The 72,089-nt window shown below is 33.5% G+C and overlaps 5 protein-coding genes across 5 annotated transcripts in view; 3 read left to right on the forward strand and 2 right to left on the reverse strand.

Annotated features, from left to right (window-relative positions):
- Positions 1 to 2,656: 2,656 nt before the first annotated feature.
- LOC133189776 (cyclin-dependent kinase 1-like) lies at positions 2,657 to 20,018 on the forward strand. The gene is made up of 8 exons (XM_061325175.1): positions 2,657 to 2,732; positions 11,779 to 11,851; positions 14,273 to 14,429; positions 18,494 to 18,617; positions 18,744 to 18,914; positions 19,127 to 19,290; positions 19,495 to 19,636; positions 19,867 to 20,018. Exons 2-8 carry the CDS (start codon positions 11,815 to 11,817, stop codon positions 19,978 to 19,980), a joined length of 909 nt encoding a protein of 302 aa, XP_061181159.1. The 5' UTR covers positions 2,657 to 2,732; positions 11,779 to 11,814; the 3' UTR covers positions 19,981 to 20,018.
- Positions 20,019 to 24,340: 4,322 nt separating this feature from the next.
- LOC133189616 (xylosyltransferase oxt-like) lies at positions 24,341 to 35,092 on the forward strand. Its single transcript, XM_061325009.1, has 12 exons — positions 24,341 to 24,491; positions 26,460 to 26,808; positions 28,280 to 28,408; positions 28,739 to 28,903; positions 30,094 to 30,260; positions 30,969 to 31,168; positions 31,252 to 31,332; positions 32,139 to 32,355; positions 32,548 to 32,724; positions 32,806 to 32,911; positions 33,439 to 33,776; positions 34,296 to 35,092. Exons 1-12 carry the CDS (start codon positions 24,348 to 24,350, stop codon positions 34,956 to 34,958), a joined length of 2,736 nt encoding a protein of 911 aa, XP_061180993.1. The 5' UTR covers positions 24,341 to 24,347; the 3' UTR covers positions 34,959 to 35,092.
- Positions 35,093 to 40,913: 5,821 nt separating this feature from the next.
- LOC133189777 (UPF0489 protein C5orf22 homolog) lies at positions 40,914 to 45,964 on the forward strand. Its single transcript, XM_061325176.1, has 4 exons — positions 40,914 to 41,266; positions 42,384 to 42,445; positions 42,995 to 43,120; positions 44,441 to 45,964. Exons 1-4 carry the CDS (start codon positions 40,987 to 40,989, stop codon positions 45,578 to 45,580), a joined length of 1,608 nt encoding a protein of 535 aa, XP_061181160.1. The 5' UTR covers positions 40,914 to 40,986; the 3' UTR covers positions 45,581 to 45,964.
- A 7,353-nt stretch (positions 45,965 to 53,317) lies between these two features.
- On the reverse strand, positions 53,318 to 66,042 carry LOC133189778 (UPF0193 protein EVG1-like; the record flags this gene model as incomplete). Its single annotated transcript, XM_061325178.1, has 7 exons — positions 53,318 to 55,061; positions 55,361 to 55,461; positions 55,915 to 56,058; positions 56,744 to 56,832; positions 58,432 to 58,528; positions 59,152 to 59,214; positions 65,913 to 66,042. Coding segments are annotated over 7 exons (720 nt in total), but the record flags the coding sequence as incomplete, so codon positions are not given.
- A 2,063-nt stretch (positions 66,043 to 68,105) lies between these two features.
- The window catches only part of LOC133189779 (spermine oxidase-like), a 5,684-nt gene continuing 1,700 nt past the window's right edge, over positions 68,106 to 72,089 (reverse strand). Inside the window, exons 2-4 of the mRNA XM_061325179.1 lie at positions 70,507 to 70,640; positions 69,602 to 69,760; positions 68,106 to 69,453 (exon numbers count right to left, since the gene is read on the reverse strand). Of these exons, the coding sequence (XP_061181163.1) occupies positions 68,304 to 69,453; positions 69,602 to 69,760; positions 70,507 to 70,622 (1,425 nt within the window). The 5' untranslated portion in view covers positions 70,623 to 70,640 and the 3' untranslated portion in view covers positions 68,106 to 68,303. The remainder of the gene's footprint in view (positions 69,454 to 69,601; positions 69,761 to 70,506; positions 70,641 to 72,089) is intronic.

Raw genomic sequence — 72,089 nt, forward strand, 5'->3', positions numbered from 1 at the left:
ATGGGAAAATACAAAACTTTCAGTTCAATAATTTTTTTTGGCAAAGTTTTAGAAATATATGAGGTTTTGTTACTGTAAAGTTTCTGGGAAACATTTTTAAGATTCTATATTTACATTTTACATAATTAGAATTTCCTAATTAGATATTAAATTGAAAGAAATATTGAAAAATTGCAATGCATTTTGGGGGGGGGGGGGATAAGAAAATTTGTTTGTGGTACATGTATGTACCTTTAAATATAAGTGTCATTTATCTCCCTATTAATAAGCAGACATGATGATTTTTTATCAGTCACACAAAACAATCTGAAGAAATAAATTTACGATCATCAATTATTTCACAAAAGGATATACCCCCAATCCCCCAAAAAATTAAAAATGTGTTAGTCACGATGAACTTTTGCAATCTTGACAGTGCCATGTGGATATTACATTGTCATAACAAACAAATTTTATACAACGTACAACATCACCTTTAATTTGGGAGTAGGGATCGAGAAGAAATTCAATGTACTTAACATGAGCCTTTCTTGTTTCATCTTAATTAATTAATTTCATCTTATTTTAACCAGTAAGCTTTACAATATTTTTATTATAAGCAGACAAAATCAGCAGCTATGCTTTATAGTTTTCTACTTTTTTTTTTAAAAAAAAAACGATCTACATGGATTCTGATTTTATTGTTTGTTAATCATGTCATTGTATTTAAATTTTGTTTTTAATAAAATGATATTTAATTAACCCCTAAATCTATGTGTTTCACCTTAATTGCATACCCCTTCTAACTGAAAAGTTTAATCCCCTAACTGCTCCAGTCTATATGTTACCTGTACCTGAACTGCTGCGTGCGTTCAAGCGAGAAGTGATTCCTCCTCTGCATGTGTTAAATAATCTGTGTAAGGGATGCATCCTAAATTTTACAGATTTAAATTAAAATCAATGAATTCCTCTAACTTATTATCAGCTTTAGTTAGACGCTATTTAAATATGTTGAGTTTACTAATTGACCCTCTTCATGGTTTGGTATTTTGGGGAAGGGTATCGGGGGAGGGGGGAGCTGAATTCGATCACATTTTGAATTTTTTGTGAGGTTCAATGTACAAAATAAAATAATCATCCATCCCACCCCTCCCCAAAACGTACCAAACTGAAAAGAGATCTTAACATAAAGAAAGAAAGAAGTTAATATTATTAATGATGTCGGATACACCCCTCAAAAATGCTGCCATTCATTCCCCCGCAGTACGGGATATCAATCAAATTGCGCTTTCCCACTATTTAATCTCAGTCGTCTGTCAGTCCGTCCGTTTGTCAAGGTTTAGCCTCTGTCACATCTTTTCTCACATCTGTAATATAGCTTTAACAAGATCTTTACGAATGTACTAAAATTTTGGACTCGGAGTCTCCGTGACCTTAAGTTAACGTTTGACCTACTTTTTCAAAAAAAAAAAATAAAAAAAAAAATAAAATAAAATTGCCAATAACTTTTGAATGAGAAAACAAAAGGCTTTGATATTTCACAAGTGCATTATCCGTGACAAGAAGCTGCAGATCTGTAGCTCGCTGTTCTGAAAAAAAAAATGGAATGGGCGACCAGAGCGCTACAGTAATAGTGTCACCCTGTATATTTATTGCGCACTAAAAGTTGCGCTCAGTTCTGGATTACAGAAAAGTTCGATTTCAATCAATTATATGTATACTCTCGAAGTTAACATGCACCTACACGAAGCGCGTTGGACCGAATTATATATTTTACCACCCAAAATGGCCCAGGTCCAGGAGGATTATTAACAATGGAATGTTTTGTTGTGGAAATAGTGAAAGAATACGTTAAGAGCACATGTTTAGTGAAATTTTGAGGTGGTAGATTGAAAAACACACGGAAATAAATTGAGGAACAGCGCACTTTTTTGTGTACAATATATATACACTTTTTTCAATGGATGCATGGCACTGTATACCTCTCCGGTCTGCCAATATATTTTTTTCGCAGACTTCATTTCTGCAACTAACCTTGACCATATAGTTTTACCCATTTTTTTTAATGTTAACATTGTCAGTGAACTTAATATTAATATAGAGGGTTTTGAATGAGAGAAGATAGGAATTCCATATGTACATTACCTGTGAAAACACTATCATTTTTTTACCTCATGACCTTGTGCTTGAAGTTTGACCTACTTTTCACTTTCAAACAAAAAGTTAAAAACGTCCTTGGTTGTACATTTTTTGAGTCTGAAAGACATGGCTTTCATACTTAAAATGACATATGCATTACCTGTGATGAAACTTTCCCAGACAGAACTCTTGACCTTGAAATTTGACCAACTTTTCAAATGTTTTAACCTTGTTCGTAACTTAGGCACCCGAAGAGTCAGGGATTTCATATTTTTCTCAGGTCTATTATATACTTGTGATAATATACATTTTGGAATATTTGACCTCATGCGGGCCTACACCAGTTTGACTTTCAATCAGCATTATAATTACTATTTTGCACCAAAACATATTGCTTTCAAAATATAATACATTTTTGGCATGATGTGCAGTTATGCCAGGACAGTCATTGCACCCTAACCAATAAGCCCCCGAAACGCTTGGTTCATTTAAATCGTTCGGGATCAATGTTTGCAGAATTTTTACTGTACCGGAAACCCTATTTCGAACTCAAACAAAAGGCGGGTTGTTATTGGTTCGTTCAAAAACAGCGGCATTTGTGAAGAAAATCGATGGTATGTACTAATGTAGATTGTAGCAAAACGAAGCGCTATTTATTTTTTACAGACAGCAGTCGTATTGTTAATTTTACCATCTTTGTGCTTCATCCTAAAGAGTCACAAGTGAGCTGAAGGGTTGAAAGCATGTTCTGATTTGAAATTGCATTCGCCCAGGTGATGCGTATATTATGTAGACTTTAATATTTACTATGAATGGGCAAATTGGTTATTTCATAGTACAATATTAAAAATGAATTCGAACACACCGAAAAAAAGTATTTTATGTAACAGCTTTGTCTCCGGCAGCCGCACAATCTCCGGCTTGAGCTATATCTGACATCTATAATCCGAGATTACTCCAACTCTAACCCCCGCATTTATAATGTGACATGACACTATATACAGATATATATAAAAGCGGGGGTTATTAGAGCCGGAGGAATATCGAATTATGTCATGCGTATAGCTTGAATTAGTCAGGTCTGGTACAATCACTAGATTTAGGGGTGCGTAAGTAAGTAACAACTTGATAATAGACCCTTTTCCTATGACATATTTTGCCTAGAAGTTATTTCCCTTAGCCGCCATATTGTAGGGCAACATTCCCAGATCCCTTCATTATTCAACCAAGTTCAATATCTTATACTGGTTACTGAGGTAAAGATAACACTATTTTTCTTATGAATACACATTTTTTATATCCTCTATTAATTCATGATAATAAGATTGTAAATATTTTCCCCCATATTTTTCTTGAATGCATGTTTAAAATTGGTTGCTCAAAGAGGTAAATTCACTGCTTTGCCATACAAGATGGCGGCTAAGGGGAATAACTCCTAAGCAAAATGTGTCATAGGAAAAGGGTCTATACGATAATATATATTTAATATTCCATTCGTTTTCCATTTGGGTCCATTTGATTTCCATTTGGGTAAATCGACGTGCCGGATTTAGTTACCAGGTCCAGCACAATCTCTTGATTTAGCTATATAGCTTGAAAAAGCTATATAGCTTTATTAAGCTATTCAAAGTAGCTTGATCAAGCTATTTATGTGCATTTTTTCAGAAAATGTTTTTTGTAAGAAATAGACAAAAAGTCGCAAGTATTTTACTATTCATACATATATACTATGGACTATCAAAACAACAACCAAAATCAAAGATAGTTTTGACTTTGCAGCATTTGAATACTTTTAAGGATACACCAAAGGCTTTTTTCAAGATTTTCAACAATTTTGAGATTTTTGGCCAAGAAAAAGAAGTTAATCACTGCTTTATAATGCATGTAAAATTCTTGGTAATTATGAAATGGTTATCTAATTATTTAACAATAATGAAACATAAACACTACCACATGTGAATGTTCCGTTATTGAAGCTTCTGATTTGATCTGGGACTGCCTGCTCATGAAAGACGCAATAAATCACTGTGACCACTTGGGGAATTCTTCACTAGCCACACAGAGGTTATCAGTAATTAAACTACAGGGACTCTAGATTTAGAGAAAGAGATCTAACAGATCACTAATGACCATAAAATAGGAGGTGGAGCTTAGCTCTTGCCATTTTGCCAGGAAATCTTTCTGATTCAGAATTGAACCTATTTTACTTAATTAAAAGCATCTAAATACAGAAAAGAACCTCCCATTCTTGTGAATATACATAGGAAATATGGCTAAGTGACAGGTATCCAAAGCTGAATCTCCAAGGTGTCATATATTCCTAGCTTTGGCAGAATTTGTTGTGTAATGGGTTTTTGCCCTCTACTGTAAAGTAAGATCAGACAGTTTGTGGTATTATTTCAAAGGATTCAGCTCCCTTATTTATTGACCAATTTCTCTGAAAATTGGATGCGTTGCTTCTCAAATGTGTGTTCACAAAACCGATCTCAGATTTTTGAAATCTAGCTTAGTTTTGGAATTATTGAGGGAAATGTTAAATTAGGCTAATAAATTGGCAACATTGAAGGGCAAATGGCTGTAACTTTTGAATTAGAAGATTTATCAAAAATCTGAGATACGGTTTTTAAGTTCAATCTTTAATCTACCTTGAGGTAAAATGTCCACTTTGAGGGGTTAAATACAAAAAAGTTGATTTATAAAATATTTATGCACTAAAATTTACATTAATATTTAAATAATTTTTAAATAAGTTATTAATTAAAGTTTAAATTAGGATAAGTGAATAGTAAATTTAACAAGCTTTCAAATGATGTATACTTTTATTATGTAACTTTGATAATGAAAGAAATACCCGGTATTTTTTTAGGGTCTCTCTGGGGCCGAAATTCGGCCCCATTCCCAATGCTGAAAAGTGCATGTTTTTCCCAAAATCATACCTAAAAATTCCCAATATGAAAAAAAGTATTAAGTTCAGTTGTAAATTATTAAAATAAAAAAATGACAAAAAGGTGTTTGTGTTCTCTATGTGCGATGTACGAGCCATCCGAGGGCTTCCGAGAAGTTATTCAGAATACTACGGATGTTTGCATGCATACTTTTTAAAGCGGGATCGATGTTTAAAAATTAAAGTCGTGATCGTTATCTAAAAAATAAACTTGCATCATGTCAGTCTCTCCAGTTTGCCTAAGACGGTAATTTTCAGGCTGGGTTGAATCGCTCTTATTCTTATAAATTGGTCAAACAATACTGATTAACCACTCATCTGGAACAAACCCACTATCAAATATTATTTTAAAGAACTTCTTACAAAAAGGTAAAAAAGATGACAGTGTATAAATATGTTCATTTACGATGTTATCATACCCTGCGGCTTTGCCATTTTTAAGCTTCTGAACTTCAACAGCCGCTATTATTTCATATCACTAAAGTTGGTTTAAGCCAGCTTTATACTATAAAAAATAAGAAAAATGATTAAATATTTGACTTTTGCTTGTTTTTTCCTATTTATTTGTATGAAGATATTTTTCCCAATTTCAACCAAATATCACTATTTTTCCCAATCTTGACGGCCCCGGCCCCTGGAATCAAAGGGTAAAAAAATCCCTGATTACATGCAAATTAAATTCTGGCATTTGGAAACCTTTGGTGTATCCTTAAGCAAAAGATGAATTTCCATTGTTTGAGTAACTGTACACTACCTTGTGTGCATTGAGGCGTGGATAAGTATGATTGCTTCTCATTGTACTTAATTATTACCAATCAGTTATCCTGTTGACCATAATTTGCCTCTTTTATAATTTCAATGAAGAAGTAACTATATGAATTGCTTTGTATAGCACCTAAACTTTTAGAACTTTGAGTACAAAGTCTCTTAAGGAGACACAATTTGATGAGTGATTTTTACATGCATTGTTTTCAGAAGAGTTCAAGGTTGAATATTATCACTGCACCAAGGTGCAGCTTTTTGTGCATGCTGAGAAAATAACACATTTAAGAAAAAAAATGTGATAAAATGGCTAAATCAAGCTATTCTGAATAGCTTAATAAAGCTATATAGCTAAATCAAGCTACATTGCTAAATCAAGAGATTGTGCTGGACCTGGTTACGACGCTTGAATTACCTACAATAGCTACATAACTTTATTTACCTACTTGAAGTAGCTTTATTTAGCTACTAAATCAAACTTATTTCTCAAATTAGCATTTTTCCCAGAAAGAGAAAGTACAGAAAATTGCACTTTGATGGAGTGATTATTTTCAACTTTGAACTCATCTGAAAACAATTCAGGAAAAAAATCACTCCCGGAGATGTGTCTTTTTCTGCGCAATTGCCATCAAAGTTCTAATTAAAGTTTTGAGGCTGTATATACAACATTTAATTTGTGACCTAACTGTTACTTCTTGAGTGAAATAACAAAGAAAAACAGTTTTGGTTAACATGAGCACAATGTGAAGTAATCGTACTTATCCATGCCTCGCCGCCCACAAGGTGGTGAACAGTTACCGTTTTTGGCCGAATATAATACGCATTGGTGTAAAATACGCACCCCCCTTTTTGAGCCTGAAACTGGGGGAAAAAACGCAGTTCAGTTGTATTATACGCAGCAGAAAATTTTACCAAGCGGTGTTCTGAACTTTTGAAAATCGCGGTAATTTGCTATAAAAAATCGGCGCGGAGATAAAGTGCCGAAAATTTACAGAACACGATATTTTATTCAAATGGGTTTTTATTTTTTAATCTTGACTTTCCATATCGCGGCAATCTGGAGGAATTTATTTATTTTAACAAAGCACGAGATAATGTTGCATTAAAGTATTAACAGAGTTCATTATTTATTTATTTTTTTTTAGCAAGCGGTGATATTGAAATTATACGTCGCCGTATTCTATCTATTCTTTGTGGAAATAATTTTATTTCAACAAAGCACGAGATATTGTTGCAAGTTTAACAGTTGTCAAATTTATTTTTAGTTTAAGGTAATCATGATGAAAATTATGTAAATTTAACAGGGCAAGCGATATTGCAACATCAAAGTATTCATAGACTACGATTTTCCTCTTTTGAACTTGAAATTAATTAATTAAATTAATAGCTGATGTTATAAATATAAAATCAAAGTTTAACAAGCGTATAAAGTGTAGTTATCAACACACCTCCAAAGCTGTGAAAAATGATGTACAAAGGTGGGATATATGTCTTCATACATCGAGGTAATCTTCGTGGATATCTTATTTTCTACAGATCACGAGTAAATGATAACACTTAAGTTTCAACATACTTCATATTTCCTTTTTTAACTCTCAGGCCGATATAAGTTATATTACATTTAACAGCGTTTAACTGTTTAATGTGTCGTAATCAACACACGCTTATACATACGAAAGATCATAAACCAACCCCCGATTTTTAACAAAGAAAATAATCAAAGCCATTAATAAGGGCAGTAAATAATCAGTGCTCTAACTGTAAAAACAATGCTTTGGAGTCGGTAAACAATTTAATTGCCTGGAGGGGTGTTGAGGGGTAATTATCAAGTGACAAGCGCACGTGTTCACAACATTGGCTTCCATTCATTGGGACGTATAGAGGGATGTTTATGTTGAAATGAATTTTCACTGAGTTATTTAAAACCTAAAATAAATTTTATTTTATTGTATTTCATTAAAAAATGACATTACTTTTTTGACCGAGTGTCTGACTGATTAGGTACATGTGTACTATGATTACGGAAGCACGTGGCAAAGGAATGTGTGAACATCTATAAATAACATCGTTAATTGCGGCCTATACGGAGACGATGAACATGCAGCTCAAATTAATTTTAACTTGCTTTTAAATTTAATTTAACTATCAAAAGGTTATAAATATAACATTTTTAACAAGTCTACATTCCAACAATAACTTTCCGAAGTTTTAAATACGGCGATAAACAGCAAGAAATTGCACAAGTCTGTAGGTAATACTACGGTATGTGCGTATGATAGCCGTGTTTCACATGAAAGAAAAATCTATCAAAATCCCATTGTGGTGTAAAATACGCACCCCTTTCTCACAGAAAATTATTTTGGGAAAAAAGTGCGTATTATATTCAGCCAAATACGGTACTCAAACAATGGAAATACATCTTTTCCTTAAAAGTGTTCAAACGCAGCAATGTTAAAACTATCTCTGCTTTAGGTTGCTTTTTAAATAAGGCCTAGATAAATAAATTGCGTGTTTCCGGTTCTCTGACCGACCCTAAAATATATGAGCCAACCCTGAAAAATTTATCTGTCGAAATCTTTCCGGAAGAAAATTCCATTTTCACTATTAGAAATCCTATTCGTGATCACTTAGGTGTTTGAGAAAATGCATTTCCTATACACATTAAACAGAAATGCTATTAGTTAGCCGCCCTTTTGGGAAAAAGAAATGAACTAATTGTTTTCCTCATTTTGTTTATTGTCAAAGTTGAATTTTAACTAAATAAAATGTTAAAATAAAATAAAATGATTTCCCTACCTGCCTACCCTATTTTTTCTCAGGTTGGAATAGGAAACACACTATTTATCTTGGCCTAGACATTTACTTGCAATTTTTTGTCCTTTTAAAATTAAAAGCAAAATTGTAAAAGTTGCCTTGAAATAGCTAAATAAAGCTACCTGAGGTAGGTAAATAAAGCTACTGTAGGTAAATTTACTGATTGTACTGGACCTGTAGAACTTTATAAAGCTTTGTTTTTGTTTTTTTTTACCTCAACTGATCAGAGACAAGTAAAGCTTATGCAATAGCAAGGTATCCATCTGTCTGTCTGTCCATCTGTAGGGTAAACAATTTTTCAAAATGCTACTCCTCCTACAGTTTTGGTCTGATTTCAGTATAACTTGGCACACAAGTAGACTATGCTAAGATACATAATTTTGTATGTATATTGGTTTTTGATTTTGATGAATGGTCTTGCCATGGTTGGGCCAGCATTTTTTTATTTTTAGGTTTACAAACCTGCCGCTCAAGTTTTTCAGAAAAAAATAAAATTGAGAAAAATGGGATTTTTTCTCTTACCGATGTCAAATTTGAGTCGGGATCGAGATTTACGAACTCGTAATTCCAGTTTTAAAATAAACATGGCGGGTAAATTGAGTACTCGGAGTAGATCTGCAGAGTCTGTAGCAGCATCATAGCTTGGTTTAGTGTAAAAATTATCGATAGGAGTGCCATTCAAAACGTTTCACCTGTTTAGAGGACAAATAAAATGCTGACGACTTTGTTGCACAATGACATGTTGGTGAGATAATTACATATCCATATTCAAAAGTATCTGCATGTAAATTAATTTCCTTCCACAAGTTAAAAACTGCCCAAGGTAGCTATAGCCAGAGATATTGTTTAGGTCTTTGCTACAGCTTACAATCTAAGCAACATTCTTCAGAAAAGGATCGCTTATGCATCAGATGTAATGAATAAAACTATGGGAGAAGTTAAGTCCATTTTAGGGTGAAATAAGATATAGTCTAAAAAAAAATATATATATATATATATATATATATTTCAATTATTAAAGAAAACAAGTATATACAAATATATACAGGCATGTAGTATCGTTTTTGAATGTGGCAGCCAGAAAAATTATTTTACACTTAATTGAAAATTTTGACCTCCCTCCCCAAAACTCCTTGTCTGTTATAGGATAGGAATTTTTACTTAAGGTCTCGAGTATATTTTAAAAACAATTTCTACACAATCACTTAACACATATTTTTTTAAAAAATGAATATATATTGAAAGAGTTTAAAAAAAAAATTTAAATTGTATTTTGACCAACATCTCAAAATTTATATCACTGTCCCCAACCGGCAGACAATGAAATAAACAATTTAAGGTTCTACCTTCCTATTTGTAACCATTGTATGGCCAGTGGCAAGGAGTCTTTTAGAAGAGCATCAAAAAAAGAAGCAAGAATGAATGTACGAAAGTTGATAATTTATCCAAAAAAATAATTTTTTTTTTCATTTCCTCCTCCTACAGAACTTTTTCATTCTGGTGTTTGTAAACCTAAAAATAAGAAAATGCTGGCCTTAAAAGAAAATTTTTAAAATTCTTTGAAATACTTTCAAAATGGTACTCAACCTACAGTTTTGGTCAGATTTTAATATAATTTGGCACACAAGTAGACTACACTAAGATACATAATTCTGTATGTATCGTTTTTTGATTTCAATGCACGCTGTTGCCATGGTTACTAAAAATAGATATTTCTGTGAAATTCTTTCAAAACACTACTCCTCCTAGGCTCCTACAGTTTTGGTTTGATTTCTTTATAACTTGGTATAATTCAAGTAACTACTAAGGGTGCAACGATAAACCGTTTGACGGTTTATCGCGGTATATTTTTCCACGGTTCAATTCATGATACGCTAAACTGATATTGCGGTTCGGTTCAATCGGTCCAGAATTATCCGAATCGTCCGTTTTGTTTCCTTTTTTACAATTTCAAAATGGCTTCCGCGCAAAATGTGAGGTCGCCGATAACGCTTTAACGGAAGTTAAACTCATCTCCAGCATCTTACAGACCTCAGATTTAACACGGAGAAGGACTTAATGTGATTATAACTAAGTTATAGATGTTAAAACAAATGATAAACCCTTTAGATCTAAACGTATTCTTTGGTAATACGCGATATTTCATCACGTGTATATTTCGATGAAAATTCACTGTCTTGTTGACTAAAACGTGTTAACACGAGAAATATGACAACTGGTTTTCTACGTAAATAAAAGGAATAAAAGAATGAATGTCTTCCTTTTTCATTCCAATTTAAAAGGAAGATTATTAGGAAAGGTCCCCGTAGTTCCCTGTAAATGTTCATCATTGGTTTAGAATGTTGTTAAAACTCAAAGATCTATCCAACGATCCAATTCCAGTTAACATAATTTTATTTTAATTATTATTTAAAAATATGAACAGTTTATATAACCCTGTCAAGTTTGAAATAAAATATGATGACAAACTTCAAAGACTTTTTAACCTTGTCATGTATCGTGATACGTATCGTATCGTGAACTGAATACCGTGATACGTATCGTATCGTGAGGTTAGTGTATCGTTGCACCCCTAGTAACTACACTATGATACATAATTCTGAATTTTGTTGAACAGTGTTGCAATGGTTACTAAAAATAGAAATTTCTGGAAATACTTTCAAAACACTACTCCTCCTACAGTTTTTATCTGATTTTAATATAATTTGACATGCAAGTAAACTACACTGAGATACTTAATTCTCTATCACTTTTTGATCTTGATGAACAATGTTGCCATTTTATATAAAAAGTGATTTCTGTAAAATTCTTTCAAAAGGCTACTCCTACTACAGTTTTAGTCTGATTTCAATCAATCTTGCCACAAAAAAGACTAAGATAAGATTCATTATTCTATTGCCGTTGCAAAGTTTCAACTCCAAGTGCTACTTTTCTCTTCCTTTGTTATAAGTACAAACCAGTAGATTCTTGTCAGAAACTTGGTCTTTTTAACTCTGCTTTGTTTCATCATATTTCCAATTCGAATACCTAAGTTTTCTGCAACTTAGTTTGTGGGTCTGTCTTTTGGTTTTGATGCCTCTTATTTGAAGTAAACCTGAAGTTGTGAAAAATTATATGTAATTTTTTTTTTTTTTTTTTAGAGAATAAGACAATAAATTAATAGAGATTCAATTGCAATGGAGGACTACATAAAGATAGAGAAAATTGGAGAGGGTAAGTGGGAAACCTACATGTATGTCTTAAAAGAACATATTTTTACAAATTAGGATTGTTAGTGGCTGACTTAAGAAGAATCGGGTTGATCAATCTCACAAACACCGAAGCCATCTCTGAGATTGATTAACCCAATATATTTCTGTAGAATGTCAGTGACAAACCTATTACCTAATGAGTGATTTTTATAATTTTCAGAGGACCATATTATAAGAAACATACATAATATATATACATAAGAAATGATGATCAACGTATTCATAGGTAGCTTTAGCTGCAGAACTGTAGCTCTCTGCTTGAGAAAATTCGGATAGATAAAGCAGAGAGCTACAAATCCAAGCGTTGTAAAAACCTTTGATTTACGCCACCGCTTTATTGTTGTTTACTTCAGGTTTTATCTCTTTATTTTATGCTTTCTCCTACTTTAAGGACATACGCAAAGTAGTTTGAACTTTATTGTCTTTTTCCCTGGAGTTGAAGAGTTCCAATACTTAAAGGAACTGTGTTACATTTTAATGTCTATATATGCTATTGTACACTTCTTCTAAAACAAGTTTGGATAAACAAAACATCTAGAATATATGTTTAGTAATTTTTGTATATTTTTCTTTGAATTATACAAGAATTTCCATCAATTGATATCTTTTCAAAATCCCTGAAAAAAGCAGAAACTGCCTCAATGTCAATATGACGACTATTATTGGACAAATACTTACAGAACTGCGTTCAATGCCGGATCATTTTTGGAATAGTCAAAGCTATGTACGATGCTGTAAAATGTCTTTTTCATGTAACGAATGCGTATTGTTATACATGAAATGATGATATACATTTTTTGCTTTACTCAGTTTAATGTAATATTCATCTGAATTACGTAAAAAATTTCGTTTTTTATAAAAACCACGTATAAAAGGTTAACACTGCATGAAAATCAATACATCCGGTAAGACTTATTTTAAAACCTGTCAACAAACGGAAAATTCCAGACTCTTGAAAACTCGAAATCTTGATCTCTTGAAGTTTTTCCTCGGTCCCGCGGACTTCGAGGTATCAAGAGTTACCTGTATTTTTATTATTACAACTATGTTAATATTTCACTCCTATTCTTATTACTTTATTTACCTTATTATATCAGGAATTATAATCATAGGAATGAATTTAATAGCTATCCAAGTTATACTGTATCACTTGGGTTGAGGCAGTTTACGCTTTATAAACTGCAAAATAGTTTTTAAAAAAAGTGTATAAACTGTTCCAAGTGTAGAAAATAAGACAATTTCTCCTTCAAATATGCCTTCAAATTGTACATATTTTAAATGTCATGTCAAACGGATTGATACTGTTTTTCATACATGTAAGTCATTGTGACATAAGCAACATAGGTTATACGATGGAAACTAATTTTTTTATCCAATTGAATAACATATTGCATCCAAAATTAAATTTTAAACAGGTATTTTAGTCTCTGTATCATGATATGTATTGCACAATAAAAACAATCATGATATATTATAAAATCAGTATAAAAAGAGAGAGAGAGCCTTTGGCACTACTAGACTTGCTCCTTATCGGCTTATGCTAGATCAGGGTTAGACATTTACACTTGTCTGTTACCATGGAAAAAAAATTACGGCCAGGTGAATATTGCTGGGCACTTGTCTGATTGGACAGGTGCATTTTATTGTAAATAAGTCTCCAAATAATAAAAAAAAAATGATGAGTGAAAAACTGAAAATAAGTGAAAAAAAAAATTATCAGTAGTTTAAAGTTCAAAGGCGGAAGCAGTGCATAAAAACCGAACTTCGATCCCCATATCGATCACTGTGTAATATTGAGTTCACACTTGATCAGGATCGAAGTTCACTAATTTTATACTATTGCAAAGGCATGGATCTTACGAAGTTTGGATTCTGTTTGATGCTGTCATTTGTTCACAGCTTAGCTTGTGAACATTTATTTAGTCAGGACCGAAATTCTGAATAAAATTCAGTATTTAGATAATTATTGAAAAATTTTTCGGACAAGTGAAACTGAAATTCGGACAAGGTAATGTCATGGTCACTTGTACGAATGGACAAGTAGGAAAAACAGTTAATGTAGAGCCCTGTAGACCTGACTTGCATTTTCTGGATGAGTGAACAGGTTAAAGTTTTTCAAGCAGTTCCATTTCCAAGTAACTTAAGTCCTACCTATACCAAACTAGGGCTGAATCAATATATCGATATATTGAAACATAACAATATTCAAGTATATATCATATCGAAACATTAACTTCCAATAACATCTTACCTTGCATTTACTATTCCAAAATACTATCCTGGGCTGTTATTTCAAATATACAGCTGAATACTAGTTCATTTATTTAATTGTTATGTTTATTTACTTAGTTTGTATACTAAACCTGTGTGGTGTATTTTATAGGTACTTATGGTGTAGTATACAAAGGAAAAAACAAAAAGACAGGTAGATTGGTGGCCTTGAAGAAAATCAGATTGGAATCAGAAGAGGAGGGGGTACCTTCCACTGCTATCAGAGAGATCTCCCTACTGAAGGAGTTACAGCATCCTAACATTGTGTGGTAAGTTAATCCTACTGAAGGAGTTACAACATCCTAACATCGTATGGTAAGTTAATCCTGATCTCCTCACTGAAGGAGTTACAACATCCTAACATTGTATGGTAAGTAAATCCTGATCTCCCTACTGAAGGAGTTACAACATCCTAACATTGTATGGTAAGTTAATACTGTTCTCCCTACTGAAGGATTTACAACATCCTAACATTGTGTGGTAAGTTAATCCTGATCTCCTCACTGAAGGAGTTACAACATCCTTACATTGTATGGTAAGTTAATCCTGATCTCCCTACTGAAGGAGTTACAACATCCTAACATTGTATGGTAAGTTAATACTGTTCTCCCTACTGAAGGATTTACAACATCCTAACATTGTGTGGTAAGTTAATCCTGATCTCCCTACTGAAGGAGTTACAACATCCTGACATTGTATGGTAAGTTAATCCTGATCTCCCTACTGAAGGAGTTACAACATCCTGACATTGTATGGTAAGTTAATCCTAATCTCCCTACTGAAGGAGTAACAACATCCTAACATTGTATGGTAAGTTAATCCTGATCTCCCTACTGAAGGAGTTACAACATCCTAACATCGTGTGGTACAGTCCCTGAAACGTTCTACTTTCCCACTTGAACGGTGAGCGAACGCTGAACGAACGGTGAACGAACGCTGAACGAACGCAGAGCGAACGGTGAGTGAACGATGTGTGAACGCTGAACGCAACTTGGTGAACGATGTGTGAACGGTGAACGGGGAGCGAACGCAGAACGCGAACGGAGCGCAAACGCGAACGCAAAGTGAACGGTGAACGAACGGTGAACGCAAGATGAACGATATATTCGGAATGCCTCTGATCTTTTCCTTGCATTGAAATTATTTTATTGTTTTATAATGTCAGGTACCAAAAAAAAAAAAATAAATAAACCAATAATAAATAAGTAAACCAATAAATGAATGAATAAATAAGTCAATAAAATAAATTCTCCAAAATTGTCCTGAGAAAGACGAAGCATGTACATTAAGTTTTTAATCACACGATTTTTATCGCAATAAAACATTGCAATTGTTGCAATTGAAGTATAAGAGATATTTTTTTAGTTGGAAAATAAAAATGTTTATTCTTATTTGATAACAAATCAGAGAAAACTTAGACTTATAGAATGAATTAAAGTGGTTGTAACATCCATTCATATATCTCCGTGTTAAGGCGATTTCGTGTAAAGTAATGAAAAAAAAATTACAATGGTCAGTGGACGTTTTGCATTTATACGCTCGTATTTTAAATTTTTAATACAATGATATATTATGTGTCATTTCTATTTTACATGATGATTTATCAGGCCCGTAGGAAGCAAATTCGGTTGGGGGGGGGGCAGCCTTACATTTTCAGTTGATAGTTGAGGGGGCACTACCAAAAATTTCCTGACAAGCCAAAAAAAAAAAAAAAGAAAAAAAAAAAGGTCATCAGACTTTTTATTGCGGGGGCACAAGCATATAGTATCTATGTTTACTATAGCAATCTATATATCGGCAAAATTATTGGGGAGGGGGGCACGCTCCTCCCCCCTTTGCCCCCACCCCGGTTCCTAAGGCCATGTTTACTGAGCAGACTTCTACATTTATCTGTAGATGGCCGTGATTATACTCGGACAAGATAATACAAAGATACATATTCATATTATTTGTTATAAATTCAATTTTCAGAACTTGATATTCAAGTAATATGCTGTTATAGTTTTTATTAAACAGACAAATGAGAGAGAGAGAGAGAGAGATTCCGTTTTAGCCCCCCCCCCTTCCCATTTCAGGCTTCACTACATGTTTGTACCTATATCAAACAAAAACTCTGAAATTTTTTTCTAAGTATATCAGACAGTGAAAGTAACTTCTTTTTTTTTTATCAACAAATCAAATACATTTGTTTGACAGTCATTCTCGTTTTTATTTTCCTGCTTCAAGTTCACACGAAGTCCACGTGCTTGTCCTGTCAATCAATATCATTCGACACTGTGCAGGTGTGAAAGTTTCGTCACATCGAAGACGAAGTGCGAGTATTTCCAACATTTTTATCATTTCTAAATTTGATTCCAACATTTGAATAATAATTGAATAAAATACATACGGCATTAACACTTGAATTTGAAACATACTCTCTGCCAATTCCAAATACCACCGCCGACACGTGTACATTTTGAACTACTATTGTTTTGCGACTTTTTTAGATGCCTGTTTGTTTTGGGACTGAAATTTTTGTTCTAAAAAAGACCTTAACTTTTTTTTTTAAAACGTTAATTAAAATATTCTGGAAATACAATACTGACTAAGTAACCGATTAAGGGGGGAAGGGGGGGGGTATTAATCATATCGAATGGCAAAATAAAGTTACGGTGAAGAAAGATTTTTTTTCTCTATAACTATAGACTTTACATATTATAGTAGAGAGAATTTTGTAGTGCATTACATTTTAAATAAATATTTCCTTCAACCACACCATCAATTTAATTCGCTCCAAAGATAATATATTAATACGATATCCGCAGTACTATGTGTAACTCTCAGAACTAGTTCTATCATATTTTCTGTAGTAATTAAAAAAAGTGTTATAAATAAATATTTTCGTAATTTTGCTGCGTAATTATTTGACTTGAATAATTATATCTCCATTAACGATTTGTCGTCTTTAACAAAACAACAAATTGTTGCAGTGCTTGAAGTATTTGCAAATTGCCCTTAGTTAAATATAATATTTCAGCATCGTTCTACATAGGTACATGTACAGAATGTGCTTATAACAACATTTATTTTCCAGAGTAATTTAATCAATAACCTAACAGCTAAGTTAGAATAATAAAAATATATATCGTAGATATTTTCCCCCATGAAATAATGATTCTTCAAACACGATATGTAAGTTATTAAATTAAAAAGCCTGTAACTCCTAACCTACAGAAAGATAAGTCCTTTCACTTCGGAGTTCCGAATGACAATGAAAACTGAACGATAGGTGAACGCTGAACGCAAGGTGAACGCAAAGTGAACGGAACGAAGAGCGAACGCTGAACGCTTTGTGAACGGTGAACGCGAGCGCACGGTGAACGGTGAACGCAAAACTGTGAACGGAGAGCGAACGGTGAACGCACGGTGAACGAACGGTGAACGCACGCTGAACGAACGGTGAACGAACGGTGAGCGAACGGAAAAATGGGAAAGTAGAACGTTTCAGGGACTGTAAGTTAATCCTGATTTCCCTACTGAAGGAGTTACAACATCCTAACATCGTGTGGTAAGTTAATCCTGATCTTGCTACTTAAGGATTTACAACATCTTAACATTGTACAATTCAATTGACCCTGATCCCTCAGGCCTATATTTCATTACCTCTGCCAAAAGATCAAAAGTTGGACACATACTTGTATTAAGAAAAATTATAGAGTCAATGTGAAAGAATACACATATTGTTGAGTGAAAAGATTGTTTGTTTATAGGACTGTCATTATGAAATAGTACATGTTTTTAATTAATATCATGGTAATACCTTTTCGTAAAGTCACTAGCTATATTGGTAATAAATTCATTAAACACATTGAAATATTATGTTGAGTTAAATTCAAGCACAATGTTATATATAATAAGATTTACATATTTTCAAATACTGAAACTTGGATATAATTTTTTTTTTTAATTATTGTAAGGGAGGTTCCATAAATGATACAGTGGACTCTTGATATTATGGTATTCATTTTGTCACTGTGTTCTATCGTATTTTAAAACCATGAACCAAATAACAGGTTTCCACTGTATACCCAAATAAATTTGCTCTCAGGACACTTGAAGTACATGTTCAATGTAAATGTTGCACATAACGTATTGCAAAAAAAAAATATGATGTGTATTAATGTCAATTTCCATAATGCAGTGTCAGGTCTTTCAATGTTGTTACACATATCTACTTCTTAAATCATCAAATACCAATGGTTCTGGGTTTTTTTTTTCAACCTCCATGTTACTGTCATTGTCTATAATTGCTTTAGTCTAGATGTAAATTCATACTGTTCTTTATTTACAGCTTAGAGGATGTTCTAATGCAGGAAAATAAGCTCTACCTCGTGTTTGAATTTTTATCTATGGATCTGAAACGTTATATGGACACCATTCCCAATGGACAGTTTATGGACAAAATGCTGGTTAAGGTAAAAGCTAATGATAAGGAATTTTGGTTGTATTCCTTCCATTTCATAGAAAAAAATCTCATACTCAATTTCTTGGAAGTTGACCAGAGCTGCCATCTTATTAAATACTGTCTTGTTATTTGACAGAGTTATTTGTACCAGATCCTTCAGTCGATCCTCTTCTGTCATCAGAGGAGAGTCCTTCATCGTGATCTTAAACCCCAGAACTTACTGATTGATAACAAAGGGGTCATTAAATTAGCCGACTTTGGTTTGGCCAGAGCTTTTGGAATCCCAGTCCGTGTTTACACTCATGAGGTAATTTTGGCAGTATGAGTATCATTTGATGAATCATATTATGTCAGTAGGTCTGCGTTAAAGTTGGTGCAAACTTATGAAATCGTCTGGAAAAAAACAAGAACACATGCATATTGTGCTCCATTTTGTTTAAATTGATAGGCAAGTTCAGTGATCAATAATGAATTATGTGAATGTTAACTATTTTAGAAGGTAACTTGCTGTGTTTTTAGGTTGTGACGCTGTGGTACAGAGCCCCCGAGATCCTCCTCGGCAGTCAGAGGTATTCCACCCCTGTAGATATCTGGAGTGTGGGCTGCATTTTTGCTGAAATGATGACAAAACGACCCTTATTCCACGGGGATTCAGAAATCGATCAACTTTTCAGGATATTCAGGTAATGTTAGCTTGTTTGATCTGAATTCAGTGAAGGTTGAAGTTAAAATAAGGTTTTTGCATACCATGATTTTAATTGTAAGGTGCTTTACACTGGTAAATATGTTATGAAAATATTTCAGTGGGAATAAAATGATAGAGTGTTTGTAGTAACAAAAAACTCAAACTACTCTTCTTTTAAACAATTATATGATTTCATACTTAGGACATTGACCACACCAACAGATGATGTCTGGCCTGGAGTGACCTCATTACCGGACTACAAACCTACCTTCCCTAACTGGAAAACTAATCAGCTGGCCAGTGCTGTCCAGAGGTTAGACAATACAGGACTCGATATTCTCCAGGTATGTCAAAATATGTTTGTAGACAAAGGTATGTGCTGAAATTTGTTATTCCTTGTCTTAATGGTACAATGTAATTAAGACAAGGAATGGTTATTTGTATACAAGGTTTAGGTCAAGAAATCTGTTTTTTTTTTTTTTTGTTTATTGTTATTTTTAGAAAAAAGTCTTTTAAACAGTACATGTGTAATTTGTATGCAATAACCTGCTATTCATTTCTGAAACTTTTTCAGCAAATGTTGATTTATGACCCAGCTAGTAGGATATCAGCAAAAAAAGCCCTGAATCATGTATACTTTGCCAACCTGGACAAGTCTGCCTTACCAGCATCTACCATCACCAACTGATCATCCTGACACGACACACAAACACACAGACATCAGACTTTTATCCCTCCATCGTTAACTGGTTCAGGCATATGTACCTTATTACAACACACAAAATAAGCCAAACAAGACTTAGAACACCAAACTTACATGTATCAATGTGTCATCACTGTGCTTTCTGTAGTTGGTTATAGCCCACCTTAAGATAAAATCTACTTAAGTCTCTGTATAAATTTGATTAGATACAGATAAATTAGGCCAAATAAAAAAATATGTATGGTTCCGGTTACACCTCCAAACAAATTAGGGTAGGTAGGTAGGTTTTTTTTTTTTGTTTTTTTTTTTTTTTATTTAAATAAAATATAAGTCAAAAATATCATTGAATGTTCATGAATTAACTATTGGTGATATTGGTGAGATAATACTTTTGCTTTCTTTCAAGTGGTGACATTTGTAACTGACAAAACACTTGTACTGCGTGTTGAAACGATGTTGTCAAAGAAGGCCACCATTGCTGAAACTGAAACTAATACGGGAGCCAATGAGGGAAATCAGGGAAAAATCCGGAAATTTGAAAATTGTCCAAAAAAAAGTTTAGGGTCGGGGGTATAAAATAGGGACGGTCGGGTAACCGGAACCACACATATTTTTTTATTTGGCCTTAGTATATTTTGGGTTTTAAGATAATCTTTCATTGCCTTTATGACTTACCATGGAGTGAGTGATTTCATGGCAAGGACTTGAATGGGTTTTCTGTCTTAATTAAAACTGCACAAAAAGATATAAAGAAATTACACTGTTAGATAGAATTTGATTCAAGAACTTTTTTTTCACAGCTTTTATCTTCTGATTTCATGTGAACGTTTTCAAGAATAGTGCTGTTTGAAACAAATATGAATATTTATCTTTAAACTATGATGTTAAAGTTGTATATCTGCACTGGTAGTGGAATGCTTGGAAAACTATTTGAGTAAACTTAGGCCAAACAAAAAAATATGTGTGGTTCTGGTTACACTTCCAAAAAAATTAGGGTAGGTAGGTAGGGAATTTTTTTTTTTGGAAAATGATTTTCTTAATTTTTTCTAAATAATACCTATCACTGCTTTGCAAATGGCATTCAGATGTGGTGTGATAATATACTAGTCAATGTTGGTAGGGGACACCTACATGCTAGCTTGCTTTGGATTTAACACTATTAAACACTTGCACTATGTTTTGCAGGCCGTCATTGCTGAAACTAAAACTTAAACTGGAGCCATTGATGGAAATCGGGGAAAATTCCGGAAAAAATATGAAAATTGCCCCCCAAAAAAGTTTAGGGTCGGGGGTATAAAATAGGGAAGTTCGGGTAACCGGAACCACACATAATTTTTTATTTGGCCTTATCTTCAATGACAGTGTTCAAACTCAGGTCAAATGGATCATGCTGTGATTGTTTGTAATAAAGTAAGAAACATGTCAATGCATACATGAACATTAGTTTCAGGAAAATATAGAAAAGCTAGAAGGCCATACCAAATTCTCTTCCAATTATGTGAAATTTCTTTGTTTCTCAAAATGTTTAATGCGTGTAATTGTATTTTTAGCAAAATTTTACCTACTCACCCAATTTTGATTTTCCTGATAATCCATAGAACCTTTTCAATAATTAAACTAGTGGCCTTAAAATGTAGAGTTATCTCCCTGTAATACATGTGTGGTGTAGTTTCTCTCTTTGTCTTCTTTCTGATTTCTAACTTATCATCTGTATATAGTGTAATAGGTTTTACTGAGAGAAATTGTGTGCATAAAGGCTCATAAATTGTACACCTGAGCAGATATCTGTATTGTTTGTTGTTTGTATTTTCATGAATGTAGTTTAAACAGTGAATGTACAAGCTTCGATATCTGTTATCACTTGGTTTTACATACATGTTCTTGAAGAAGGGACCAAAGTTATTGTGAAATGAACCAAATACTTTTTAAGTTAAAACACAGGTCAAGTCATTGTAAATGAGACCAGATATTACTTTGTGTCATTTCTAACTTGTGCTTTACAATCAGTGGCACACAGATTCATAGGCATTTTAAGATTTTTGCTTAAGGTATTCAATGTATAATGAAGGGATTTTGAACAATTTTGAATCATTTTAAACTAGTTAAAAATACATTGCTAGATAACGATGAAATTGAAATGAACGAAATTCACATGACTGATAACTTATGAGAAACTGGTCATTTTGCACTTTAAAAGTTTTTGAAGTGTTATCTGCCCTTGATGCAAAGAAGAAAATTTTAATTTCGTCAAAATATCTGCGGTAATTGATTAATTTTATTTCATATTTTAATAAAGAGAGAGAGTATGCATATTTTCACCAAGACCTTTTTATGAAATTCAAATTACTTTTTTCAATATCTTAATAACACATGCATTGTCCATAGACTTCAATGTAAAATTCAAGGTGCAATTAATTTGACAATAATCAAATTTTGGTAATTTTCTTTGGTGGAATATTTTTATTTCATAACACCTTCAAAATGATACCATAATTACAAATATAGGACTGTTCATTTATTAGATACAAAATATGGTCTTTATACATTGAATACCTGTATACATTTTACAGCGAGACATTGTACATGATGTGAATTTTAGTTTATTTTGATGTGCAGACAGAGAAATGATGTGTGACTGTACTTTTGAAAATATTTACTCTTTATATAATTACACATATACCACAATGATTTGCAAAAAAGGAAACTATCAAATGCAAAGTCATCAGGAATTGATTCAATAGTGCTGTAGGCTACCTTATACACACATCACCCACCATATTGTGTTCACTGTTAAATGTTGTCTTCACTTTAAGTATGTATGTGATCTGTGAATGTGTACATATTTCTATTACAGGATGTAAGAAATGAGTCATAATGTTTTCCATTAAGCTAATATTTTATAAAATTGAAATAAAAAAAAGCAAAATATTACTTTCTTTTCTTTCTCATCCTTTTGATTCACTACTCACTGGGAAGTGGTTTTTCTGTCAGAATCTATATTTAGATCCCAAAATTTCACAACAAACTTGTCTGTTGTTAAAAAAAAATAAATGGCATACAAATACATGAGACATGTTCTCCCAGAATTCCATTGGTCCTTTGAGTTCACCATGGGCTCCATGAGTTCACCCTGAGTTCATTGGTTGAATGAGTTCAACCTGAGTTTCATAAGTTCACCAAGAGTTCTATGACTTTACCATGAGTTCCATGATCATGACTACGAGTTCCATGGGCTCCATGAGTTTACCACAACATCCATGGGTTTATCATGAACTACAAAGGTACCATGGGTTCACAGATTCACCACACACAAGTTCATCATGAGTTCTCGGGGGTCCATGAGTCATCTGGATCTAGTCTAAAGTCTGTGGTATTTACGGATACTATCTACCGGGTAGTATTTTTATAGCTTTTCATTTTCAAACCATTTTCACTAATATCTTTGATGAATTTTGGGTCATCAGGGTGTGTCAACTAAAAAAAGTAGGTCACAATGATCTACTTTATGAATTTTACTCAGTGTTTTCCCTTTTTTTCAAAGTAAAGGTTTAGAGATCAACTGTAACAGGCTTTGGGTTAAGGTTTATGACAAATCTCTGTGGCATTTTTATCAGCTGAAGCGGTCAATTTGGCCAGTAGCTTATTCTTATGGAAAATGCTGTTGACTGTGTATTTTAACCTATGACTTGCAAAGTCAACAAATTTTAATACATGTAGTTGATGCATCTTTCGCACTTTTCTCCTTTCCTGTTACATTTGGTGCTGTGCCATGCCATAGAAGTGACTGGTGAAAGACCTGTCAGGGAAGAGCCTGGATTGGTGTCTTCAGGGTGAAGATCTTTAAGTAGAGAGTAACGTGGCAGTTGGACGGGGTTGTTCGCTGGTGGCCAGATAACTAAGTTGGTAGAACACCTGATTGGAGATTCAAGGGACCTTGGTTCAAATTCAGGTCAGGTCTGTGGCATTTTTCTCCTCTCCTGTTACAAAACAATGGTGAGGCCATGCTCCTTATAAATGTTCTAAAGACTATATCCCAAGCCAAGCTCCCCCTATCAGGTATTTCACCTGTTAAAACTATACGCGAAGGAAGAGATCAGGATTTAATCCCCCCCCCCTTTCCAGAAATTCTAGACGCAGAACTGCCTTTTCAAAGCAAATTAGCCTGCTGTAGATTATACATCTAACGTTAGGTTTTTAAGAAAAAGATCACGATAAAAGCAATTATAATGGACGGTTGAATTCGTTCACATATTCTGTGAAAAACAGTTTATTTTACATGGTTGATATTTTTGGGCTCTCAGGTATCTTGATTTACACGACTCCTCTTCAGTTTTTGGAGGTAGAAATGTTCGATGGCTGCCTCACGGATTGCCTCGTCGAGAAGATTGTGTTGTAAATATAGATATATATTTTACGTAGCGTTTGTAATCCTTTGTATTCAGTTTATTATATACAATTTCAACGTAAAGGATGCGGATATTGCTCCGGGAGACAAGGTATGGCTTAAATGAAAATGTCATGCGGCAAATGTCTCGCTGGAAAATGTATCAAACTTGATGTGTTGCATCCCAAACGTATGCCATAGAAAAACAGGTTGCAGCACCTGCCATATGTGCTACTGGATATGTATCAGACACTCCACAATCTGTAACAAGAAGGGACAAAATGTGGTGGACTTGCCCCCCCCCCCCAGGCCTCCCCCGTACTCTCTCAACTGATCTGTCCAGCCACCTTTCTAACCACCACGTTCCTCCCTTTTTTATGTCTTTGCTGGATGCACAAGATTTTGGGACAAGTGATGTTTCAGCACTTTTCTGTCACAATCATCGGCACTCCCCATCTTAATTGTTAAAAAAAATATATACCTACTATACTATAAACATGTTTATAGTATAGTAGGTATATATTTTTTTTAACAGTTAAGATGGGGAGTGCCTATGGTCACAATGATTCAGAATGGCAATGCCACTGGGTCATCACCAAGAATCATGAAAACAAATCAAATTTGTACTCCGGGCCAGATAGCTCAGTTAGTAGAGCACCTGACTGGAGATTTAGGGGATCTGGGTTGGAATCCAGGTCTGATCTGTGACATTTTTCTCCTCCCCAGACTTCTGTTACAATATATTATCAGCACAAACATGACAAAGGATATGGACAATTAAAATGATCATAAGATAAAAATAAATTTTAAATGATGGATGCACAATGTTTTAACACCAATATGTTTCAGCACTTCTCTCAGTTCTCAGTCACAACTAATTGACACTCCAGTTGTTACACACTGCAAGGATTAGTTACAGTGTTTTGACACCTGGCTGGTATCAGTGGTATGTTCCAGTGATACTTGTTTAGAACTTCAGGAATAACAATTATCTGTATATAATGTAGAACTGTTCAATCAATAATTCTCTTTTTTTGTCTCTTAATTGTATTTGTATAGATTTATAATTTCATAAACATGATAAATATTCATTATATATCCATTTTCATATTTACAATTAACTGATCATTCTGATGTAATAAATATTCTTTTCATTCATCAACATTGTCAAAACTTTCTAAATAATGCACCTAACATTAATATTGCTTGTATTTAAGAAATAATGTATCATTTTTAAACATCTATTGGGATATAAATAAGGGTTGGTCACGAGATCAAATTCCTTAAAGGCGGAAGGGCTTTATGGTAAATTTGATCTCGTACCAACCCGTATTTATATCCCGATAGATGTTTTAAAATGATACCTTATTACTTATATTTACATTTATGACTTATTCATATTTTATATTTTCCTTATTCTAATCTTTAATGCGTGAAATGTTTTATTTTTCAAACTCAAGTTACTCAATAGCATGTATTTGATCCATTGATTGCGCGTCAACCCTTTATGACGTCACTGAGAAATTATGTCGAACCTTTGTGACACAAGGAACCCATGTTTATATGAATATAGATACGCGTTGCCTTTAATAGTGTTATATAAAAGAAAACATTTGCAAATATAAATATACTGTTTGACACATTTTATACATAATATATCAAAATAAAGTATATAGTAATATACATACCTGTACATGGAAATACTTTGTACTTGCTATGAATAGAAATAGGAAACAAATATCAACTGATATGGAATTCATAATAGAAAAAAATTGCTAGATGCATAAAAATAGGCATACAGAAAAAATATGCAGTGCTATAAGTGCCATAAGTTTTGGAGTTTACGCAAAGTAGTCACATCCCAAAAGATTTTAATCAATATAAAGAGCACTTTTAAGCAATTCCCATAGGTATAATGGATGTTCTTTGATGGCATTACTGTTATACTCTGTGTATCAGTAAAGTTGTACAGTATGCAACATGTTCTCTGTTCTACTTCAAATTCTTTAAATTTGTTTTTTGACTTTTTCCACTATACAAGAATTTTCCAACTAAAGACAATCTTTTCATTTTAATATAGCCAGAAGATGATACCCTGGAGAGACCCGCAGACAGAGAAATCATAGAGGAGCCTTTAGGGGAAGAGAAAGAAGAAGCTATAAATGTGGAACATGACAGAGATGATAGTCACCCTGCAGAGGTCCTCACAAGTGAGGAATCCCATAATTTATCTAAGGAAGATCTCCAACACAAGATACGGTTTCTCCAGGATTTCATCCCTCCTTGTACAATAGAAAGCTCTCAGGCTCTTTCAGCCATTAAGAGAGCCAAAACCATAGAGTGTAAACAGGAGATAGCTGACACGACCTGTGGGATACAGGAGGGGGGCGTGTATCCAGGCTCTCTGCCCAACACCTGCCACCTGAAAGGTAAGACACGTGAAATGAAACTTGTGTAAAGTTATTTATGTGTATATTAAATACTATAAAAGTAAATAATTTACATGTAAATTACTCTTTATTGTGTGAAATGAAGTGATAATTAAAAAAAATACTGAAAAATAAAGTGTATCTGACTTTGCTTCATTCAGCGCTCGAATGAAATTTATTGTGTACCCATGCTTCCTTAATAGCAGCCTTTTTTAACCCCTTGCAACAAAGTTTGAGGGGATATGGTAACATGCCTGTGTGTGAGTGAGTGCTAAATGTATAACGAAAGTTAGGTATATGTAGTAATAATTTAAATCAGGATCATTGTGCTCCTTTACAAGCAGATGCTCCATGTTGGGGTGCCCTTGTTTTAGTTAAATGTGAAAAAAATGTTTTAAGTTGGATTTAACAAGTATGTCATTTAACGAGGTTCGCTCCTGAGCTTTTGAGCAGATTTTTATCTTAAGCTATATTTCAAAAATTCTCCAAAATGTTTTAATTCTTACAATAAATTTGGATTCTACAATGCCAATTTAACTATATTCAGTTAAAACTCCATGATTGAATTCCATACCAAAAGCATTAAGTGAGGAACTATATTTTGTGGCGGAAGGTTTTTTGGAAGAAAATGATCATTTTTTTCTCTTTCGAAGTATCTAAAGTATGTTAAGTTTGGATTCCTATTTTTACATGCAGTCTGCACACATAGTTATTTTTTTTTGCAGTGGACTGTTTTATACTGGTCCTAAATTATCTATTAAATAAACTGTCATGAATTCTATCATCATATTTGATAAATATAGGAAATAAATTTTGAAAATGAAGAAAAAAAATAGCCCTAATTTAAGCTTAAAATTAGCACTATTTTAGTAATATCTTAAAATTAACATCACAGACCCCCACTTTTAATTTTCTTTTCTGAATATATACGATACTTTTTACCATTCTTCTTAAATTCAGTAAAATGTCATTACTTTCAAATGATTTTTTTGCTTGTTAAATTTTTAATGCCAGAAAAATGAAAATGTTTGAGTGCAAAAAGGTCAAATAATTGAACATGCGGAGTAATTTGAAAATTTCTTCGTTGTCACAAATTTTAATGTGTCTATTTAAGATAAAATAAGACTGTTTTTGTTCCCATAATTTATTTGAACAAAAAATATTGAAGGAAAAACTTAAAAATTGATTTATGTGTAAGATGTATTTTCAGTGCAAAAAGGTCAAACTAAATGCTCTGTAGTGCCAAAAGAAGCGTATTGACCCCCATTTTTTGTTTTGATTTTTAATAAAGCTACGTGTATAAATTCTAAAAATATACTTGATAAAAAATTCTCATTACTTTTGATGACAGGATCCAACCTCCTTAAACACAACCTTGGGACTTTTGTCCTACTTTTGACTTCATAGATAGTGAAATGACACAAATGTAGTGAATAAGATTCATGTGAGAAGTTTAATTTCCTTTTTGCAGGTAACCATTCTAAGGGGCATTACTATGGCTGCTATAAGGACGATCCAGAGGATCGAGACTTTTCTCATCAAAAGACTTTCCCCACTGAGAACTGGTCACAGCTCTGTATAGACTACTGTCTACAGACAGGTAAAGTACAACCCACCTCTGTATAGGTGACTGTCTAAAGGAACAGATAAATTACTGTATACAGATCTAACTATGTACAGAAGACTATCTATTGGCAGATTTGTTACAAATAAAACATCTGTAAGAAGATACCTATTAAGTATAATCAGGTTAATTATAGCACACACCTGCATTAATTATCTAATAGGGTTACTGTTTATACATAGGAAATTAAAGTCAGAGTATAAAAAGAGTGTACAGAATCTAAATTTAAAAAAATAAATATTTTAAACTAAAATTTCAGGGTTTTTTGTTTGATGTTGATATCATATTAATATTTGGATTGTGTAGGTTTCAGATATGCAGGCCTGCAGTATGGAAGGGAATGTTGGTGTGGGAATTCTTTTGGTAAACATGGAATTGAAGGAGCTGCATGTAACCAGCCCTGCCCCGCTAAAACCAGTGAAATGTGTGGAGGATATCTCACCAGTAATGTGTACAGTACAGGTATACAAGGTAAATACAGGACTCTGTACTCAATGTTTGGAGGATATCTCACCAGTGATGTGTACAGTACAGGTATACAAGGTAAATACAGGACTCTGTACTCAATATGTGGAGGATATCTCACCAGTAATGTGTACAGTACAGGTATCCAAGGTAAATACAGATATCTGTACTCAATTTGTGGAGGATATCTCACCAGTGATGTGTACAGTACAGGTATTCCATGTAAAATACAGGACTCTGTACTCAATATGTGGAGGATATCTCACCAGTAATGTGTACAGTGCAGGTATACAAGGTAAATACAGATATCTGTACTCAATTTGTGGAGGATATCTCACCAGTGATGTGTACAGTACAGGTATTCAAGGTAAATACAATAAAAATAAGTGCTTATTTCTCAAGTACATTGACTAGGTGGACTGTTGTTGTGTATAGTACTGTACTTGTAGGGCCTTTTCCCTATTTTCAGTTAACCCTTAACACATAATGAGGAAGTGTTTGATACATGTATTATGCAATCAGATGTAAATGTATGCATTATCAGAGATAAAGTGACATTACTAATTAATCATTCATTGAGGGTGTATGGTACAATATACTCTAGATACTTACATTAAAGACAAGACTACATCTTACTGACTGAAATTTGCTCATACACAGAAGAGAGAGAGATCACAGTTTACATAATAGAATGTGTATTAGATATTTTGCATATATGATGCAAGAAAGTAAATCTGTCTTTCTAAATACAAAGGTTTTGTCTTGCAAAATTATATAATATTAAGTGTTTTTATCAGTACTTATATGTAGTGAACAGGATTTATTAAGAAAACAAATGAGAACATTATAATATACTGATTTTGTGAACTTGTAACTCAAGATATAGAAAAATAAACACAATGGATATATTGTATTTACAAGAGTATGTGTACATATAATGTATATACATATAGGGGAACTTCCTGAGATAAGTAATGTTATCACTTGCCCTAGCATTGGGATCTAGGATCTGGCCGAAGAATTTTTAATCAATTTCAAAAATTCAATCTACAGACTGTATCACACAATTAATAATGTATAATTCTGTTGAAATATGATTTTGCCTCATCCTTATCATGAGCCATCAAACATTTGATTTATCAGTCTTTGATTGTCTAACACTAATTGTTAGAACTCATATTGATTGCATATTACAGAGAGACTGAGTAATGGCCCAGGAGATCTACATTTTGAGGAGGATATCCAACCAAAGGTCAGGGTCATGTTTGTATTGACCTTGAGTGGTCGTCAGGTCAGACAAGTTAGAAGATTACTCAAGGCCATCTACCATCAAGACCATTTTTACCTTCTACACATTGATATGGTAAGACTAAGGCTAACAAAAAAAATGTTTGTTTGATGTACTCTGATTTACCTATCAAAATTGCCCTGACCCAATCATGTTTTTTCAGTACTTAATTTTTTTTTATTTTTTTTTGTTTCTGGGATAATACAAAACACCCAGATTGCTTTTAAACTTTACATTCCATGCATTTGGGGGGGGGGGGGGGGTGCATTTTACAAACTTCTAAACCATGTCAATGAAGTTTATGAAAGAATCATGGAGGAATAAAAGTGTACATTTAAATTTTTTCATACAGCTATCAGTGTGTTAGATGATTGAATGAAAAAAAAAACTCTACCTACTTACTAAAACTCTACCTACTTACTCACCTTAAAAAATTTGGGTCAGAATACATCAAACAAAAAAAATTTTATCGATGGCCACACAACAATTATTAACTTTAAATCAGCAAGGAATATTTAACCTAATGAAAAACGCTACTTTGATTACAATTTCAGTTCTTCAGCTGGGATGATAATTTCAGTATAATGGATTGAAATTTTTCAGATAGAATATGCAAGAAAATTGACACAGTGTGAAAAAATTAAATTGATTAAATCATATCACAGAACCTAAACATACATGGACATGTTTGAAATTCCATTTATGTAAAAATAATAAATTACACATTGCAGCATATTACTATAATCATACACCAATATTCTGTACCTACATGTATATTTTCAGAGACAAGAATACCTGTATCGAGAGTTGCTTCCCTTGGAGGATATGTTACCCAATGTCTATCTTGTTCGTAAGCGTTTTGCCACAATCTGGGGTGGTGCCAATCTTCTAGATGCCCATTTACACATCATGAAGGAGGCACTTGATTCTTATAAAAAGTGGGACTACTATGTTAACCTGAGTGAAAGTGACTACCCAATCAAGTAAGTCTGGTAGTTAATTTACTATTGTATGTTTCTACATTATGTTCTTCTGTTGATATAAGAAGATTATGACTCTATTACAGAAGATTGGATGCCCTAATTTCCTACTTGACAAAGTACAGAGGTTATGTGTTCATCAAGTCTCATGGCAGGAATACCTCTCTGTAAGTAATAATTGTACATCAGTCAATACAGTAACAGGGGATTGATAGATACTCAGAGAAATTAATTAATTTCTTGAGGTTGATTTTTGTTATTTTTGTAACATGAAGAGACCCACAAATTCATGTCCTTAATGAAATGTTACTTTTTCAATGTAAAATAACTAAACACTCAATCAAATCCAGACAACCCAATATTTTTCCCTTGAACCACAAAAATCTGACCTCTTTTGATTGAGTGATTTTACAGTTTGAATGGACAACTACAGTAACACAACTTGTAGCTTTAAGAAAAAAAATCACAGGACAATATAAAATTTCCACACAAAGAAAAATCTTTCCTTTAATAATTTCCTAAAGAGCATGTTTCTGACATTTGAAAATTTACAGTCATCAAAAGAGAGTGATAACTTATTAAGTAAAATTTGGTTTTAGCAAATTCCCAAAGACATTTAGAATTGCTTGATTAAATCCATATTTGTTACATTCAGTTAGTTATTCTTTATTTTCTAGTACTTGGTGAAAAAAAGTTCTTTGTAAGCATTATTTTGCAATATCTATGATCAAAATAAACATGTTTTACTTTATTACGTTCATTATGATTAAACTCCTGTAAAGGAATGCAACTTTTCTACACACACTATGACTTGTACTGCTAGCATGACATTTCTTGTAACAAAGCTGAAAAACATTCTAATCAGCAGTTATATTTTTACTTCTATATTATAAAGAAATTACATATACATTTATGCCCCATATGTCCACTCAGAAAATTTTATTTAGATGTGTCCCTTATTGTGAACATTTAGATTTTTGAAGAAACAGGGCCTGGATCAGACTTTCCTGCAGTGTGACCACCACCTGTGGCGTTTAGGACCACGAACCCTCCCCACAGGGATTCAGATGGATGGGGGTAGTGACTGGGTGGGGCTTCCTCGTCAGTTCTGCGAGTATGTCACCACCTCAGAAGATAAACTGTTAACAGGACTGAAGAAGCTGTACAAGTACACATTACTGCCTGTGGAGGTATGTAGAGTTATACACACATACCAGTGTTATAGAATAATGTGACATCCAAAAATATTGGAAGGGGGGGTCTTTGTATCAATTTTTTGCTTGATAACTGGGAAAATTGTAATACACTGTATTGCACTAAACCCTTTCTGTTGTAATTAATTGCTGTGCTTTAAATAACCTGCTGCATTATCCATGTTACAGTCTTTTTTCCACACATTGCTCCATAATAGCCACTACTGTGATAAATGGATGGAAAACAACCTTCATGTCACAAACTGGGACAGGAAAAGGGGATGTAAATGTCAACACAAGAATATCGTAGACTGGTGTGGATGTTCCCCCAATGACTTCCTCTCCAAAGACCTGGACAGAATTCTGGTCAGTTACCACTCAGTTTTCATTTTACATGTAAGCTATTGTGACCATTTATGATCAGTTCTAATCTATTTGATTTTTCAGAGTATTGAATCAAAGCCAGTGTTTTTTGGCAGAAAATTTGAGCCAGTAGTAAACCAAGATATTATCAACAGTATGGATGTTTACTTGTTTGGAAATGAGATGAAAGGTACTGTAAACATGGTTATATTGAAGGGTTGAAAGGTTGACGATTTAAATATTTTAGAAATATGGCGAGTGAAAACTTGGACTATATAATAGTATTTAACAGTGCTCTTTAACAAGAATGTGAAAGTTGACAAGTGGAAACATTGAGGATTTTTCTCATTCATCAATTTCATCAGCATTTTCAACAAAAATTCCACTTTTACAATATATAGAAAACACCTTACAGACATTGATGTAACTGATCCAATGTATCTTTCTGATACCCAAGGTTCTTAAAATAAACGTTCTCTCTAAATATAAAAATAGCTTGGAATATCGTAACTGTGCCTCAGGCCATCTGTTTCTGCAGTCATAAAACATGTTGGAGTTATGTGCCTCCAATTATTTTCAAATTGATACTATGCAAATACAAAAAAAAGTTCTTGCAAATAAACTAGTTCCATAGGATAATTTTTAGACAAAATTTTAGATACAGAGCAATCTATATAAAAGCCAACATATAATACATACTTAGGCCATTCTTTTCAGATGTAACAGCCCTGACTAACTATTGGCAGAATGAGTACCACTATCTAGACTCCAGCACTAGGGTAGATGACACTTACCTGAGTTTTTACCTGTCCTTTATGAGATTGACAGCTGCTCTTCTGATGGCAGACACAGCGACACAGTGTCAGGTGGTGCCAGAGAAACTGCTTCAGGTCCACGTATTCCAGAGGAGTGATAGGAACCAGGGACTTCTAGTGATGTTTGAGGCCATCACAAGGGGTGGAGCCAAAGTGGTTCTTGAGAGTCATGTGATGATGAGGCAGCATTATACAGTGATAGACCCACCAGGGCCTGCTGGCAGGCTCATTAATGTCGAGGTAGGTGTTACAGTGCTAGACCATCAATGGCCTGATGCTAAGGTAGGTGATACATTGATAGAACTTCAAGGGCCTGATACATAGGTAGGTGATACAGTGATAGAACCCCCTGTGCCTGCTGGCAGGCTCATTAATGTTGAGGTTCTATATTCTGAAAAGTGTATTTTGTGAACTTGTTAGTTCACTTTAGCTCCCTTTATCTTGTGATATAAACATGTATACAGTTGAACTTAGTTATCTTGAGAACACCAATATATCAAATACCATGGATATGTTGAAGTCAGTTGGAAGTCCCAACTTCTTTTTCTTTATTTATTTTAACCTCAGTATTTCAAATTCTCAGATATCTCTCAGTTTTTTTCCCCATTGAGTGCCAAAAAAGATAAAATGCAAGAAGAGACATTCAGTGTTTTGTCAAATTGAAATTTTAATTTTAAAAGCTTAAGAATGTCCTATTTTTTCATACCATAAGAATCAATGAAGATATCTAGTATCTTAACATGGTACTTTTCCCAACAGGTTGGCACAGATTATGACTTAAAAGAGTCCATATTCAGGAACTATGGCTTGTTCCTAGGTCCATACAGTGACTTAGTTTTAAAACATACCTGGGGACCAGGTGAACCATTAACAGTATCTATTGCATGGATTGACCCTGCCAAGGTCATAGCTGCTTCCTACGATGTCAACATCACAGGTGAAGGTCAAATTCGACCATTCAAACCTTTGCTAAAACAGCCATTACGACCAGGAGTGTGGACTAGCAAACTCATGTACAGATGGCAAGTCTTCGCGGAGGTAAAATTCCTTGTTCTTCCTTTAACTGTGTTTAAGGGTAAGACTCTGGACCCTAGCAGAGCAGCCTTACATCACAATGGACCAATCGGTTTTTATGCAAAGCAAGATTTTTCAGAGTTTGAGGAAGTTTTGAAAGTGACTAACATAGGAGAAGCTCGAGCAGCTGCTGATGAGAATGGCCAGAAACATGGACATGTGTTGGAGGAATGGACAGGTAGACTGTGTGAAGAGTTCTGGAGCGTACAGGAAGTGTGTCAGATAGGGGAGATAACTGAAGAGTGTTCCTCCATTAAAAAGTGTGAAGAGACATCTTGGAGTTCTCTTTCACCAGATCCTAAGTCGACCATTACAGGAGTAAGTCCTGATACTGGTCTTATACGATAGCTAAGTCAACCATTGCAAGAGGCCAGAGACTGGTCTTATATAATAACTAAGTCTACCATTACAGAGGCCAGAGACTAGTCTTACACAATAGCTTGACATCCTCAATCAACAATTGCAGCAACTTAATATTTCATCTCAAAGTTCACTTATGCCAGTAATCAAATTTATTTACATTGTTTTGTAATTTACTGAAATAATTGATTTTGACTCTCTTTTACTAATTATATACTTAATTTGTACACGCACTGTAAATGAATAATTTTAATGGCTCTTTTTTTGGGGGGAATATGTGTATCTAAAATATACATACATGAACAGGTATTTGGCCAGTGTCCTTAACTTTTTATACAGATTTTAATTGTTTGGGGAAGGTGTAACTGTAGATAACTGTTTTTATGCTGGGTGTCTTGAGCCTGTGATAAATTTTCTATAAAATCCATTTCTTTTGTTGTTGGTGTTTGTAAGGTTAATGTCTTCCATTATAAATGGTTCTTTATTTTGTATTGACCAGGTTCTTACATTTTTTCAGTACATAGATTTTTTTTGATACTTTGTTTTAAAAAGTTGATATTGTATGTACATGTATTGAAGGGACAAGTTGATGCAGCACTGCCTTCACCACCACTGTATACATACCCATTACATTCGTTTTGTTTACTTACATTTATATTCTTAAAAACTGAAATTGCTCTCCAATTTACATTTATAATGATCAAAGTAAGGGCATTATCAAAAAATATATACAGTCTACTTCAGAGATATTGAAGTTCAAGGGACCAACACAGAAACTGGCCATGTGAAGACAATGTTTTGAAATCCTGATCCTGATCTAAAAACCCACCCAAACAAATTACATGGTTCATCATTACAAAATTTACAACACTTGAATTGTGAAATAAAATAGTCTGTACGTTGAAGAAATAGTTGATAAAAAGTCAAACATTTTTTAACCTTGGTATATTCCAAGTCATATTCCTTTTTGTTTAGGAGAAAGATTGCTAGACTCAAAGGCTGCCTCCAACATTAGCAGCATGCTACATGTATAACATTGCTAGTTTGCAAGGATTTATCCCAAAATCCTTTGCTAATTCTGATTTAGATTTTCACATTTTTATTTATGGCAGATATTAATTCATTTTCATTATCCAAAAAGGATGTTTTTTTTTTCTTTCTTGTAACAATGTGTGTTCATGTATGATCAGCAAGAATGAGATACATGTAACTCTAATAATTTATTATAAAATTGCACAATGAAAACATATAAGGAGAAAATATGTCTGCTAACATCTAGCATCTACTTGTATAATTACGAATTGTGACGATGACTGGCCAAGAGAACTTCAATATATAATGGTTATAAAAAAAACTCATTATTAGCTCAGTGGGTCAATACTTTACCTCAAAATACCCAGTAAGTGATATTTCAGAATAGGCGATTTCAATATAAGTGGAGTAGGCTGTATCTGACTTCAGATGAAAAGTTTATTGTTCTTGCTTGAATATTCTTTTTTATGACATTAGTGTCTTTAAAAGAACTTGGACACTTTTAATTATTTCTACACTGTACAGGTATCTGTTTTTTAAGCAAGTTAAGAGTAAATCAAACATCACAAAAAATCAAGAAAAGAATGATATAAATTTTTTTCCCTCAGTTTTTATACTATGGTTCCTCGTTAAAGATTATTGTATCATGATTTTTTTTCAAATTGAACAACAAAATAAATTGTCATTGCGGTACATGTAACTTATTAATGCCTGCATTATCAGATTACTGTAATTGTATTATACTTGCTGTGTATGATATTTGGCAGAAATTAATTTTTTCAGCAAGTTAACGTAGATTTGATTTGGCACTTTCTGAATGCACTTGATATAAATATATATAAATGTTTGAACAAGACATTTAGTGATGTTTTTGATTTAGCAGAAACAGCTTTCTGCCAAATTCAATACATTTACAGTATACAATGAATTTACCCTTCCTAGTCTGAAAATAAGTAAATTGATAGATTTCTGTCATTATGGTGATGAGATTGTGTTCACATAAGTGTGCAAGATCCACAAATGGTACATGATGTAAGTATTCACTTCTGCAAAGCAGAACTTTATGAAAATGTTTGATTGCTGTAAAGAACAATTCACCTTGTTTTCTCATTTTTGTGTCATTTTACTGTGATGAATACATGTAGTAACTATGTCAGTATTTCTAAACTTGTGATATATTTACCCTTTATTCTTTCACAATGGTGCTATTTCAATAACCTTATTTTATTATCACTGAATGTATGATAATGTTTATAGAGCCACTGCAAAGTCATGTGTTCAAAATAGGATGTTATGGGAATAAAGTGCAGGAAACAATAATGCAGAACAATCATTGTATGTACTATATAATCATATACATGTACTTGTATGCATGAGACAATTAATGTATTAGTCTATACCTGTGGTTGGGGAATTTTCAGTATATATCTATATAAAGAAACAGGAAACATTTATGCATTAAGTGTCAGATTTGGACTATTCCAATTTCTGCAAAATTATGCATTTAAAGCTTTGGGGGAAACTTATCTGATATACATATATAAATTTATTATGTTTTTGGACAGAGAGAAATGTATGTGTTACAAAAATAGTGCATGTAATGTGAAATTTCTTCAGTAAGATTTTTAACATGCCAGAGACTGTTCTTTGCTAACTACTTGTATTTGATAAATACGGTAATGGTTTCTTGAAAAATTTTCCGGACAATCCAGAAATTCATGACACAATTTCTTTGATCTCTCTTCAATACATGTTGTTAGATAAATTAATACATTAGGTCTGTGCATTTTTACAAAACATGGCTCTGCTGAACTGAATTTATTAATCTCTTCACAATTTTACAATTGTATACAGAGATATAAATGTAAATAATGATGACAAATAAAAACAAATTTTAGCATGCGTGAGTATGAGGATAGACAAATAGTACAATTATAGATATAGATCTTTACTAATTCGGGGAGCACATTTTAGTAATTTTTGCAGAAATTGTCTTTTAAAACTTCCATTCCATTTAATTCCAAATAACAGGACTGTCTGTGGTTACCAGTAATAACTGGAAAGACAATGTGCCTTTCACTAATTGTCTTATTTTTTTATCATTCACAAGAAAAACAGTGTAAAGTCAAAGGAAGCAGTTAAATTTTATGAAAAGTTAATTAGATTTAATGCTATGGATCATCATTGTGTACTTGGTGCATTGTATTGGTCTTGTCTAAACTAATGTACATATAATTGTCTGTCAACCAGTGCTTATATGTAATACACTTTACACAATCGTTATATTGGGCCCAACATATTCAGTTAGAAGATCAAAATCTGATAGTTTTGTTATTCAATGCATTTTTGTATTTTCCAAAATCTCAATTTTTATATAATAACTCTATTATGAATGAACTTATATATTCTCAATAAAATAATGAACTAAATTATGACCGTTTGGCACGTATGGTACATGTATTTGATAATATGTTATCTGGGTATATTTTTTCTATGGAGAGGTATTTATACTATAGGCATTGCCAGTAGTCTGTCCAATCCAATCAGTTTTTTTATAAATAAATATTGTTTTAGTTAACTTATCTTTGGTAATGGATTGTATAATATAGATTCATAAACAATCCTTCAGTGATGGGTGGAATCTGTTAGTATTTTTTTTTTGTTTGCTTGTATTTTATGCACATGCAGTACATCCTTACATGTTTAATGTTGAATTAAGGAATAACTGTCTTATTTTTTGGATTCATGATGTGATCAATCGAGTGGCTTGCGTGATAATTTGCATAAACGCCGAAGGCGTTTATGCATAAAATTATCACGCAAGCCAATCGATTGATCATCGTCATGAATCCAAAAAATCTGACAGTTATTCCTTATATTTACATGCTCCTGATTCTGCAAATTCCCGTGCTAATAGCCCCGCTTCTGTCTCTATTTGTCCCGCCCCGCACGTGATTTTTTTTAACCGCGCCTATCGATGAACCAGTAGATTTATGTAGAAATAAAGTATTTTTACAGTTTGTAATTTTATCTCGGACAAAGACATTGGAAATGTAAATATTATTGCATAACTGTATGTTGACTTGTATATATTGCAAGTTGGACTGTTCAGTTTTGCATATTGTGGGATTTAATTTTTTTTAATACACATGGTTTATCTTTTATTTGGTTCTTGGTTATGTTAAACTGATTGTTTCACAATTAAAACTGTTGTACTATATTATTTCATATTTCTTAGTTTTAATTATAAATATAATTTAGGAAGTAAGATTTATGGTTTGTATGGTTGTATTTAAATGGCTGTATTACTTTTGTGTTCATCCTCTGACAACACATTTGTGAAGTGTACTTTTGGAACAAAGAAGATGGTTCCACTAAATTGAGTTTATTGAGAGAGATATTACCAATATTTTATTTTCATTAATTTTTATCAATCTGTTAGAATTAAAAAATCATACTCCACAGCTATATAAATCCAGTCTCATTATTATTATCTTGTTCAACAGCTTCCTTATGAACACTGCCAGTCAGAAAGACTCGGTTTAAATTAATTTACACATTTATTCAGTAGCTTTTGGCAGTAATTGTTATGTCATTAAATACATGAAGATGTCAGTGTTCAACTTTTTTGGATGTTATTTTGAGGAAATTGCTAGAATTATGATATTCTACAATTCATATTTTCACCAACATATTGTCTGAATTTATTTTGATGTGCATGTTCAGTATGCATAGTTCGATCATGTACATGTATATTATTTCGCATGGTTACAGATTAAAAGCTGCATATTTTAGCAAATTCGTTATACTGAGTGCATGAATTTATAATTTTTATTTTGTATCATGTACATGTGATTTTTTTTTATATTTATGATAAAAGAAGAATCTAAGCACTTTACATGTACACACGAATTTATAGCACCCATTGATTATAGTTTAGAATTCTGAAAAATGAAGCAAAACAAAAGCATGCACATATAAAGCTTATTTTTCTAATAAAACTTTTGATACTGAACTTCTTTTATTTTCATTATTATGTCCATGCCTTGTGCTACTATCCCCCAGGAAATAGTTGAAATTTTGGAGTTTTCCTACTTTTTTTTTCAGTGTAGAAGTGTCCCTGATTATCTTATAAAGAATCGAAACTCGAAAAACTCCACACACACACACACACACACACACACACACACACCCTCCTTCATTATCAAATGGTTGTCCCGGTAAAGGTGAAATAACTAAAATTCTGTAATAAAAACATGCAGTTAATAATTCAAATCTGTTAATAAAATTAGATCTTCCATCGATCTGCTCTCCATTTTTATTTTATCAGGAATAATAATAAAAAAAAAGAAAAGAAATGGGATCATTCATGTAATTTTAATTGAATTGAATCTGAGATCAGTTCTTGGATTTGAGTTTATAAGTCAGGATATGAGACTTAAGCTAGGATTTGTATTGTACATACTACACACTTGTAGGTGAATGATTAATTGGCTTAATAGTAGTCAGGTGTGACCAGTACCCCAAAGGTAACTGGTTTAACTGGGCACCTGATATTGTGTGTTGTGTCCTTGTACAAGGCAATGTCTATTACTTTTACATACATGATATAGGCCTATGAGACATTCAGTGAATGAGCCTCATCTTACAATAATTTTGAAACTTGTCAATCTGACTCAATAATGTAACAAAAATTTTAAACACCATAAATTTATTCTTTAAATTATTTTCTTTTAATTATGTAAACTATCAAAGAAAGAGTTAGACATTTAGTTTCTGGCATTCATTTTTTTAAAGTGTTCTGTTCGAATAATAATGAGTACGTCTTATCCATTACCGTCGGAACTCTAAGAACGACAACTCTCTTTGGAACTTGTTGACAGTTTTTGCAAAGAGTGTTGACGAAAAAAATGGACATTACCTAACACAAGCAATATTATTCATTAGAGATGTAGATTTGTTTAATTTAGTGAAAGTTAAATTCATGGTAAGAAGTTTTATACGCTGTTTGAAGGCCAAAATGCGGGTGACTTGGAGACGAAATCTGGCAGGGAACCTTGTCGCCCTGACAGTGGTGACAGCGTTTGTCATCACTTATGTCAAACTCTTACAGTACAACAAAGCCAGTTCTACCACATTTAACCTTGTGGCCAATCGTCATCGCAGGATCCGGGGGTTACACAGTAACCATGTGGATCATAAATGGAAAAATTGGACCAGTAAATCTAAACTGCCTGTCCATGTGGTAGAAGAGCACCATCAAGGTAAAGTATAACATTGATGAACCTGCTTCAAAACTTAAAACTTTTTTATTCTATGTTGATTTTTTTTTGGGGGGGGGGGCATTGAGATTGAACTGACTGGGGCACTGACAGCCACAATGGAAAATATTTTGATAAGCAAAATGTTTTTGTTGCATTGTGCTCTATACATTTACATGTGTAGCATGTCTTAATTAATATCCATAATTTTTGCACTGCCACAAACAAGACATGAAGTTTCCAAAAAAGAGCAAGGGAGTGGTGACCCCCTCCCCAGTTCAAATGGCCTTGACCACCTTGTCAAATATAATTTATATAAGAATTAATCTTTTCTCCCTGGACTCTGGCTCTCGAGACTTCTCACTCATGAAAAGTCTCGAAAGCCAGAGTCCTGGGTATCATAAGTGATACAAAGATTAGAACTATGCATGTCTGTCTCTCTTGATACTAATATAATTATGGTAATGGATAGAGATGAATATTTTTTTTTTTAATTTAAAAATTGCCCCATATATCTGTAATGTAAGGGGGTCGGGTGGGTCTGTCTGTCACAATTTTAAAGAATATAATGAATAATGAAAATCCTTTTTTGAGTGCATCAGTTTCAAATTTATTCACCATATTGACATTCGTTCAATCTAATTAAAATTAGACCTTTCATCTCATTCTTTTTAAATTGATTTGTCGCTCGTGAACATCAAAATAAAGGAGCTAGTGGAAGGTTTGATTTTAATCAGAGACTGGACATTCGTTATTCTGTGCAGTGTTCATTGTATTACACCAGTAGATAAGACCTATATGCTCATGTTTATTTGGCTAAACTGCAAGCACTCGGAATGAATTCTATCATTAAAACAGGTCCATAGGATAATCTGTCACCTATAGATGACAACACATGAGCCTTACTTTTGGAACAAGGTCTTTGGTTCACATTATCAAGAACAGCTGATGTAATGAGAAGCTATAGTCTGGGGGAGGAGGGGGTGAGGTTGAGTGGGGGATGGTGGGTCGGTCATCAGCCACAGTAATAATGGAGGGTCATTACAGGTCAGCTGAGAAGGAATGTATGTAACTACTGTATAGAACATCATGGCTTTAAAGATTTTGCCTATAATTGTAGTGATCCCCATCTGGATGAATGCAGTTAAATCTGGAACTCTGAAACCACACGGCAATGTTCTGGTATGTCAGTTAAAATTTCAGAATTGATTATGTCTTGCTTATTTATGATATTTCTTTTTATTAATAATTAAAGCTGTTACCAACAGTTATATATGCAGCAAACCTTTAATAGCATGCTGTCTAAATTTTTTTCTGATAAAATCAAGAGTTTGTGCAAACAATTTTTGATTTATAGTGCTGACAGATGTTTAGTGAAACATTTGATACAAGTGCTTTTTTTATTGGAGAAAAATACACTATACTACAAAACACCTGTTCAAAATGCTATATGGTTAAGAAATTCTTCAAAGGAAAATTGCATTGAAGTCATTTCATAATTTGCCATAACACCTAACTCTAATTGATTTTCATACATGTATAAACAGACTTGGCATATTTTAAAATTTTGTAGCTCATTTGGTAAGCATAAATCTTTGTATTAAAAAATGTGCTTGGATTACTGAATGATATCAATTTTTGAATTTGAAAAGTTCAGTAATCCTGCAGTTAATGAATCTCTTTAGGTAAAAATTAAATGTTCTAATGATACATTGATCCCTCTGTATTCAGATTCATATTGATGGTCACTCAGACATGGCCGCACCCTTCTACTTCCCTGGATATCCAATCTTCAGAATGCCAAAGGACAGTAGAGAAATCAACATGATGATGCAGAGAAACGATGTCTTTATTGTTGTAGGTAGCTTCAAGCTACATTAAAGATAAATGCTTAGTATACACTATAATTGTGTGAAGATCAAGTAGGTTTGATAGCTGGAGGCCAGATAGATCAGTTGGTAGTAGGGCTGGGTATTGGCTAGAGATTTTGTATTGCGATATACAATGTATTGCGATATTTTTAACAGTATTGCGATGTGTATTGCAATATTTTCAACAAAAATTTAAATGGTACTTTCCTATAATATTTATTTATTATAACTTCCTTTTACATGTAGAATGTAATAACTATGATAAATAATAACCAATAAAAGATATCTTGTTGATTGAATTACAGTTATGCAACTAAATACACCCACTCAACAGCTTTTGTCTTACTGTTTGACATGATCGCAAACCTTTCCGACAACTTTTCTTTAAATTTTATGATAGAATTCTTGTGTCCAAGCATTTTGCCGGTATATTGGTATTACAAAAATGTATTGCAATACGATATTTTTTGTCAACATACCACAATATACCAGAATATCGGTATTATTGCCCAGCCCTAGTTGGTAGAGCAACTGACTAGTGAATTCAAGGGGCCCGGGATTGAATCTTGGTCAGGTCCATAACATTTTTCTCCTGGCTGGTAATTTTTGGTGCTGTGCCGTGCCCTGAAAGTGACAGGTGAAAAAACTTGCCATGGAAGATCCTGGGTTGGTGTCTCTGGCAGCAAGGACATTTAAGGGGTGAGGAATATGGCAGTCAGACAGGTTTGATCGCCAGTGGCCAGATAGCTCAGTTGGTAGAGCACCTGACTGGTGATTCAGGGGGCCTGGTCTGGTCTGTCACAATTTTGTCCACTCTGGTTACAATTGTTTGAGACTTGTACATCTGAAAAATATAATCAGAGCTAATATGTACGTTTATACGAATTAGTATCTCTTTTTAACTGAACAATGTACAACACTTTCATTCATGAAAACTTTATAAGATACAAGTACAATGTACAGTTGTATCTTATAAAGTTTTCATGAATGAAAGTGTTGTACATTGTTCAGTTAAATACAATGTACACTTGAACTTCTGTATCTCAAACAGGGATATCTTGAATACTATGGATATATCGAAGTGATTGGGAAGTTCTAACCACATATTTCTTAAATATTTTACCCTCAATATCTCGAACCCTGGGATATCTTGAAAGTTTTTTCTCAGTCCCATTGAGTTTGAGATAATGATCGAGATTTGACTGTATTTATATAGTGATTTTGATATATATGGTAATGGAAAGATACACAATTTCAGAGTAAGATTTCAATACAAATTGTTAGCAGCTTTTTTTCTGTTTTTCAGCAATCCATCATGACAGGTATGTTGAAAAGAATTATCTGGGTTTGGCCCAAGTGGGACCAAGAAAACCATGAAGGGGTGTATGAAAAGGTTTGGGGAGGAGTAGGAATGGCTACTGTCAGGTCTGGGGAGGCACTCAAAGAAAAAGTTATCTGTACGTGCACCAAAAACCAGTCCAATATCAAGGAATGTAGTTACACTCCATTCCCTCATGAAGGACTTCTGAATTTGGGTACAGAGAAAACGATAAAGCCATCGTTGTGTAATATCAAGAGAGAGTTTGTGTTGGAATCATTGAGGGAAGAGGAGGCAATTCGCCGGATGTCCAGAAGTGAATGGATTCCGAAGCAGGACCCTGTTATGCTGGATGTGGACTTGGATTACTTTGGCTGTACACATGTGTCCCAGCCCCTTGTCGACTTGGGGATGCCAGTGGCATCATTAAAGATAATGAATGGTGTCCTGTGGAAATTGTTTTGTCCAAAATCTGTCAAACAAGAACAAGATACAGACAAAATTCTAGTGAAAGCTCTAAATTTGTTCTTAGTCGCACTCGATTGTAAATCAAAACCACAAAATAAACAAATTTCTTACAAGAAATGCAAAGATAAGGCACGAAGAGAAGCGTTAGACATGTTAAAGCAGTATCTCTGGCATCAGGGAAACAGAGTGTCTTGTGAGAAAAAGAGTAAAGAATCGGAGAATCTTCTCAATCAATTGGTAGATCTCTTCTTTGGACACCTGAATGCCAAACAAATCTCCATGCTTAAAAAGATTGGCTTCTGTCTAACAACTACGCTCAACTCTTACCTACCTCTGACCAACCCAGGATTTCAAATCTGTATGGGATCCAATACACCAGCTGACTCTATGGTTCTCACCCACAGGCCGACCAAGAATGAGACCGTGAAGAGAACCTCCTTGTTGCTCAAGTTTCTGACCAACCTGAAATCATGGCACAGACCACGTCTGGTGACCGTGTGTCGGTCAATACGTGATGGCTACACTCCAAGGTTCCTGTATTATCAGATTGATCAGGGAGTGATGAAGTCTATAAATAGCTGCTTTGGCAATACAAAAATGCACTATGATTCATGGTTACTTGGCGGTAAACATGGGTGGCCTCACAGACATAGAACATAGTGTGAATATAAACAAACATGTCTGCCTTGGTGATAGGGATTATTTTAAAATTGTGATAAATATTTTTTGTTTGTGAATTTATCTTATCATATGCCAAATACATTTAGCAAATTCTTTTAACTGATGACATAGGTAATGTGTTCTTTTCTCCACCTGTCTGTTTGCCTCTCTGTGTCTTTGTAAACAGTTTTCAAAATACGAACTCTTATACAGTTTTTATCATAAAATATTTCAGCAGAACATAGTTAAAATGATTTATATGTAATTATACATCAATGAACATTATTCAGCTCATCAATTTTTATAAATGATGTTATACCATGGTTACTTATTATAGAATAATCTCTTAAATTGTTCGAAAACGTTTTTCCTCCTATGGTGTTTTTCTGGTAGCAAAACTGTAGATTAGATTTAGATATAAAATTTTATATATTGACTTTTATTTTCAAAGTTCTTCTGAGATTACTGAAAATAGACAAATTTTTTTAGCATGCTGTATGTTTCAATCTATTCAGTATGAATAAAGAATATTGTTATTATTCATTTAAAATTCAGAATTAAAAATTCTGATGAGAAATCTAATAACCACAAATAAACCAGTCCGTTTCAGGTCAAACAAGTAGAGCTTCCGTCTTGTCAGAGACTTCTGATAATTAAAGTTATAAGATAAGATAGATAAGATATTATTTATTTAAAGTCGGGTAAAATAATTGTAAGTTTCCATTGACAGTAATTTGATCTGCTAGGCTTTATACATTTATTGAAATAATTGAAACTTGTGATCTGAAATTTTGTGGGATGTTCTAGTTGAATGATTTTATGACATACATGTAACCATCATTTTGATGTACAGAAAAAATTTGATTAACGTGTTGTAGCTCGTTCAAATTTTTTTATACCATGGTAACCATTGTGTGTTACGTAATCCAGTGATGGAAATAATCTTATAAATTTTCTCAACCATGCATGTTTCCACCAAACAAGTTTTAACTTTTATATAATGTTTAACTATATAATTATAAATGTAGTTGTAGTCAAGAGTATTGTATTTATTTAAATTATTGATAACTTCAAGTGCTATTGGATGCAATGCATAATAGTTAGACCCAAGGGACATAACCCAGGGATAAGGGCCTCATCACCATCAACTTTATTATTTATTTCATTTGACATAGAACAATGCACAATATAATGCTAATACATATAATCAGAACATGTTTTAGGGTAGCTGTGCCATGTCTGATGTAGAAATAGTGCAATGTTTGTATTACTTGTCCAGATTTTTGGTGCTTTATGTGATATTTACCTTTGCTGCATGTAATGTTTAAATTATTAATCAGCTTTTATGATGATTTATGAGTGTGCCTGTTTGTGGATGAGTTAAAAGTGCTCTGTAGAGTCATTTTAAAGTATTAAAGTTTCTCTGAGATGAACAAACTGAAGATTCCATTTATTTTACAATATCAAATTACAATCATTAATATGTTTGTTAGATGGCAAGTACATGTATGTTATATACCCAAACAGTTCAATTTATAATGATTTCAGTTTAGATTCCTGTATGTATCTTATGGATTTTTATTACATATATTGGGATGGGATTACCTTCTTTTGTTTTTCTAAATGTGGATAATTTTCATAAATCTTCCATATTAATTGTCAGTTGTGTGAATATTCTTACTATAAAAATGCTTGCTTAACAAACATTATGAATTGTTTATGAAGTAGTGTGTACATGTATTATAAAGCCCCTTGTCGAAAATCTCTTTTCTTGGCTTTTTTCATGAATCTTTCAAGGTATCATGACTATATATGACTGCTGTCAAATCAATGGTGTATTTTTATTTTGAGGACCCCCAAAAATCAGCTAATTTTTAATCATTAAAAAAAATTATTTATAATTTTATAGTGGTATCCTAACTAAATTAATTAAGTACAGATATTTTACAATATATTACAGACTGTACAATTGGAAATACAAAGGACTAAATTCTGTAATGGCCAATTTCTGCCCCCAAAATAAACTTTGATGAATAAATCTTTAATCAGGTTATAAACCAGGGAGATATCTGGATATTAAAGCACTAAACATTTTTATCAACCATAACATCGTAAGTTAGATATGACATCAAGAAAATAACTTAAATTCAATCTTTTAATGATTTCGAGAGAAAATAGTTTATTTTACGTCTATATTTTGATGAGAATTTATTGAGGACTGCTCAGATTCAATCATATGATGTAATATGTAGAATGATAATGAAACAGATGAATATTGTTTACTCAGATTCAATCATTTTTTTTTTATGTGTAGAATGATAATATCAATGAAACACATGAATATTGTACCTGAGAAAAGTTATGCTTTACATGTACAAATACTATAGTCAAAACTGAACAGATTTTGTCCTCTTTCTTAGAAATACATGTAACGGAAACTCCTCATAGTTTGTGATGTCATAGAAACAAAAATTGTCAATAATCTACCTCCCTTAATTTTTTTTCAGATTTTGTATACAATATATGCAATTGTGCACAGTTCAAGAGATTTTCAAAATTTGACTTTTATGGGGGCAGAAATGTGCTTTTATGTAATATAGTTCTTTGTTCACTTTTCCTTATCATATTATCCTGAGGAGTACACAATACATTTTACTTTATAGATTTTTAGCTCACCTGAGCTGAAGGCTCAAGTGGGCTTTTCTGATCAAAATTTATGCATTGTCTTTTGTTGTCGTCGTCATTGTTGATGTCGTTGGCATTAACTTTTTACAATTTCATCTTCTTCTCCAGTACCACTGGGCCAATTTCAACCAAACTTGGCGAAGTTTTTTTGAATGAAGGGCGGCGGGGTCAAATTTTTTCAAATAAAGGGCCACAGCTTTTCCAAGAGGAGATAGTTAGAAAAAGTTAAAATTGGGTGGGATCATTTAAAAATCTTCTTCTCAAGAACCACTGGGCCAGAAAAAATGAAACTTATGTGAAATGTTCTTGACATAGTGTAGATTCTAAATTGTTCAAATCATGACCCCTGGGGATAGGGTGGTGCCACTATGGGCAAATAAAGTTTTACATGGGTATATATAGGAAAAATCTTTTAAAAATCTCCTCCTCAAGAAGAGCAATGCTATGATTAGTCTTACTTATATGAAAGCATCCTCAGGTAGTGTAGTTTCAAGTTGGTTCAAATCATGACCCAGGGGGTAGGGTGGGGCCACTGGGTGATCAAAAATTTACATAAGAAAAAGGAGAAAAATTCTTTTAAAGTCTTTTTCCCAGAAACAGCAAAGTCATGATTAGTCATGTTTATTTGGAAGTATTCTCAAGTAAGGTAGATTCAAATTTGTTTAAACTATGACCCCAGGGGGTAGGTTCGGGCCATAATGGGCAATCAAAGTTTTACATGGGAAAACGGAAGAAAAATTGGTCATATATGTAAGCATCCACAGGTGGTGTATATTTAAATTTGTTCAAATCATGACCCTTGGGTGGTAGGGTGGGGCCACAATAGGCAATCATAGTTTTACGTAAGAATATGTAAAATCTGTTGATGAAAAAGAAAGAAAGGTCACAGTTATTCAGGTGAGCATTGTGGCCCATTGGCCTCGTTATTATTTAAGCTTGATAGCATATACACTGTTGGCAAGATTTTTGTTGTGAATATATAGATGTATAAAAAATAATCTAAATGAAAAATAAACAATGATGCAGTCAATTAGCTTAATATGTATTTAAACAGTTTGAGAAGGGGGGGGGGGGGGTATATTGGTAGTGGCTTTTAGTTGGATTTTTCTAGAATAATATCGGCTACATTAGGAAGAAGTATGTCTTTTTGGAATTCAAGGGATTTAAATGGACATATGACTCAAAAAATTAAGTATTTTCAGTCACCTGAGTCACTCAGGTGACCTATTGCTATCCGTTTTTGTCCATCGTCATGCGTCGTCCGTTAACTTTTGAACATTTTCAACTTTTCTCTTGAACCACTTGAACCACTTAACCAATTTCAACCAATTTTGGCATATAGTATCTTTGGGTGAAGGGGGACAAAAATTTCATGGTCCCTGCCCCCCTGGGGCCCCAGGGTGGGGCTAAAACCACCAAAATTGATGCAATCTTTAAAAATCTTTTTCTTTACTCCTGGACATCAAGCAGTCAAACTGTTGGCATGATTGTAATAAGCATAGGGCCCTCTACCAAAATTGTGAAATTCATGGCCCCAGGGTCAGAGGTTCTGGTGCTAGAGCGGGGCTATATAGATCATATAGTGAAAGTGCATTATTTCTTTGAAAATCTTCTTCTCTGCTCCTGGATATTATTTAAACAAACTAAGTGCATGGTTATGATAAGCATTGATGCCTTTTCCAAAATTGTGAAATTCATGGCCCCTGGGTCAGGGGTTCTGGTGTTAGGGCGGGGCTCTATTGATTATATAGTGAAAATGCATTAATTCTTTTAAAATCTTATTCTCTGCTCCTGGATATTATTTAAACAAACTAAGTGCATGTTATGATAAGCATTGATGCCTTTTCCAAAATTGTGAAATTCATGGCCCCTGGGTCAGGGGTTCTGGTGTTAGGGCGGGGCTCTATTGATTACATGTCTATAATGAAAATGCATTAATGCTTTGAAAATCTTCTTCTCTGCTCTTGGATATTATTTAAAGCAATATGAGCTGCAAATTTGATGTCTGAAATTTTTGTGGCAAAATTGTAATTAACAATTTCAATGACAGAAAAAAAGAGCATTTATAAACTTCTGTTGTTCATATTTGCGATGGAAGAACTATTTAGAAGCTTTGATTGAAGCAAAACTACATTATTGTCGTCCTATACAATATTGTTTTCTTATATAATACTATACATTCCATAGTACAGAAACCTTTCTTCTGAAAAAAAAAATACTTTATTTTAGTCTAATTGATCATAAAGGTTTAAATCACATACAAATTTATCATAACAGCACATTTTAACAGCAAAATAAAATTCTCAAAACTGCAGCTCATATTGCTTTAAACAAACTAAGTGCATGGTTATGGTAAGCGTTGATGCCTTTTCCAAAATTGTGAAATTCATGGCCCCTGGGTCAGGGGTTCTGGTGTTAGGGCAGGGCTCTATTGATTATATAGTGAAAATGCATTAATTTTGTGAAAGTCTTATTTGCTCCTGGATATTATTTAAACAAACTAAGTGCATGGTTATGATAAGCATTGATGCCTTTTCCAAAATTGTGAAATTCATGGCCCCAGGGTTGGGGGGGGGGCTCTATTGATTATATAGTGAAAAAGCATTATTTCTTTAAAAGTATTCTTTTCCTCTCCTGGTTATAAAGCAAAGAAACTAAATATACAGTTATGATGTGAGTTTCATGGCCCCTAAGTCAGATATTCTGGTGTAAGGGTGGAGCTCTATTGAAAATATAGTGGAAACGCAATAATTCTGTTTAATAATCCTGTCTGTTCCTTAGTGCTGAGCAGATAAACAAAGTGCATTGTTATGATGAACAATTGTGCTTCTTACAGAATTTTTAAAACTTGTGGTCCCCAGGTTTTGGTGGGGTTTTTTTGGGGGGAGGGGGGGGGGGGCTATATTGATAATAAAGTGAAAATGTGTTAATTCCTTCAAAATCTTCAACTAAGTGCATAGATGTGAATTTCATGACCCTGGGACATGGGTTTTAGTGTTAGGGTAGGGCTTTGTTGAATCTATGGTGAAAATACATTATTTCTTTGAAAATCTTCTCTGCTCCTTGGCATATCGAAGACAATCAGAATAAAAGTTTTAATAAGCAAGGATATTGAACATGTGGACCATTTGGTCAAGTCTTCTGGTCCTGGCTGGGGCTCTATTAATTTGTATTCAACTGAGAGAAGTTATTCCCCTTTGCCATTCACTTTTGATAATTAATCACTGTAAATAATGTATTTGAAAGTTAATAGAATAAGAGAATTATGCAAAAAATTTTATTGTAAAATATACAAAAAGTACTTTCGTAGTTGTAATGATCAGGTAGACTTGTAAATAATAAATAAATAAAAATGAGACAAAATTACCTTATTAAATGTTCTTTAAAGACCAAGAGAGGCCAATGTGAGAGGTCACAATATGGGGTTAAAAGTAGTAGTTTGTTAATAGTCTACTGTCATGGTGATAGTGCCAAATGGGAGATAGATTAGAATTTAATGTATGAGTTGTTACTGAATTCTAGACTAATTAATTTCATTGATCCTGATCATCCTATTTCTCTTGCTTTTGGGCAACAAAGCTTCATCTATCAGTTTATTTTATACTCTATGGATCCTCTAAATTGTTGTATTATACTCAGGTGACCTTTAAGGCCCTTGGGCCTCTTGTTAGAAATGTATTTTATCCAAGATTTATATGAACAACTTGATTTGCCATCATGTCAACACTTATCAAATGATAGAATCATAATTATTTGGATGCTGTGGAGTGCAAGTTTTACCTCGTACAAGAGTTGAATACATATACAAAGCTTGGCATGCAGCTATACTTTTTTCATTTTTACCATCTCTCTAAAAATACTCTATCACCGGTAATTCTGCTAACCAAGGAAAATGATTCAGTATTGTTCACTCTTGTAAAGGGAGATAATAAAGAAATAGAGGGAGATCATTTCAAATATATATATTTAAAATCATAAGGATTTATGTGTACTTTGTTTACAACTTTCATTAACACAGTGTAAATTTCAAGTTCTTTCTTAGCCAAAACAATATTTTGTTGTGAAGATAGATGTTGTTGCACATATCCATAAAGAAAGCTAGTATGTAATATTATACTTTCATGTAAATTAGTTGAATCTGATTCGTCGAGAAACATTTGTTAAAAAACACTATTACCTGCTGAATGATGAAGCCTGTAATAACGCCCTCCAGCGTCGCAACAGTCAACATTGCCTGATGACGCGTGATATTCCAAAAAATAGTGACTGCGCAGAATTTATGCACACAAGGCTCACTGTTATATGTATTTGTATACAACATTCAGTATAATATAATAAATATTGCATGTAGTTGAGTGTAACATTATATAAATATTGCATGTATAGTTGAGTGTAACATTGAAAATTTTCACCCCAAGAAAACCATTGTCAACCAAGGTGCAGCCGAGGTTAACAATGGTTTTCAAGGGGTGAAAACTTTCATTGTTATACCTTTAAAAATTTGTTCCTATATAAATCAATACTAAAAAAGTCTAACATTTCCAATGTTTTACTGAGCGGCATAAAAAAATCAATGTTTGACCGCGGAGTGAGATATTGGACCTGTCGATGAGATGTTGGACCTCTTACGTCACACAATGGGTGGGGTCAGCTAAATCTCATTTGCATTCGTTGGTGTTCGACATACATGTACGTCAAAAAAAAAAAATTAAATAAATAAATAAAAGGTACGACAAAACATTTATTGACTGTGTTCTCGGGCAAAATGCGTTTTGTCGACCCCTCGAACCAAACGGCCTCAGGCAAACAGTTTGGTTCTTCGGTCCAACAAAATGCATGTTGCCCTCGAACCCAGTCAATAAATGTATATTATTCTTTGTTTCTCAAGGCTTAAGAAATGTCTCATATAAATAGATTTCTTTGTGGATCAAATAATTTTGGTAGATTTAATAAATCAGAACTACATGTACATGTATTAGATTAACTTAGGACATAAACATATTTAATAAAAACAAAATTTATTGTTCAAGTAGAAGGTGAAAGACACACACATAAAAGAAAAAATTTACTGGCAAAAATTACATAACTTGATGCATAAAAGAGACAGAAAAACATGCACTTCATGTAATTTAAGTGGATTCAGTACTTCTTGACAATAGCAGATGAATGAATGAGAAACTGATGCAATGTATGTCAAGCATTTGAAAACAGCTTTGTAAATGTATATTTTATATACATGTACAATCATATGATATATTTAGATCTAAAAATTCTAGGTACACAAGTCAATCCGGTTATACTGGAGTAGTTATCACATGCTGTAAAGGTGACAGCTAATAGCAATTAATTAAATGATGGTCAAAATGATATATAATTAGAGTGAAATGATTTTAATTGAAAATAATTGTTTCAATCAATTTCACAATAACCCACAACCTAAAATTAATAAAATGCAAAATTTCACTTGCAATATGGATATCAGATGTCTGACTACTTGTACATGTATCAGTTTACATATGCAGTTACACTAAAATAAGCAACCATCAAAAACATGCACATCTCCACCCAATAAATTATAAGAAAATTTTCTTTTTGATAATCAGTGCAGCTACATATTCCTCCTCTGTAAAGTTTTAAAAGGGACAAGAAATAAATGTATTCTGAAAATCTATGTTTTTATGTAATGTCTCCCTGCAAATGTACAACTGTGGTTACAGGTAAGAAATATATAATTGTATCCTAGATTTTGATAACAAAATGATGAAATTTACTACTTTAATTTCTACTTAAAATGTTGGGAGAAAAGCAGCACCCGGACTCGAAAAATGTTTTACAGATTTTCTTTACAGAATTATGTAACTATAGGTCTGGATATTTACATTAGATCATTCTTCTGAAGCACATTGAGCAAGTGAAGGGGTGATGTTTCTTTTCAGACGAAATAACAAGAATGATGGTCAGTATTGTGGCATGCAATAACATGCATTATTGCTTGATTACAGCTCTGATTAATATTTTATTATTATACATTAATTGGTCATTTAAGTTACAATTTACCTGGTATTCATCAAGGTCACAAATGTGCTGCTTATGCATGGAGGGAGAATTCATTAATATTTTTACCCTTACAAGTATGGTACACAACAAACACAAGTTAAGAAATATGGCTCCTTAAAAATATGCTTTTCTGTGAAGTCTATATATGTATTGCTATATAACGTGCAAGTATGAGAAAATTTACTCTAAACTAGTGATGAACTAGCATAATACACTAGTTCTGTTTGCCATATATAATAAATAACAATAAAAATATAAACATAAAGGAATATTGTCTTTGCAGTCTGTCACTCCTTAGTTTGTATACTGTTACAATTGTTACAAATTAGTCCACAATGTTAAGCTTTAATACGTACCGCTTTAATATGTACCAGTATACATTAGAAACAGTCCAATGTGTTCTGCTGTTGCTAGAGACACCACAGATTTATATATTAAAGCAGTTTGAATTTATTTACTGAAGAACTGCATTCTACATTGTGGAAGATGTTGAGGATTATCATATGATCAAATTACATGGAGTTTTTTTTTTCTGGAGAGAGCAATGTTTCACTCCTGAGCTGTGTACGACCATATTGAACTGTACATCTATACACACTGCTCTGTTTTATAACAGCACCTGTTGGAGACTGGAAGACTGTGGTCATGATGAAGTCTGCTTTCCTTTCTTCTCCTCTTCAATCAATCTCTCTAGCTCCGCAGTCCTCTTTTTGTCAATTAACTCCATTTCACGAATTTTCTACAAAGTTAACATAAAAAAATTACAATATCCTAGAAGTAAATACAAATCTCAATGAAATACAAAAAAAATATGTGTTACTTATCAATCCTGGTAAATTGCTTTAAACCAGAGATATAACGAGAAATATATATTTCCGAACCTGAATAAGTGAATTTATGCATGTGGATTTCTGTAATATACCACGTGATATGTGTATTTTCAAGATAAATTTTGATTTTATATTGACAATACAGGTACATGTATTATATTTTAATAATCTGATTAATTTAATTTTAAGATTAAAACTTTTTTTTCACCTGAGAAATTTCTGTATTAATAAGAGGACGATACTTGGCTCCCTGTCCATGTTTTTCCATGTCCTCCAAAAATGCTCTTCTTTCATCGATTTCCAGTTGTACTAATAGAGATATAAAACAAATATTTAAAATGAATCATTGCACTGAAAATTATAGCTTATGCGCATAATTTGATATTGATGACTGGAAAAGTATATATATAAGTATTTGAGTACTTGACTATCGCTTGATCATAGGGTCATAAACTAAATATTTTTTCTTGGTTACTCGTTAAAATTGTGCTATTTAACTGAAACTGAGTTCAAGTTAATTCCAGCTGACGTGAGAAAATCAATGAGTGCTCAACTATCGTTCGACCAAAGCCCTAGATTATTTGACTAGAGGGCCATCTGATTGAAATTGACATCCCTAATATATACATATATTTAATACTTTTCAAGTACTGTTTCACTTATGCTTATTTGAAAAGATAATTCATATACATGATGGCGAAGATGAAGCATTAATTGAATTTCTAACTATCATAAGATCTGTAATAACAAAGAAATGATTACATTCATCAAATCTGTCAATTGCTGGTTCATCATCATCTGGAGGTGGAGGTCGGTTCATCGCTTTTTTCTTCTTTGGGTCAATATCTTCTCCAAATGCCATGATGTTTGCCAACCTTTCTTTCTGTCGGTCTTTATCCTGACCTCCTAAATAAAACAGGAAAAGAGAACACAATATCATAATGAACAACATTATATTTACAAAGGAGGAAGTTCATGACATGCTTTCTTTACTTGGAATTAAAATCATTTTTTACATGCATACTGTTACATGTGTGTACAATAAAATTGCACTCCAAGAATTTATTTATACAGATAATCTGTGATTTGCTTGCTTTGAATGGGATAAAGGTAACAATCTCAGATTGGTCAGAGTAATCTTAGGAACATGTTAATTACTGGTATTTGGTAGTGAAGGTTAATCTTTATAGAATATTGTTATTACTGGTATTTGGTAATGGACAGTGATCTTAAATCAATGTAATTACTGGTATTTGGTAGTGGACAGTGATCTTAGAACAATGTAATTACTGGTATTTGGTAGTGAACAGTAATCTTAGAACAATGTAATTACTAGTATTTGATAGTGACAAGTAATCTTAGAACAATGTAATTACTGGTATTTGGTAGTGACAAGTAATCTTAGAACAATGTAATTACTGGTATTTGGTAGTGACAAGTAATCTTAGAACAATGTAATTACTGGTATTTGGTAGTGACAAGTAATCTTAGAACAATGTAATTACTGGTATTTGGTAGTGACAAGTAATCTTAGAATAATGTAATTACTGGTATTTGGTAGTGACAAGTAATCTTAGAACAATGTAATTACTGGTATTTGGTAGTGGTGAGTAATCTGGTTTCTCAAAGGCTCCCATTTCCTCCATTTGCTCTTTTGTTCTTAATACAGGTTTGTAGTTTCTATCATGCAAATAAAAAAAAAATTAATAAACCAGATGTAAGTAGAATGTAAAACAAACTTATAAATGTTAGAAAGGATAGAGTTTATAAAATCAAAATTAACATGAAGACAAGCTTTCCAGTATACTAGTATGTTTGATCTTCCTCAAATAATAAAAAAAAACATGTGTCTTGAAGTTTTGTGTCACTTGTAAAAGAGGGCAACATTTAGTGATCATTTTAAGTGTACTCTGTCTGCCAATGTATCACAATGTTATCTTATGAACAGATGAACTGTTAGATTCCTTTATATTTTATATATTTTGCTCATTGTAAGACTTTTCTAAAACAAGAGGTCAATGGGCCACAATGCTCACCATGGTAATTATGGGTATAATCTGTTCTTCATCAACAAATTCTTTTCCCTATTTATTCTAATGTAATATAAAAGCTAGGTAGATCACATATTGTGGCCCCATCCTACCCCTGGGGGTCATGTTTTGAGCAAACTTTAATGTATATTACCTGAGGACGATTCCATATAGATATGACTAATCATGGCTTTTATCTGTTCTTGAGAAGATTTTTCAAGAATTTTTCCTATACATGTACATCTTATGTAAAAAATTGATCACCCATTGTGGTTCCACCCTACACTTGGGGGTAATGATTATTGAACAAACTTGAATCTACACTACTTTAGGAGGCTTTCATATAAATATGACTAATCTAGCTTTGCTGTTCTTGAAAAGAAGATTTTTGAATATTTTTCTTATGCATTCCTTTGATTGGCCATTGTGACCCCTATCTAACCCAAGGAGTCTTCATTTGAACAAACTTGAATAATTACACTACCTTAGGATGCATCCATATAAATATGAATAATCATGGCTTTGCTCTTCCTGTGAAAAAGATTTTAAAGATATTTCCTATGTATTCCTATGTAAAATGTTGATCACCAGTTGTGACCCCTCCCTACCCCCAAGGATCATGATTTGAACAAACTTTAATATACACTACCTGAAGATGCTTCCATATCAATGACTGACTATGGCTTTGTTGTTCTTGATAAGATTTTTAAAGATTTTCATATATATTCCCATGTAAAACTTTGACTCCCTACAGTAGCCCCACCCTTCCCCCAGGGGTCATGATTTTTTTTTAAAAAATTGAATCTTCACTTTATCAAGAAGTTTTCATATAAGTTTCATCTTTCCTGGCTCAGTGGTTCTTAAGAAGAAGATTTTTATATGACCTAAGCTATCTTTCACTATTTCCTAATTACCTTCCCTTGGAAGAGGGTGTGGCCCTTCATTTGCATAAACTTAAATCCACTTTTTGCAAGGATACCTTGAGCCAAATTTGGTTGAAATTGGCCCAATGGTTCGAGAGAAGATGAAATTGTAAAAAGTTTATGATGAAGACAACGAAAACGACAGACAACTAAAAAAATTCTGATCAGAAAAGCTCACTTGAGCCAATGGCTCAGGTGAGCTAAATACCAAGTTACTGACCTTGACCTTTGACCTACCTTCAAGGAAATCAAGAAGTAGTCTAGTAGAAAAATATGAAATAGAACTATAACTATTTATATCTGTTAACATGTGCTCATATCCTCACCTGACACTTAATACTTTTGACTCCTTCTTTGGGGCTGGTGCAGGCTTTTTCTTTGCGCTGCTTGTTGGGGCACATTCTGTTGGCAGTGAACCACCACCTTGAAACAAATTAATGATTAACTAACATGTTATCTTACTTTTTCATAGAAGACTTTTACTATACTTTGCAACATAAAAATTCATAAAATCATTAAGTAGTTATAGATCATATTCTTCTCAGACAAAGTCTTGTTTGGTTTACATGTGTGGCTGCATTTTCTAAAAGGTCATACATGAATGTACATTTTTGGTCTTTGGCAATTTCACAAAAAGAAATTCAAAAATATAGTTGAACTTCATTATAGATCATATTCTTATAAGAAAAGTCTTGTTTGGTTTTATACATGCATGTGCGTCTGCTTTTTCTGAAGGACTATTTTTGGTCATTGGTAATTTCACTAAAAGAAGAAGACTTAACAGAATTAGAAATATAATTGAACTTCAATTATAATATATACCTGATCTTGAATACCAGGGTTATGTACAATGCATATTGAAGTGAGTTAGCAGTTCCAACAACTTCTTTTTTATGTTCTTTACCCTTGTTATCTCAAATCCTCAAATATCTCTAAGTTTACTCTTGGTCCCATTGAATTTGAGATAATGAGGTTTAACTGTATTAAATATTAGAATTTCATAACTGAAGAAATAAACTTCAGAGTAAATATAAGGATTTACTTACTTCTTAGAGACTTCTCCAGATGTCTCTGTTGGAAGTTAGTTAATTTTGACTCCTGCATCATTTCTATGAGTAACAAAGGAATATATGTTTTAATGATCTTGTGAATAAGTATTACATAAAATTACATATTATATAAATAGGAAAAGAATTCTTAAACAGTACTAGCATGGTGATACAGTAAAACTTGTCTAATCCAGACACCACTGGTTTCAAAGAAATTGACAGGATTAGACAACATTCCAGATTACTGAGTAGCAAACATTTTTAACAACTGAATTTACTGAAAAGATATAGTTAACTTTAACTTAGGTAAGATTTCAGAATACACAACATCCAGATCACACAAGTTTCACTGTAAATGCATACTGACAGAATATTTTGGTATGGGGGGAGGGGGATTAGTATCATGCATGCAGTGTAACAGTCTAACTACACAAAAGTATCCTGAAATTAGTATGAGGGTCCTCAATAATTCTTAATAGCTGCAAAACTGTAGCTCTCTGGTTGAGAAAACTCGAGAAAAAAAAGGTGTAAAACCCTTCGATTTATGGCGATACTTTTTTGTCATTCGCTTGGGGCATTATTTCTTGTATTCTATGCGTTCCCCCACTTTAAACAAGGTATCTGTTTATCAATCATATATTTTACTCCTATTCCTGATACTTTATTTACCTTTCAGGTTCCAAACAGCCCTTTATGGTTTTGGAATGTCATTTTTAAAAAAATGCATTCTGAATAGGAGTAAATCGAACTTCAAGGTTTTCACAATTCTTGGATCTGTAGCTCTCTGGTTTATCTGTCTGAATTTTTTCAAAAAGAGAGCTACAGTTCTGCAGCTAAATAATTCTATAGTTGAAAATCAACATGATCAATGGATAAAAACTTCAATTATACAATGAACTGCTTTGAAGCTTTGGGAATGCAGAATGACATACTTGACATTTCTAATTTGCTGCTCAATGAAAGCTGAAGCTCTGTCCTACAATCAATCCATTTTTGGTGACATGAGTAACATATATATCAGATTGCGAGGCTCTTGAAGCCCTAACAACCCCTTTATTTTTTTAACCTGATTAAAATTCTATCTTTGCACATCCCTGATATTTACTCAGGATGATACTTGATCAAACATCAGGAGCATGGATATCATTCTGTAGATCAAAGTTTTAGTTTAATTGACAAAATTGTAGCCATACTGTAATTACTTGCAAAGATAGTGTGTCTATGCTTTTCTTACAAATATAAAAAAAAGTTAAGATAAGAAATGAATATGCATGTAAGGTATATATTCTCTCTTTACCACACCAAATTTTTAAAAAGTTTAAACTTTGTGTGTATATATGTGTGTGTGTGTGTGTGTCTGTGTGCTGAGCAAAATAATCTTAGACATTTTATGCAGCAAGGTGTTTAGTTAGTTATGAAAATACATGTATAATTATGTACTGTAGTGTTTTATTATCTGAGCATTTGGTTTTTTAATTAGCTATTTGTTACATCACGTCCTTTTTGTACGAGACTCAGCTTTCAGTAAGACATAAATCAGAAATGTCAAGTACGTCACTCCATTCAAAACAAACAATTAGGCGCACTCCCCAAGTTTTCACATGCTTCATTCAGGTCCGACACAATCTCTTGATTTAGCTATATATAGCTTGATTTACCTATATATCGATCTTTATTAAGCTATTCAGAATAGCTTGATTTAGCTATTTTATCACACTTTTTTCTTAAATGTGTTATTTTTTGCATGTACAAAAAGTTGCATCTGGGTGCAGTGATAGTATTCAACCTTGAACTCTTCTGAAAACAATGCATGTAAAAATCGCTCATCAAATTGTGTATTCTTGAGAGACTTTGGACTAAATGACTAAAAGTTTTGGGGCTATATAGAGCAATTGATTTGTGACCACACAGTTGCAATGTTAAAACTACCTTTGATTTTGGTTGCTTTTTTGATAGCCCAAAGTACATATATGAATAGTCAAATACTTGCGACTTTTAGTCAATTTCTTACAAAAAAAAAACATTTCATTTTTTTGAAAAACTGCACATAAAAAGCTTCATCAAGTTATTTTGAATAGCTAAATAAAACTATATACAATGTAGCTATTTCAAGCTATATCGTATATCTAAATCAAGTCAAAGAGATTGTGCTGGACCTTTCATTGTATTATATTGATGTATGGAAGAGATTGTGCTGGACCTGTCATTGTATTATATTGATGTATGGACTCTATATGCCATGTACATCAGAATACTTTATTTTATCTCATTTGTACTCTGAATATGCACATATGGTGTTATCTAATTTCAAAACTTTTAAGGTTGTCTTTTCCCCCAGTTCCAGAAACTTGCACATTTGGATATTTTGATGTTCCGTTCCGTGAAGGATATCAAGTTTTAATTTTCACTGATAATGTTTAAATAATAGAGAGCGAAGCTCTCCCTATAGGTAACACGTATGTATGTAAAATATATTGAATTCTATTGTAAACTATAATTTTATTACAATACCTATGGAACTGAGAACCTTGTCGCCAATATGGCGTCCATAGTCTTTTCCATCTTGAATCTCGCGACAAATTCCCGCATTAACGAGATGCTGGAGAATCGAAATTTTAATTCCAATCCTGCGTTAATGAAGTTTTATCAATTCTAATAATCAAAAACACCCTTATGGTACACATCCTTGTTACTTTCGTTTTCAACTATAACTTGCTCTCGATCGTCATAGACCTGACATGTGACGTCATTCATTGATGAATCAGCGGAAACTGTTGCATTTTTAACAACCTGTAATAATTGATTTTTCATATGCGTACTCTCTTTTTAAAAACAGATTTATTCACCTTTTAATAAACTTAACTATATTTTGGTGAAACAAAAAAAAACTTAGTTTAACGAATTCCAGTGACGTCAATGTCTAGACTGCGTACTACGCACTATGGAGGGGCGGATCTTTCTGTGACCGTTTCTCCAGACTTTACGGAAAAGAAACAACTCTAATTTATTTGTTAATAAAATTTATTAATTACGAATGTCTTCAGGATTATTTTCAATACACATACTAGAAATATAAGATTTTTTGTGACATACTATAATTTTTCTACGAAAGCCTATTAGGATCAAACTTTTCAAAAGGCGTTATAACGCGAAGAAAGGCATAATAACGCCTTTTAAAAAGGCGTTATAACGCGGAAAAAGGCGTAATAACGCAAATAAAGGCGTTATTACACCTTTCCAAAAGGCGTTATAACGCGAAAAAAGGCGTTATTACGCCTTTTAAAAGGGCGTTATAACGCCTTTCCAAAAGGCGTTATTACGCCTTTCTAAAAGGCGTTATTACGCCTTTCTAAAAGGCGTTATTACGCCTTTCCAAAAGGCGTTATTACGCCTTTTAAAATGGCGTTATTACACCTTTTAAAAAGGCGTTATTACGCCTCTTTTTTTTCAATACATGACTTACTTAGCCCACCCTGGGGACTGATTATAATTAGATTTCTAGGAAAAAAAGATTTTTAAATGTGTAAAATATTTTCAGTGTTAAACCAACTTAGTCCTTCTCTGATGCCAGACGCTTCTACCAAGGTGTATGGATTTCAGAAATTTTGTTGAAGGCTAATTGCTCATTATACCTATGCAAATACTTTGCCTGTTTTTTACCTAGAGGAGAGAAAAATATTTCAAATTTGACATGAATTTTTAATACGTGGCTAGCAAAGCCCAAATCTGGTTCTGCCTATATCCTGGATTTTCAAAAGTAGAGTGTTGACTTCTCTTAATATGCATGCAAAATGCAAACAACTGTCTGCGAGATGTGCAGGAATATAGAAAATACTATAATTTATAATATTAAAACTATAATCTAAATATTGCATAAATAAAGATGGCCTTCAGGTTCAATCTTTCATATATTTACTATATTAAAATAACGCCTTTCCATTTTTGGATACAACTCCTTTTCAAACAGGCCGGTAGTACGAATGTGAGGGGGGGGGGGTCCCCCACCCCACTTTTTGGGAGAAAAGTCTTGCTATAGTTTAAATATAAAAAATCATTAATTGATTGCTTGGTCCCTTAACATTTTGTTGCAGTATGGTTAAACTCGGGCAAGTCATTGCATTTAAAAAAAAGCTTTACCGAAAAATTAGAAAAAGTTTCCCCTCAAGTTTAGGCAGTTTATTTTTTTTCGGGGGGGGGGGGGGGGTCTTGTTTTTTTGTTTGCTTTTCAATTTTATGGGACATCCCCCCCCCCCACTTTAAAAGCACGGGCCTGTCAAAGACATAATAATGGCCCTTCAAAAGGCATAAAAACGCCTTTTTGAAAGGCGTATTAATGCCTTTTAAAAAGGCGTAATAACGCCTTTTAAAAGGCGTAATAACGCCTTTTAAAAGGCGTAATAACGCCTTTTGGAAAGGCTTAATAACGCCTTTTGGAAAGGCGTAATAACGCCTTTAAGAAAGGCGTAATAACGCCTTTTAGAAAGGCGTAATAACGCCTTTTGGAAAGGCGTAATAACGCCTTTTGGAAAGGCGTAATAACGCCTTTTTTCGCGTTATAACGCCTTTTGGAAAGGCGTAATTACACCTTTATTTGCGTTATAACGCCTTTTTCCGCGTTATAACGCCTTTTCAAAAGGCGTTATTACGCCTTTTTTCGCGTTATAACGCCTTTTGAAAAGGCGTTATAACGCCTTTTAAAATTTTTTTTACCGTAGTTTGATCCTAATAGGCTTTCGTATTTTTCTATTGAATAATACATTTAAAAAAAATGTTTTAGTGGTAAAAAGCATGAAAAGCTTTACTGAATTCTGGTATGAACTCAAGAAGGGGGGAAGGGGTATGCATTTTAATTTTTAAAATTTTTTTCTTAATTTTTTCTTAATTTTTTTTTATTTATTTATTATTTATCTATTCATTCATTCATTCTTGTCTTTGATTACTTGCTTGTTCCTATATACATTTGCAGGTGGAGGCCTGTGTCTCATTTTTGTTGTGAATTTTTTTTTTCAAAAGATATATCATTTTTTTAAGTGTTAAATTTCAGTTTTGTGAAGCTCACCATCAAAAGAAAAATCTTTGGACATGTCTGAAGCTCAAACTACCACATCAAACACATGTTCCATTTATACATGTGGATACGTTTCAACGGATAAAATAAAATGATTTCTAATTTTTATTTTAAAAAGTACTTATAAAAATATAGAACAGAAAATGTATTCAGCCAGTTGGAACCTATGATAGTGTATAAAGTACAAAATCATGAGAAAAACTATTCAGTCTTCCATTGTCAAATAAGCCATTGCTTCAATGGTTTTGCAATAAGGTAAAAGGGGTCTATCTCTTGTTACAAATTTTACGTTTTTCATTATTAAAGATTCAATGTATCATTAAATCCCCTCCACTGTCTCCAATAAATGGTCTAATATGCGACAACTGCTTGTGATTTACGTTAAATTGCGAGTAATAAACTTTGGACAGCGGAAAATTGAAAAAGAGTAAGTTAAACAATACAGGAGGGACAGCAAAATACATGACATGTATATGAATAAAGTTTCATGTTCTCTTGGCTTAAAAAAAAAATGAATCTTCATTTGACATTACCCATGCTAATCCATGTAAAGAGTTCAAAGTTGTTGAGTAGTGCTAAAATATCTTTTTTTTTAAAGCTTCCATATATGATCCATTTTATTATGTTGTCGATAGGGATGTCACAAAACATCAATTACTGATGCAGGGGGGGGGGGGGGGGTTCGATACATTGACAAATATTCTATTCGATTCTTCCCAGAAATGTATCCTATTATTCACAAGTTTTGGTTTAAAAATTCTAATACTTTTCGCTTAAACAATTTAATATCTGGAAAAAAACTTTCATTGAGTTAAATTCGTTTTTCAGTCCAGATATTAAAAAGAAAAAAAAAATTATCTTGCTTTTATGTAAGTTTTAGAAAGCACTAAAGACTATTCGAATCAGATTAGTTTTTTTAAAAATGAAGAAACGTTAAATTTACTCTACATTTTTTCCATTAAAATTAAGAAAATAATTCTCAGAAATTTTGCAATGCTAATACTTTTAGCCCTCACGATACACAGCCCTAGTGTTGGTCAGATGGTCAGTTTCCAAGTGTCCTGATAACCCAGGAGTCAGATCATCTTTCTGTAGTTTGGGTCCCAAGTTCAACTTCGGATGTAGTCCCTGACAATTGTCCTTATTTGTATTTGATGTCATAACCATGCATTGGAAGTAAAAGACGAGAATTAAATGACTTGATGTTTCTGGATGGGGTTTTTTAAATTAAGTCGTGAAAGATAAAGAAATGATGTTCATGCAAGCTCACGTATAATTGTTGGACAGATACATATAGATGAAAAAGTTAACGTTTAAGAGTTCTTGGGCCTGGGTAGGTTGGATCCCTGACTGTCGACACTGGTCCAGTGCACACTCTTTCCCCGTTATGCTTTTTGATTTTGAGTGCTCTGGCCAAGCAATTCATGATGAAATATCTTAGTAAAAGTTTTCCAGCTTTATAAAACCAAATACTCTTAAATTTCTTTATTTGAAATAAAAAATATTTGAGGTAAGAGAACTTAATTAGAGCTTTTTTAAAAGGACTGAGGTCTTTGTTATGACTTACAACTTGATTTTAACACTGATTTATCATTAAACAATAAAATGTAGAAATGTTCACTTGATGGCTCCGCCCTCACCAACGGTCGCACCGTCTTACATATTAATGTTTAAATAAAGAATTTCTTACCTTTCAGTAATTTGTGAGTACCAGCACTGTATTGTGCTTGTGGTTGGCTCCAAAACCCACCACCTGCAACTCTACTCTGAGGACCTGCCATTTTTAAACAATTTTGGCATCCAAGGACGTCACTTCCGTTTACAAGTTTTCACAGATTGCGATCCCGAATCAAATATGAGGACCATTTTGGCACAATCCAGTGCAGGCCCCTAGTACGGGGGCGAGGAGACACATTTTTTAATTAGTCTTCTGATGTAGTTTTACAGGAAAATTTTAAAGGGGGGGTTACAAGAAAATTTTCAGGGGGGGGGGGGTGTCAAATTCTATGGAGGCTGCTCCCCTGACCCTTTGAAATTCGTTGAGCAATACTGCAATCTGAGCTAACACCGGTATACATGTAGTATAATCAAATCGCCTCGGTTGACAATGGTTTTCTGGAGGGGGGGGTGAAAACTCGATCAATCTTACCCTTAACTACAATAACTGCAATAAATATAAAATAATTCACCAGATTAGCAAGACCTCTACTTGCCGATTTTTATTTTTTTTTTTAATTATTATTTCTTATTTTTTTATTACAACAATGCATTATTATTATTTTAAAGAAATAAATCAAAAATATCAAATCCCTTTCCCCTTTGCTAAACAATCAAATCGTTTGCGTTCAGTGCAAACTGAGATAACCGGAGCAGGGGCGGATCCAGCAATTTTTGAAAGGAGGGGGGAGGGGGGTTCCAGGTCGGTGCCCCCAACACTCAGGCATAGAATCACATCACAGGTACTTCAAACCCCTTGCAACGGTTTTCAAAGGAGGCTACCCCCAAATGGAGTTGACATGCCAAAAACAAAAAACAAAACAAAACAAAAGCAAAAACAAAAAACAAAAAACACGTGCACCACACTTAAAATTCTATTTCAAGGGGGGATTTAACCTTTCGGAACATTTTTCTTTCGAATGCTTGCATTTGCGTATTTTGACCTTCCGGCAACAAAAAGTGTTGGGGAGGGGGAACAGTCTAAATTAAAACTTACGTATTAAAACAATAGCATAAGATATTATTCTCAGAAAAGCGACCCCCTTCCCCCCGCATACTCTTTAAACATTTATTGATTAAAATATCCCCATGATATAAGGAGAGAAATATTCTCCTCTGCATACTCCCTTTCATGACTTTTTATGCATCCTTCTTAAAGTTAGTTACTTCAGAAGATGGTTTAAAAATGGCATATATATTAGCTATAGCTGAAATTCACCGGAATCTTCCCTCTCTCTCTTTCTCTCTCTGCAAAAATAAAGTGGGTTCCAACCCCCGGAACCCCCACCCCCACCCCTTTCTGGATCCGCCACAGCGGAGAGAACAGTAGAAGTGTGAAGAAGTACTATTAAAGCTAAGAGTAGGGCAATGCTGTAAATTCTCTGGAAGTGCAGACATGAGAAACACCCCGAGCGGAGATAATTATAAAATTGACAAGAGACTGTAACAGATTTTACAGTCAGGTGTTACAATGGACGAGGTGTGATATGTTTATATCTAATTGGAACATGTGCCAGATAATGCCGTGCATCTCTTCTGAATCAAATTTATAGGAAATACAAGCTAAAACTATAATTCTTGGTAATTTTCTTTTTAAAAAAAACACAAGGATTTTCATCATTTGATATCTGTTAAAACTCCGGGTAATGTATGCTGATTTTATGTCTAAGAACATTTGATGATACATTTATTTCAAATTAAGAATATCTTGGATATCAGTGGGAAAGGTACCTTGTGGGGTACAGGTACATGTACTTCGCGTATGTCCTTAAAAACACGTCTGAGAAAATATCAAATTTATCCAATGGATAAATTACAGTACTTCTCTGTTGAAAATGTAATAAAGAGCATTTAATTTATATAAATAATAGATTGGTCAACAGTGCATCTATGGATACTCTCTCCAGAATAAAACTACACCACTTTGTAAAGACACAGAATTCTATTTAATTACTGCATGCATGACAGGCATCATCGAAAGATCCACACTTCCTATAGCACAATTCCTTTACGATGGATATATTGTACGTAAACCCCTAATTTACGCAATACAATTAATATTGTGGTCTTATTTTGACAAACATACAAATATATATGTGATTCATTTAATAATGCTCTAATAGATGCATATTTATAATCTTATATGTGCATCCATTATTAAAAATATACTATTATAAATATATATGTGCATTTTATTTAGAAATATACTCCAATAATCTTTAATAAATAGAGGAGCATTCATTTAAAAAAAATCTAGTATCAAGTCATCAACAGAAACAGTTTAAAGATTATTTCACAGTTATTCGTATCAGATTTGTCCGTATAAATCACAAAGAAACAATATATAAAAAGATCAAGTTTATGATTAAAGCTTATTACCTAAAGCCTTCTTTTGATAATAGTTTTTAAGAGACTCTGCTTCTCGTATTCCAGACTCCCTTGCCCCGTGTGTTGTGGAGAAGAAGTGTGGATGTGTAGCCTCTCCGGCAAACAAAACAACAGGTACCCCGCTCATATACACCGGTTCTGCCAGACATTCAATGTCTGCTGGGGACGACGAATAGGAAACGTAACTGTAGGAACCCTGAGTAAGTCCATTGGTCTTCCAGGCGGATCTAATTATTGTAGTGGGCGTAGGAATGTTTGGATCACCTAAAAACTGCCGGATCAGAGCCGTGCACTGAGTTTTGACTTCCTCGTCAGACATACTTTCTAAATGCTCTGCCGCTTCCCCATGAATCCATCCTATTAATGTGTTGTCATTGTTCAGAATTTCATCAAATCCAAAAAGACTTTTATACCAATGAGTTTTCTTGTTCCCTATATTTCTTGATTTCCAGGCAAATTTTAAACCTCCTTCACCTTGTTTCCAAAAAGGTGTTTTCCACTGCAGAAATATCTTATTGACAGTTCCAAATCCCATTGCATTTATAGATCTAATTTTACTTGGTGGTAGAGGTGGTGCAAACATTCTGGAATGACAAGACTTCAGGACTCCCAGAGAGCACGTGACAATCACATGGTTAGCTTCAAACATTCTCTTTCCAGTTGGTGTCTTGCATGTTATGGCGACAGTCCTAGATTGAGTGCTCCCGTAATAAATATACTCCACTTCTGTGTTGTATTGAATACAATTTTTTGCCAATTTTTTGACGATTACATCAAGGGCACTTTTAAACCCTTTAGGCAACTTGATGTTGCCACCACCTAACTCTTTGAAGCAGGCAGCGTATTTTAGTGGCAGATTTTCCAGATCCTCGGCTGAATGAAAGGAAAGGTAATTCAACATACAATTAAAGAGTGCTCTTATATCTGCATGCTGGTTTTCTGGGAACTCCACCAGCCTCTTTTCTAACTCATTAGTCATGTAACTAGCGATATTAGAGTTAGCATCAATGTCTTGGGGTTTGATGTCCTGCAATCCCATCTCAACCTCTTGAAAAATCTGCCAAACTCTTTCGGTCAAAGACTTGCTAATTTTTCTTCCGTCTTCGGTATACGCATATCCCTCCATTCTGTTATTAAAACAACATTTATAATAAGACATTTATTTTACTTTGCAATAACACTTCGACTATATTTTACAACATTTTTGACACATTACCACATTTGAAATTTGCATCCAGCAATCAAGACATTTTTAAAGAAGCATGGGAAATTTACCTATCTAATAAAACATAAGGATTGAGTAGATCGTGCTCTGTGGCCAAACTAAACACAGCATTTCCATGGGAACCATGGATCCAGTTGGCACCAAGTTCAATAAGAGCGGGATTACCGCGGTATTCTCCGAATCCATGAGTATTTATCCTTCCACCAATCCTGCAAAATTGTGTATGTGATGCAAGCCTCAAATTAGAAATATTACACAACTAACTCGACACGAAGTATAACTACTAAATAACCCCCCCCCCCCCCTCTTTTTTTTTTTTTTTTTTTTTTTTTTTTTTTTTTTTTTGCCAGTAAAGAGATTGATAACAAACTGTACAGCTTCTTGGATGGCTCTATGGAGGAAAAATAATTTAAAGTAAAAATGTTACTCCTCTCCAACCAAGAGGCTTAAGCAATTGATCATTTATTTTAACATCTAGCCTATGAATAAACGACTTTCGAAAACACAAGATGCCTACTGGCCTCAAAGGTAACCCGAAATCACAGTGATACGGAGAGTTCTTTTTCTACACATTCTCAATTTTCGCTCAATTTTTGCTCTCATTTCTTGTGAAACTTCAATGTCCTATCATCTCTACGCAAATTTGAATACATGACACCACTTTCCTGACAATTTCAATCAATTTGTTGTCTACACAATTTCAATTAATTTTTGTTTAAAAAACACAATTGGGCTCATTAAATAATTTTTTGAGAAATTACATGTATTTTTCGCGTTATTAATTTGGACTTGCAGCTTTTGCTAATTCTGAAGGAAAGTTTTTGATTTAGATTTTTTTTTCACACGGCAAATAACAAAAAGACGCCCGACAAACCTTTGACTTGAGTGAAATAAAACATAACTAAAAACCAAAAAGCACATTTTTAAATCAAAGGTGAATAAACTTGAACGGTACCGATCACCCCCTTCCAGAATCACTACGTCCCTGAAGCCGCACTTAGTGAGGTGCTCTGCTGCCGACAGTCCAGCCATTCCGGCCCCCACTATAACTACACTGCCGTTCATAGACATCTCTTATTGAACTCAAATCTATAAAAATAATAAATTTATACAGAATGTATTTTTAAGAGGAAATTTTATTTTTAGCTCACCTGAGACGAAGCCTCCAGTGAGCTTTTCTGATCGAAATTTGTCCGGTGTCTGTCTTTGTTATAAACTTTTCACATTTTCATATTCTTCTCCAGAATCACAAGGCCAATGTCAGCCAAACTTGGCACAAAGTATCCTTGGGTAAATGGGGTTCAAATTTGTTCAAGCGAAGAGCCACTCACTCTTCCTAGGGGAGATAATTAGGAAATAGTGAAAACTTGGTGGTATATATTCTAAAAATCTTCTTCTCAAGAACCAATGGGCCAAAACATTTAAAACTCATATGAAACCTTCTTGACATAGTGTAGATTTAAGTTTGTTCAAATCATGACCCCCGGGGGTAAAGTGGGACCACAATGGGGATCAAAGTTTTACACAGGAACGTGAAGGAAAAAAATCTGAAAATTCTTCTTGTCAAGAATAGAAAAGTTTTGTTGAGTCATATTACTAAGGAAACATCCTCCGGTGTTGTAGATTTAGGTTTGTTCAAATCATGACCCCCAAGGGGTAGGGTGGGGCCACAATGGGGGATCAAATTTTTTTTCTTCTCAAGAACGGTAAAGCCATGATAATTAGTCATATTATTATGGAAGCATCCTCAGGTAGTGTAGATTCAGGTTTGTTCAAATCAAGACCCCTGGGGATTGGATGAGTCCACAACAGGGGATCAAAGTTATTGAAAAAAGAATATAAGGGATAGATCAATAAAAATTTACTTCTCAAGATCATCAAAGCCAGTCTTATTAACTCAGAAGCATCCTCAGGTAGAGTAGTATCAAATATGTTCCAATCATGTCCCTGGAGGTGGGGCAAAGCCTCAGTGGAAGATCAAATGTCGGAACCACATTTATAATTAAACTTTTCAATACTGAACGTATTTCTGGGTTTTTTCCCTAACCAAGGTACTCGGGTGAGCGATGTGGCCCAAGGGCCTCTTGTTAAGAGAAAAAAACATTACTTATAAGTCATACTGTAATGTACCCATGAATTGACTGTTCCAATAAACTTAATATAGTACAAAAATCAACATTGTGTAGGATATGATTGTTTCAATGTTGATTTCACCTTTCATAAAGTTAAAAGAAGGTCTTCTCTTATTTGAAATTTGGCTTTATCTTTGAATTTAGTCTAGAGGAAGGTCGAAGATCAAGGTCAGGGTCCAAAGTAGTCATTAATCTCTGAATTTTTTAATGTAATTTATTAATACACCTAGGTATCAGATTCCCATCTGTTGCTGTTAAAAGAGACACATCCCCCCCCCCCCCCCAATTTTTTGGTGTTAAAATAGACAATCCCCCCCCCCCCCCCAAACCATTGGGAAACCAAAATAAAGTAAACATCTTGGTGTTGAAGATAAAATTCAAGTCATATTCTCTGACATTTTCGCTA

Source organism: Saccostrea echinata, unplaced genomic scaffold (genome assembly GCF_033153115.1).
Source record: "Saccostrea echinata isolate AGI-Se365-2 ecotype Australia unplaced genomic scaffold, CSIRO_AGI_Sech_v1 ptg000019l, whole genome shotgun sequence".
Lineage (NCBI taxonomy): Eukaryota > Metazoa > Mollusca > Bivalvia > Ostreida > Ostreidae > Saccostrea > Saccostrea echinata.

Excerpts from the sequence above, each read along its gene's own strand:
- LOC133189776 (XM_061325175.1), top strand. The coding sequence starts at position 11,815 with ATGGAGGACTACATAAAGATAGAGAAAATTGGAGAGG. Across the intron at positions 18,915-19,126 it reads TCCGTGTTTACACTCATGAG|GTTGTGACGCTGTGGTACAG; the intron begins GTAATTTTGGCA and ends CTGTGTTTTTAG. Across the intron at positions 19,291-19,494 it reads CAACTTTTCAGGATATTCAG|GACATTGACCACACCAACAG; the intron begins GTAATGTTAGCT and ends TTTCATACTTAG.
- LOC133189616 (XM_061325009.1), top strand. The coding sequence starts at position 24,348 with ATGGCTGCCTCACGGATTGCCTCGTCGAGAAGATTGTGTTGTAAATAT. Across the intron at positions 30,261-30,968 it reads ACCTTCTACACATTGATATG|AGACAAGAATACCTGTATCG; the intron begins GTAAGACTAAGG and ends GTATATTTTCAG. Across the intron at positions 31,169-31,251 it reads GAAAGTGACTACCCAATCAA|AAGATTGGATGCCCTAATTT; the intron begins GTAAGTCTGGTA and ends ACTCTATTACAG.
- LOC133189777 (XM_061325176.1), top strand. The coding sequence starts at position 40,987 with ATGGTAAGAAGTTTTATACGCTGTTTGAAGGCCAAAATGCGGGTGACT. Across the intron at positions 41,267-42,383 it reads GGTAGAAGAGCACCATCAAG|TGATCCCCATCTGGATGAAT; the intron begins GTAAAGTATAAC and ends CTATAATTGTAG. Across the intron at positions 43,121-44,440 it reads GAAACGATGTCTTTATTGTT|CAATCCATCATGACAGGTAT; the intron begins GTAGGTAGCTTC and ends TCTGTTTTTCAG.